The following is a 68,974-nucleotide window of genomic DNA, read 5'->3' on the forward strand; positions in this document are numbered from 1 at the left end:
AATGAACAAATCATTAAGTTGACTGAAGAATTGGAAGAACTTAGGATTTTCCATAGAATGGACAGAACTGAGCGAGGTGAATTAGGCAAGAAATTAGAAAAATATGAAGATAGCTAAAAGATCCTCCACATGATGTTGGGATCTCAAAGATCATCCTTCACCAAGGAAGAGCTAGGATATGATCCTTACTTCAAGGGTAAGGGGACTAAGACACTCTCACCCATGAAGAAGGCGAAGGAGGAGATAACAATAACCCCTACTCCAAAGAAGATGATAACATATACACCAGTATTAATGGATGAAACGAAGAAGGATACATTGGGACAAATGGAGGAGATATACCCTACATTCGAGAAGACCCAAGCTCAAGAAGGAGGACCTAGGAGGTCATATCCCATTCAAGAAACTGAATGGATAGAGAAAAAATGGATAGGTCTGACTCTTATCCGTGTGATCATATACATCCATATTTGCTCACAGATGTTCCTAGGAATGTGAGGCCACATGGATATGAATATGTTCATATGTCGAGAAGAGACTATGCACATGATCATTCCTGTACATATGTTTCTCCTAGGAGTTATCCTGGAACATATCATCATCTCCCCAAATCCATTCAGACATATAGGTGCCCTCCTAGAGATACCGTACATAGGAACTACAATTTGGAGTTAGATTTTCACCATGTCTATACCACTACGCCTAGCTCACTTGCTAGCATGACATGGGTTAGGAACTTGACTTAGAGTTATTTCATATTAGTCATGGTCAAAGAAGAGCTGTTACCTAGATATTGGCTGCTCAAGACACATGACTGGTGACTCGTCATGGCTGACATGTGTGAGAAACACAAAAAGAGGTAAAGTCCCTTTTGGGGACAAAAAATGTGGACATATCCAGGCATGGGGGACATAAGTTTGAATCAAAAGGTTTTGATCTGAAATGTCCTATAAGTGGAAGGGCTTCATCATCATTTAATAAGCATTAGCCAGATGTGTGATAGCAATCAGAGAATTGAATTCACAAAGGACACATGTAATGTCCTTAATTCCACTGCTAGAGAATTATTGTTTAGTGCAAAGCGATTACAAAACATCTACGTGACAGATATAGATGCAATCAGTAGAGAATGCATATGCCTTATGGAGAGAGGCAATGAAATCCTAATCGACATATGGCATAGGCATCTTGGTCATATAGGACATCATCAATTAAAGAAGCTTATTAGCAAAGAGTTAGTTAGAGCCCTACCAAACATGTTTGAATACACTGAGAAAGTGTGCTCAACATGTCTTAAGAGTAAACAAGTGGACGAAAGCTTTCCTTCAAAGCTTTGTGTCTCTACTAAGAGACCACTTGAGTTCCTACACATGGACCTATTCAGCCCAAACCTTTTTCTCTAAGCCTTAGTGGAAAGGTACACTGCCTAGTCATACTCGATGACTATTCAATATATACCTGGATGTATTTTCTAGCACATAAGAATTAAGCCTTTGAAACTTTTAAAAAAATTCAAAGAGAATCCAAAATCAATGTGATTTGAAGATTAAGATGACCATGGGAGAGAGTTGTAAGAATATGTTATTTACTGATTTTTGTAACGAGAATGGGATCACACATCAGTTCTCAACACCGAGAATTCCCCAGCAGAATGGGGTGGTGGAGAGGAAGAATCGATCTTTGATTGAGATGTCGAGGACTATGCGAGAAGAATATGAGGTGAATAATTTCCTAATGGCAGAGCACTAAGCACGGCCTGTTACATTCAGAACAAGGTGCTCATTAGATATTATATGGAGAAGACCCCATATGAGTTGAAAGGCAAGAAAATTATACTTTGATACTTCCAACCATTCGGATGTAAATGCTACAACTTGAATATCGATGACAAGGATATAAGAAAATTTGATCCATCTAGTCATGATGGAATTTTAGTAAGATATTCAGAGACATCAAGAGCATACCTTGTGTATAACAAGGCTTCTAGAAAAGTTGAAGAATCTATTCATGTCAATTTTTTAGAATTTAAAGAGACTGAAGAGGATGACTCAGTTTTCTAGAAGATAATGAGAAGAATGAAGAGGAGAGGACTATAAGTGAAGATATTAGTGAGAGAGAAAGAATTACAGATTTTATACAATATGATGGTAAGGAGGAGGAGGAAGCAGATCGAAAGATGAATGAACTTAGGGAGAAACTAATGAAAATAAAACTACCTAAGGATTAGAGAGAAACTAATGAAAATCAAACTACCTAAGGATTAGAGAGAAACTAATGAAAATCAGACTACCTAAGGACCACCCATGAGAGAACATTCTTGGCAGTCCTATTGATCAAATTAGAACTCGATCCACCTTTAGAGACAATGTAGATGTAGCCTTTACATTTCAAATTGAGCCAAAGAAAGTGGATGAGGCTCTAAATGATCCCCATTAGGTAAATGCTATGCATGAGGAGTTGGCTCAATTTGAAAGGAATAAGATCTGGGATCTAGTACCAAGACCTAAAGGTAATAATGTCATAGGCACTAAGTGGGTCTTTAAGAATACGCTAAATGTAAAATGAGAAATCAGTAGAAATAAGACGAGGCTTGTCGCTCAAGGGTATGCCCAAATCGAATGGGTAGATTATGATGAGACATATGTTCTAGTGGTAAGACTTGATGCTATTAAGATATTATTGGCCTTTTCATGTGCCAATAATTTTAAGCTATTCCAAATGGATGTTAAAGAATGCATTTCTTGATGGAGAGATTAAGGAAGAAGTATATGTGAAGCAAACGATAGGTTTTGAAGATCTAAAGAAACCCGTCTGGATCCTAAAGCTGCATAAAGCCCTCTATGGGCTTAAGCAAGCACCTAAAGCATGTAATGAGAAGTTGAGTACATACCTAACTTCATGTGGCTACTACCCTCTTTATTATGGTAGCATATATACTACTGTTTTTATTAAGGGAGAGGGAAAGGACTTGATATTAGTACAAATCTACGTTGATAATATTATATTTGTATCAACGAATGTAAAGTTATGCAAAGCATTTTCACCTATCATGAAAAATGTATTTGAGATGAGTGTAATGGGAGAACCGAGCTATTTCCTCAGACTTCAAATTCTACGGAAGGAAAATGGCTCTTTAAATCCCAAGAGAAGTACACCAATGACTTTTTAAAATAGTTCAAAGTAGATGATTGCCACGCAAAAGGCACTCCCCTGAGTCCAAGCACTAATCTAGACAAAGACATTATTGGTCAAATTATTGACCAATGTATAATAGAAGAATGATTGGATCCCTAATCTACTTGACAGATAGCCGACCAAACATACTTTTTAGCATTTGTCTTTGTGCTAGGTTTCAAAGTGATCCCAAGGAATCACATCTAAAGGCAGTGTAGAGAATACTGTGGTATCTCAAAGGGAATATTGATTTAAGGATTTGGTACCTGAAGAATCAAGAACTGACGTTGGTCAACTTTTGTGATTCAGACTTTGCTGGATGCAAAGTTGATAGGAAAAGCACAAACGGCACTTGTGCATCTCTTGGGGGATGCCTCATATCATGGCCATCTAAAAATAAAAAAAATCAATTGCGTAATCCACGGCTGGGGCTGAATATATAGCAGGTGGATTGTGTTTCACTCAAACTCTATGGGCTAAGCAGCACCTAGAGGTCTATGGGGTCACATTGAACAAAATACCTATTATGTGTGACAATACAAGTGCTTCATTAAAGGTCACCACTTCATAAAATTCACTTTAATATGATCCGTGTCCCACACATTCCCATTACTGTATTCGATCTATCCATTCATGTCGATCTCCAATGAGTATTTTGACTTGCCATGCTGACAAGAACCTCTAGCATGTGCGAAGCTATTTGCTAGGGGACCAAGATAATGCCAAGAGGCTTCACAGGAGAAGCCACATCCTACACGTCATGGGTTACATAGTGGGGTCCAAGTTATGATCATTAGATCATCATCCAAGGGGTCAGATTATTCCACATGTACCTGCATAGAACTTCAAAATAATAATCCCATATGGAAATATTTAAATTTCTAGAAGACTATAAAAGGTTGATACTGAATATTAGAATGAATAAAATCCTCTTGGGCTCCTATGGGCCACAATGTGCCATGCAGGGCCATTCCAATTACTTTTTTTCATTTTAAGTCCTAAAGATTATTGAATTATGAAATACATAATATAATGTAAAAAGATAATATCTTTTAATTTATAAGGCATTTTTATGAAATTTTATTTATTGGTTTCTAATTTTTTATTTATTTAAAGGCGTGAGTGTCCACATGAGATGTTTGGGTAGGGACCCTAGCTTCTTTAAGGATTCTAAAAGGATTCCATGTTGCTTCCATATGATTCTCATGTAACTATTAGCAATTAAGCCACCCATAAGGGAAGGATACGGTGTAGAAAGCAAGGGTGGCAAGCTAACGGGTAGCCTCTTGCCAATAATTGTACCAATCACTAACTGTCTTGGTCAACTTGATAGTAGATCACCATGGGCATCTCTAGCTAGTGGCCTTTTCAAATACATCATGATTTAAGACTTTTAATATTGACCTCATGAGCCAAATAACCATATTTGGCTGATTTAAAGATTCCCAACATGGAGCTTGTGGTTCACATAAGCCACACTACCTTCTTTAGAAGCATGTGAAAGATGTCTTAGGGATGCCTCCGGTGGATATTATGTGGTTGCCGAGCCAATCACACTTTCACAATTTATTTAAGTTCATTGAAATAAATATTATTCATTATCATTCTTGTGTGATGTTTGTAATGAAGTCCATGAATACCATTCAATGATTTGGTGAATAATAATACTATCATAATCCTTCTCGTTAGATACTAGAGACAGACATCGAGTTATCTAGATAAGTAATCCAATCTAGTCCTACTTATTCGATAATTATGAGTAATACTATGGTCATTAGCATGGAGAAATAATGAAAAATGATGGGCTTTCTTTAGATAAAGAGTTAACTAAAATGATCTATATGAATGTTGTAATAGTATTTTAATCAAGGGTCAATGAGGTCGATTCTTGTCAAAGTTGTGCAAGTGGTCCATTAACCCAAGACACCAAGGACATCTTGTGTATGGATGGATATGTTTCGGCTAAGACATACGAGTCCCTAACTATGGGATTCATACATGTCTTCGGTCACATATCAAGACATACATGAATGTGATTGAGTAGTCAAGACATGATTGATAACACAAGAATCATTGGGTTATTTGAATTCAATATACATACTTTTATAGATTAAATAATTATGTGTGCATGTCATCACACTTAAAATTATTAAATCTATTTTTTGAATAAAATTATGAGTTTTGTGGATTTGATGGTATTTGAAAGATTTTTTACTTCATATTATTAATGTTATTTGAAAGATTTGAAAGATTTTTTACTTCATGTTATTAATGTACATTTATAGTTTTTGACATTATGTTAACGGAGATATTAATTTTCTAAGTCAGAATATACGTTTATTATATTTTTCAATGTATTTCCTTAGGACTAGTTAATATATTTCCCATCTTAAAATCATACCGCGATACATGTCTCCCTTAGATTTGATCAATTGGTGATTAATCAAGAGTTTTCGCCATGACTAGTGCAGCTAGTCATTGCAAAAAGGTGCATTATGACAACGCAAGTTGTGACGCCATAATGCGCAATCATAGAATGACACCTTTTTAATATTTTATTTGTAGGGTTGAGGTGGACCAATAGGAAAAAGAGATCAGATTTAAATTGTAATAAAGGTGATGGGAATATCAAGAGAAGAAATAATAAAAAAGTAGAATTATTTTTAATCTTAAAAATTTAAAAGTAGTGGTGGTACAAGTGCTGTGCATAAGCAACACTATAATTAGATAAAAGTTTGAATGATGCTGATGTGGCGCACAAAAATTTTTCATCATGTCACACAATGTTTTGATGTCTGTTAGCTCTTCTTACATGAATTACACAAGACATCATGCCATTTAGTTTACTAAAATAAAGAAAATGCATTGAAAAGGCATGCATTGATGTGCCGCCAGATCACACAATGATTAATTAATAAAAAATACTTCTTCATTGTCTTATTCTATGCATGCCACATGGTGTTCTTGAAGTGGCTAATAATGGAAGATGAGGTGAGTGAACCGATCATTAAAATATGATTTTTTATAAATGTTAAGAGGAAAAAATGACAATGAGGAAGCAATTGTGCCGGTGATGAGTCAAGAGGAAAAAATGGATGGCCATGATTTATCCAACTTTGAATGCAATTTATAATTTCTACAACAGTAGTCTCTTAAACTTGGAAAGAAATAACAAAAAATTCTAACCTAATATCAGATTCTGCAGCTACCACAATTGTAACTAATGAGGCAAATGATTGATTCATCATATTATCCAAAGAAATAGAAAATACCAAAAAGTTCAAATTAACTACTAATAACATAAATCCAATTGCATTGACATAATATACATCTTTTTTTATATTAAGGATGCCTCAAATACCTAAAATAAAGATGAGAGTATAAAATATTTTATAGGACATATTAAACGTTGAGTGCCGAACAATAAATTGAGGCATGGATCTTCCTAAAAGTCATCATTAAACTTAGAAGAGGAAATAAAGAAGAGGGGGAGCTCATCTGCACTTGAAAATTTACATGATGTTGGCAGAATGTAAGGATATATAGTAGGCAGCCTCATCTTAAATGTTTCTTCCAAACATAATTATTAGGTTATATTCCCTTCATCATTATATTTTACCATAGTATCACGTCTGACAGCTTTCTCATAATGGTCTCTACAATAATAACCTTAATTTTAGAACTAATTACGTTCTCACTTTACATTTGCTTACCTCCCAATTCCATATTTTTAATTTACCACATCTCATCTGATTAATAATTTTAAAATAATATTAAACCCTTCATTACCGTTGCATGTAGAGGTGATCTTTCACATCATCATTTCTACGACAAAAATCTTAAATTTATAAATAATTACCACATTCTCACCTCTCATTCTCATCTATTAATCCCATATTTTACAAGTATATCATCTCATATGATTAAAAATTTTTAAAATAATATTAAAACCTAAATTATCATTGCCTATAGAGGTGATCCATACTCATCACTAGCTAAACATAAGTGAGTACGAGTTTATACTTTTATTGGTTAAACTCAAAAACATCAACGGAAAATTAAAACCCTAATTTTGAGTTTATCTGGGATCATCCACCATTGGTATAAGAGGAAATTGATGGGGGGAAGAAGATACATTGAATCAGTGGCCAGGGTAAGGATATTGGATAAGATGTTCTCCAATTATTCACATTAGGGTTTGATGATGAACCAGATTCAAGTAATTCAAAAATCTTGTGCTGACAAAGGATCATACATACATGATAAACGGTGATGTAAAGGTTCAATGATAAAGTTAAAACGCTACTCTTTATCTTCTAAAACACGAGGTATAGCTTGGCACCCCACGGGCTGGAAACTTAACCTATCGATTAGGTCAAATCTATTCATATTAATTAATCTATAAATTGATAAATTTAATTATTAATCTTTTTAAATAACTTTTATTAGGTAGTTATAGTTAATAACTAGATTGATACATGGGCCTAGAGGGTAACACACATAAGATAAAAAGACATTGGTAGATCTACTTTATTAATGACTTTTTATGAAAAATTCTTAATAAATATATATAAGGGGAGGACAACCATTTTCGATGCCCACGCCAGCTCAATCTGCCCCAATGTTCTTCTCTACTTTACTCTCCACCCATTTGATTTGAATCTTGATGGTGTTAAGATCAACAAGAGATGAAGAAGAGGATATCCAACAACCCCTTGATCACGTTGATATGTCTAAAGACTGGGAATATGAATGGTTAGAGAAAATTCTCCTAGGGAGTAAGTCAAAGGTGGAACATGGAACAAGTTCACACAATGTAATATATGTTTCTCATGTCTTAAATATGAAAATTGCATTGGTTTCATCCTTTGCAGTAAGGGAGATGTTTTTCCAGCATTTATTCATGGCTGAGAACTCAACATCCTTATTCCATTATCCTCTTCATCAATTGATCAATGTGCTTTAAGACAAAATATCTGATGATGGTGGTATGTGATAATAGCATAAGAAATAATTATAAATGTATCTAAATTTCTATATCTACTACAATAATCTCATAAATATTGCTCTAATCTCACCATTTTACTCTTGGACATTTTTATGGTATACGTGCATGAGAAGATGAACTTCTCTACATGATTTTTGATGTATTTGTTTTAGATAAAGCCTTAAAATAAAAAAGAGAACTTCTATGGAGTACGGAAGAGAAGTGATCAAAGGATGTCCATTGATTAAAGTTCAATATCCTTCAAAATGAAGAAGGGAATCCTTAAAGAGAGGGAGGAGAAGAGATCTTCCTCTAATTCTAAATCTCTCTCTATTCCTATCTCTATCTCTCTCTAATTATAAATATATCTCAATATTTCTCTCCATCTCTCTAAAAATATTATCCCTTTTATTTCTCTCTTAATGTCTCTAATTATAAGTTTCCCTATATAACTCTCTTTATCAATCTAAGTATACTTTTCCCTCAATTTTTTCTCTCTCTGACTCTCTCTCCTTTTTTTATCTATCTAAGGCTAGTTGGCTCCCCTTTCTTGATCTACTCTTTGATTTTTGCCCTCTCTCTCTCTAGCTCACACCCTCTTCCTCTTTCTGCTGTTTTTCTAGGGTTCTTCTTTCCTTTCCTTGATCTCAATCTCTCTCCTTTCTCTTCTCTATTTTCTCTAATTTGGTCTCTTCATTTTCCTCATTTTTCCCTCTCTCTTTCTCTTCCGATGTTTCATTCTTTCTCTCCTCTCTTCTCCTGAACTTGCAATTTCTCTCATTTCTGCTACATGCTCTCTCCTCCATTTTGCTCTCTTCTCTTCTCTCTCTCTCTCTCTTCCACTCTCTTCCTCCCTTCAATTCATTTTCTTCCTCTCCCCCGTTTTCCTTTCCCCTCTCTTTTTTTTCTGATTTCTCCACTTTTCTCTCTCCATCTCTCTCTCTTTCCCATTTCCATCCACCTCTCTCTCTCTGCAATCTCGTCCAGCTCTCTCTCTCTTGCACTTCCCCCTCTGCAATCTCTCCCTCTGACTTCTCTCTTCCAATCTCTCTCTATTCCTCTCTCCTCTCCACTGTCTCTCTCGTCTGCTCTCTCCTCTACGATCTTGCTTCTGATATGTCCATCTCTTCTCTCTTCCTCATTTTTCTTAATTCTCGCTTTCTGCGCTATTCTATTTTCTGTTATTGTTCTCCTTCATATCTGAAACTCAATTCTTCTAATTTCTCTTACCATTGTTTCTTTTCTATGAAATCTCTCTTTCCTATCTATTCTCTACTCTTCTTATTACTCTTCTTTTTCTGTAATATCTCTCCTCATCCCTATAGTCTTAATTCTCATTACTTTCTGTAATGTCCTCCCCAAGGTTTTGGAATCCAGTGGGTGATGTTCTTCCTCTGCATTTTGGTGATTAAGCTCTTCATCCCTTGCTCTTGAATTGTGGACTCCAGTCGCTCTTCAAATGTGTAATGTTATGTTTTTTTTTCTATTGAGTGTTTTTTTATGAAAGATCAACTTTGAAAGCATATTGCTTAATTGAAGCATGTTTTTCTTTTATTCTCTTTTGTGAACTCATCTCTCTATCCCTATCCTCAATTTACACCACTTTTTTCTCTCTTTTGTCCCTTTTCTCTTCTAATTTACATATCTTCTAAGATTAGTTGATATTATCACACCCTAAAATCCCTCAGGATTGACCTCGAAACCATAGCAAATTGAATTCCTTTCAAAATCTATAGTTTTTGAGTTATGAGTAGTAAATTTGTGGGTTCAAACACACAAGGACTTTGAGTCTATCCGTGGTTCCCTCTAGTTGGCCAGATCACATAAAATTTACACAGAGGAGCTATATATATTCGGAAACTGTGGGGGGTACTAAGTGCAGCGCTAGAGTGTGTGATATGATGCTCACAAGGACATGGCAGATTAGTTGGATATAAACATGAGGGATCACAAATGGAGCTTCCATCCTTCGAGTTTATTTATCATCTTACCCAATAGGGCATACAAATTATGATGCCCTGTTTTAGTGAGAAAGATGAGACATCCTATTTATCATCTTTGAGAGTACATGGTGTAGTGATCAATAATGTGCGAGCATTTTATGGTAGTAGATGGGCCTATGATAAAACTGTTGGGTTCTAGAACCCTAGATCTGGATGAACAAATCAAAATGATTCACCGTGGAAGTCTTGAACGAATCAAACGGTATCAATAAAAACATTAAACGAAGTACCTTTCTACGGATTGCATCCGTGATTTCTTGGATCCCGGAGTAAGCCGAGTCGAGCTGCTCATGTGTGCAGCCTCTAGACATATCCACGCAGTCCTTGGCACGTCAGATCTCCTCCTTCTCGTTGACGAGCCCCGTTCTTTCTCCGTCGGCGTCGTTACGTCGTCCCGATCACATCAGGGATGGAGAGGGGGTGTGGGGAGAGTGGAGAAGAAGGGGAAAGGTCCCTGAAAAATTCTGGCCTGGGTGAATTTCGTTCAGGGCCATCCCCTATTTATACTAACTGGGTATTTTTCATAAAAACCCCCAAAACTTAAGTATATCTTCCAACGTCCAAAAGACCATTTGCGTGTGACCCTCTAGGCCCATGTATCAGTCTAGTTAACGACTCCAACGGCCCAATAACCTTTATTGGCCTTCCAAATTAATTAACTATATCATCATATAGATTAATTAACGTCGGATCGATTTAACCCAATTGATAGGTCGAGACTTTGACACGTGGGGTGCCAAGCTACACCTCGTGTCCTAGAAGATACAAATTTGGTTTGTGATAATTCAAGATAAAAATTTGCAACATACATTACAAAGAATAATGTGGAAAAAATATTTAAAACAAGCTAGGTTAGCTAGTTTTGGGATACGTTCAAGGAAAGTGGATTTCCTACATATGGGAAAGATTTTTGTGTATGAATATTTCGTTGATAGATTATAAGGAAGTTAGTGACAATGATATCCTACACTGATATAAAGAAGTCTTATGAGAACTCATTCAGTCCTAGAGCCTTATTCCTATTGAGCCAAAAGGCCACACCATTAATCTTTGCTCATGTAGGAATTTTCATGAGGGTTGTATTTTCTTGATATGTTACTAGGTGTGGGATGGATCATAATATATCCTTAGTAATCATTGTTTCTTGTGAGGTAAGGAGGATAATATATCCTTAGTAATCACTATTGGTTGTGAGGTAATGAGGCAAATGAAGTGATCAGAACTAGCCTCTACCAACCAATCGAGATCCTAATTATATGTCTGTAATAGGGACATATAAGTACTTCTAGATCTATGTTGGATCGCTATTTTAAATGAGTATTTCTATTCACCCTCTCCAGGTCCCTAGATACACAATTTCTGGAGATAATGTATCTCCTAGCATTGCATGGACTCATCTAGGTACTCACTGATCCTAGTCTTTAGCTCCCAAGATGAGTTGGTCCAAATGAATTAAAATTGGTGCTCTTTCGTAGCAACTTCCATCTTCAATGCTCCACCTATGTATGAATGTCCATAAATAGATGTATATTACACCATTTAGGTGGTAACTGAAGTTCTTCACAGGCAAGGTCAAAATCTCTCCATGCAAGATGTGGCTCACAAAGCTGTGAAAAGCTTCATAACCAAACCACATGGTCCTAAACCAGAAAGGAAGTCTAAGCATTCTACAGTTCATATTTGGAATGAGGAGGAAATGTGACTGATCAGAGTAATAATGAGGTACGAGCATATATATAATACGGCATTGCATCAATGCAATTATGTCAGTAAAAAAATGAAATGGATGTTCTTGCATAGGATTGTTAGCATGTCTTTGATTACACCATGTCCAAATCTTGCTAGGTGTAGACGGCTCAGCTAGTGATGTCTGGTCTATGAATAAGCATACTTGAATGGTTAGTAAATGGTCGTCATGAAATTATTCTATATTAGGAATAAAATCTATAATATGTATCCTAGATAAATGATCTGCTACATCATTTTCATATATTTTTTATTTCTGATTTCTATGTCAAATTTCTGTGACAACAGAATACACCTTGTTAACTTCAAAGCAGCATGGCCATAAAAATATTACTTTATCACCAACAAAACAACACCTCGTTTTCTCTAAAGAAAAAATAATATATAGAAGTTCCCTTTTGTAGTCAAATAATTCGATTGTGCATCAAATAAGGTTTTATTAGCGTAATATATGCTCATGGTCATCTTGTCCTTTCTCTGCACTAAGTTAACTCCTGCAACAAAAGCATATGCATCACATATTACTTCAATATGTGGCATCCCATAATAAGCATGTAGAATGGGTGCCTGAATTAGTACATCTTTGATTTTATGAAAAGACATCTTGATATTTTTGTTTTAGATTTTTCACTATTGTCTTGATTCGAGATAAACCATGCTAATCTTCTCATACAGGATATATATATATATTCTTATGATTATGTTTTATTATCTCACTTACAAAACGTGGGGTGACTGGTAAATTTAAGCTTCCTGAGATACCATGACAATGCTGATCACGATATACAATTTTGAGAAGACTGTATACTATTCACAGGTTGATTAGTTCAAGATGATACATTCATCCTCCCATACTCAATCCAATTTAATTAACTCACACTATTCTGAGAAAATATCACATGACTATTTATAGGCTACATATTTTATGATGAGATGTTGATTCATTCCCTTGATATGTAACTGATGTCATTCATTGTGCCAAAAATTCTGTAGAATTTATGGTGGGAATAAAACACAAAAATCACTTTATCACGATGAGAGTGTAATATTTGTGATGGAATATTATAAGATTGAATTGGTTCAGTTTGTTAAATAGTGCAAATTCACATGTACAAGTGATGCAAGCCAGTTTTAAGAGTTATAACTCTTATAACTGAGTATAGTTTTTATTATGGGACTCTTTTGACTATTCACATCATTTCTCTTTGATGATTTGACCCTCCTTTGAACTCCATGCCAGGTGACTCTTCCTTTGAACTCCAAGCCAGTTCAGAGTTTAATAGAATTTCCAATATATCTTACTATCAGGCTGCTTATTAGCCCAATCAGAAAAACGGGGGGAAGTTACTAAATGGAGAAAACTGTAATTAAACAACCTGGATGGGAGAAGCCCTCAAACATTTCAATTGGCTTTGTTTTTTTATGTTTTATGATTGCCACATAAATCAATCATATGGTCTCATAACACTTTCATGTCAAACAAGATGAAAATATGTCTGCTGGAAGGACATGACAGTTTTTTTTGGGACGAGAAAACTATCCCCTCCGCAACCATTGGACAGGGCGCATGATCAATGTACTAACAATTTATTTTACGTTTTTTTTCTCGAAACGTCTATCATTTTCCATTCCTGATATAGTATGGAATCATGATGGTAGGGTATGCTTGTTTCCCAACACGATGGTTCCCAGACGGGAGGGTTTTGGACAGGATGGTTAGGGATGGGATGGTCCCCGCACGGGACAATTCAGGGTCGGGACAGTTTCGGACGACCCAAAATGGGGCGACACAAAAACCATCCCAAACCGTCCAGCGTCTCCATTCTAGACGATTGTGGACTATAATTGCAACATATTGTACAATATAAATTCTCAGGAATCTTGTGCTGCCATTTATCCTATCTGCTACTTTTTATGACATCTCTGTTTCTAACCCAATCAGAAGAATTACCCTAAAACTAAGGGGAATTATCTTCTCATTAAACTTATGATACTGAAAATGTAATATCATTTAAAATGAATGCATCATTGAGAGGATTTTAGAAGGCTATATATATATACCTACAAAGATAGAGCGTCTTCTTATTCCCATTACACCATGACATCTCTGTCTCTATCCCAATCAGAAGAATTACCCTAAAACTAAGGTGAATTATCTTCTATGTAAACTTATGGTACTGAAATTGTAATATCATTTAAAATGAATGCATCATTGAGAGGATTTTAGAAGGGTATATATATCCCTATAAAGATAGAGTGTCTTCTTATTCCCATTCCCTCATCCTCTCTTTGCCGCTTGTTCAGTTCCTGCTGCAGGCTTCGGGGGCGAAGAACAGACGAAGAATCCTTCGAACAGATGAATAATCGGTGAGGAAATTTAGAGTTTGGCTTATGGATTTCGCTTCCCTGAGCCCGCACTTCGCCCCCAATCTCCTCGTGGGGAAGCCACAATCTCGTATTTCTTCAACCCCGCGCGCTTCTCTGCGAAGACCCTCTCCAGCAACAGAAGCCACGCAATCCGTCGCCCCGCTCCAGCGGCCGCTCTCTTCCCCTCCTCCTCCTCCTCCTGATGTCAAATCTCCGTCAAATCCTCTCCAGAACCCGTCACCCACCTCGTCTAAGGGAAACGGGCTCGGGAATCCACTAGCCAACAAGCTTTGGCTCTCCAGCAAACTCTCCCCACCTCCTCCCCCTCTTCCCGCTGAAATAGTCCCTGAAATCGAGTCCCCCGTTGCAGAATCCTCCAATTCGGATGATGGGTTTGCTCCAGATGCCTCCATTTCTCCGCTGTCTTCGCAAAGTGGTAAAATTTTCGTTGGGAATCTTCCGCCCTGGATAAAGAAGAACGAAATCGCGGAGTTTTTCCGTCAGTTTGGCCCGGTGAAGAACGTTATCCTGATCAAGGGAAGGGAAGATACCGAGAGGAACTTGGGTTATTGCTTTATCTTGTATGGCGGGCCAACGGCGACGGAGGCCGCGGCGCAAGCGGCGGATTTCGACGGAATTGAGTTCCACGGAAGAGTTCTGACTGTGCGGTTGGATGATGGGAGGAGATTGCAGGCGAGAGCGGAAGAGAGGGCGAGATGGGTCGCTGGATCTAACGGGAGGGAGTATAGATCAAAGTGGCACGAAGAACGGGATGGTGATTGCCGGAAGTTTCGACAGGTTTTGGAGACGCAGCCGGAGAACTGGCAGGCTGTTGTATCGGCGTTTGAGAAGATAAAGAAGGTCTGGGCTTACGCATACCCTTCTTTATTCTCTGATTTCTGAGGTTTTTGATCTACTGCTGATTTTTATTTATTTTTCACGATCCAATTTCAAGCAATTTTGAGGGGTGTTTTCCATCAATTTCTTCGTTTATCTTCTTGAAAATTGTTGTTTTCTGAATTTCAGCATTCTTGAGGAAATTATTGGTTTTTGTTTAATCCTTTGATTTCCTTCCGGGATACTTACTTGAAGGAGGTACTTTCTTCTGAATTTTTAATCTAATTACTGATTCTATTTCTCTTTCACGATCAAAACTCAATAAATTTAGGCGCGGGACAGCAATCGTTTTCGTGGTATGTCATCATCAAAAATCGAAAAGATTCGATTTTCCGTGTTCAACGTGAAATAAGAGGTCTCTAATCTGCCGATCTCTTTCCAGCGTACTTGCTTGTCGGTAAATACTGCCCGTCGGAAGTTTATGATCTAATTATTGATTCGATTTCTTTTGGAGTTCCAAAATTCAACCATTTTTTATGGAAATAGCAGTCATTTCGTGTATATCATCTTGAAAATTTTCATTTTACAAATTTCAGCCTTCTAGACGAGAATATGGTTTGATGGTGAACTTCTACGCAAGGAGAGGGGATAAACATCATGCGCGTTCGACTTTTGAGAGCATGCGTGCAAGAGGGATAGAGCCGAGCTCTTATGTGTATACTAAGTAAGATTCCAGACTCAATTCTGTCCTGTCGTGGACGAACTCCTTTGCTTTCTTCACGTTGTCGTCTCGATCCTCAAATAACTATCTTTACTCCGCATTATTCATTAACCAGGCGTAAGGTGATAGATCATCAATTCTTATCGTGATCCCAAACTTTCTACAAGGGTCTGATATTATTTTGTGAAAAAAATTGGTTGCAAAATTTTTAGTGTTTTTAAAGGTAGAAGGAATTCCCTTCCTTTATTTTTACGTGGGCATCTCAATCCACAAATAGCTCTTTTACTCCGAATTATTCATTAAACAGACGCTAGGTGACTTAGATTTTATTCCTTGTATCTAGCATTGAAGGTGATTCATCATTTCATGCAGCCTTGTTCACGCCTATGCAGTTGCCAGAGATATGCGCGGTGCATTATCCTGCGTAGAGGAAATGAAAGCCGAGGGTATTGAGCTGACACTGGTGACATATAGCATTCTGATCGGAGGATTTGCGAACACCGGTGATACAAAGTAAGCAAAAGCTTTTACATTTTCTTATTGACTCGATCAATTAAAAAGTGGGTTTAATTAAGCTACTGATCATCTGTGTGTGTTATTTTTCTTCTATGGCTCTGGTGATTATTTCAATGTATTGATTAGGACTGAATGTGGCATGCTCATATAAAGTAAATATTAGCATGTTCGCTTTCAGATATTTGAGGGAGTTTGAGCCTAGTGTTTTCTGTCTTCGATGATGATGAGTCACTTCAATCCGTCCATGCAGAATGACAATGATGTTGAAGTAATTATCGTCATTGTCATCATTATCCACTGGAGACAACGATGATGCCAGCAGACGATACGATGAAGGGCAAATCTGCTCCTACGCCAGCTTCCTTGAGCTACTCATCCTTCTTCAAAATGGCTGGACGACGATGATAAATCATAACCATCATCATCCATCTAAGCCAGGATGATGATGACAATGATGTTGACGATGGCAATCTCATCTTTGACAATGACGATGTGGATGATGATTCTGGATGATGAAGACAACTTTGTCCGGGGATGACAAACGCTAGTTGATCCATACTGTTTGGGCTATTTGTCTTCTAACTTACTTTTATCCTTGGCGTTGTAAGAGCTGCAGATTCCACTTTTTTGGAGGCAAAGGAAAAGTCTTCGGAGCTCAATGCCATCATCTACAGCAATATTGTATATGCTCATTGGTGAGTGCATTATGGTTTACTTTTGGTTTGACTTTATGCCCATGTCTCTTGTATTCTGAATTGTTGGACATTTATGTAAATAGCATCCGTGCTAGCTTCAGTGTTTTGTGCATATCAGATGCTACTTAGAAACCTTTTCAACATTTAGGAAGAGATTTACAGGTTTTAACTGATAAGAGGTTTAAATGTTGTCAGCCAAGCTGGCAACATGGTTCGTGCTGAGGAGCTCGTACGGGAAATGGAAGAACAGGGCATCGATGCCCCCATCGACCTATACCATACCATGATGGATGGGTACACAAATGCCCGAAATGAAGAAAAATGTCTTGTCGTCTTTGAACGGCTTAAGGTATCTGATACGATCCCCAACCACTAGTAGGGGTATTTTAGTCTTTGACATTAATCTTGTACCCTTAAAATACTTTTAGCCCTCCCCTTAGGAGAGTAGTAAAAAAACTTGTCGATGTGTTTGGGAGATCCTCCATTTGGGGTTGAAGGTGCCTATACAGACCTGTTGTCTTTTGTTTCTTCTATTCTTCTCTCTATCTCTCTTGCGCTCTACCCTTCAAATGTCATTCCAGATGGAGACCTACCCTGATTTTTACCAAGATCTATCAGTGCCCAAGGATTTTTTTACAAATCTGTTAAATTTTTACCATGATAAATTTCAGTAGTAGACGTCTTCAAAATTTTCAATACTCCATTATCAACATAAACCCTGTGATTTTCTGTCAATTATTCACATTTCTCGAATTCTTTTTTATACCTTATCTGTTCGGTCTTCTACGAGATAGCCACTCCTTGTTATTTTATAACCTCTATAATTTTTGTCTTAATATTTTCCTAGTATCGGAAATACCACTTGATGACGTTCAATTAAAAATATCTTCAAATATCTTGGATTTTTCAAAAAAAAGTCTTCAAATATCTTGAATACCGTATTTTATCGTATCTTGAGATTTTGTATGAATCACTCCATTCCTTACTATCTGCAGGAGTGTGGCTTTACGCCATCAATAATCAGCTATGGTTGTCTAATTAACTTGTACACAAAGGTATGATCTCTGGAGATTCTTTAGGCCATTTCTACTGCAACTGTGCTCAGTTTGTAGTGATATCATGAAATTCATTGACTTTCATCAGATCGGAAAGGTTGCAAAGGCTGTCGAGATTGGCCAGACAATGGAATCACGGGGAATTGAGCACAACAACAAGACTTACTCCATGTTGATCAATGGGTTCATCCAATTGAAGGATTATGCGAATGCATTTGCGATATTCGAATACATGATGAAGAAGGGCTTGAAACCGGACTCTGTGATGTACAACATCATCATAAATGCATTCTGTAAGATGGGCAACATGGACCGGGCAGTTCGAACATTTGAAGAGATGCAGAAGGCGAGGTACCGGCCTTCAACGAGAACATTCCAGCCAATTATTTATGGCTTTGCCCTATCTGGAGATATGCGAAGAGCTCTAGAGATTCTTGATACAATGAGGCGGTCTGGGTGTATCCCCACCGTAGAGACGTACAATGTTCTTGTCCTTGGTCTTGTAAGGAAGCAACAGGTATCTCTCTCTCTCTCTGTGTCTCTCTCTCCCTTTCTGTGACTTTCTCTCCCTCTCTCATTCTGTCTTTTTCTCTCTGTCTCGCTCTCTCCCTCTGTGGCTCTTTTTATTTCTGTTGAACTCCATGCTAGGGCTTGGAGGAAGGAGAGGAAATGAAATCCTTTACTAGAATGTACATGAGGAGGGGTATATATACCCTAGGAGAGAGAGAGGAGAGAATATGAGTTAGTGATAAGTGAGGGAGCCTAGTGGGTTTATAGAACATGACCCACTAGGAGAGTCCTCTCACTAACAGCCCCCATAAGCGAGGTATGGATGTCATCCATGCCAAGCTTGGAGGTAAACAAGGAGAGGATTTGATAATCCCTTCGAGAACATCGGCGCCTGGTCGGATGGCGGCACGAAAGACAAGTCGAACAAGCCCTCGTCCATCCGCTCCTTGAAGAAGTAGCGGTTGATCTCCATGTGCTTGATGCGACCCGTCTGGCCCGGATTTTGAGCCAAGGCAATAGCCGATTTGTTGTCACAATAAAAGTGGATCGGGCGGGTGTACTTGACGCGACGTTCGCGGAGCACCCGTGAATCCACTGAGCCTCAGAGGCCCCATCCGCAAGTGCTCGGTATTCCGCCTCTGCACTCGAGCGGAGACACGATCCTGCTTGCTGCTTTTCCAGCTCACAAGGCCCCGAAGGCAAGATGCAAGACCGGTGGTAGACCGGTAGTCCACAGTCGAGCCTGCATAGTCAGCGTCTGTATATACCTTTACAGTCGGCTCTGAGCTCCGGGGAAGAGTAAACCCTTCCCGGGACAGCCCTTCAGTACGCGAGCACCGGTGAGCGGCCTGGCGATGAATCTCATGCGGAGCATGCATGAACTGACTGAGAAGGCTAACTGCATAGCTGATGTCGGGCGTGTGGGTCAGATAAGTTTCCACCAACTGCTGATATTGATGGGTGCTGACCGGCGGAGAGTCACTCGGCGCCCAACTTGACGTTGGGGTCGATGGGGGTCTTCACAGGAGCACATGCGGTCATACCCGTCAAAGTTAGCAGGTCCACCGTATATTTCTGCTGGCTGATGAAGATACCACGAGCCGATTAGGCCACCTCGAGCCCCACGAAATACCGGGGCTGACCAAGGGCCTTGATCTCGAACTTCGCGGGCAAGGAGCGGCTGAGGCGTGAAGCCGGCAGTGTCCGACCCGGTGATCAGGATGTCGTCCACATAAACGACCAGGATAGCGACCCCGGCCGGGCCGTGACGGAAGAAGAGAGTGGCTTCCCCATTGCTCTGGGTGTACCCTTCGGCGCGCATGACGGAGCTGAAGCGGCCGAACCACATCCGCGGTGACTGCTTCAGTCCATACAAGGACTTCCGCAGTCGGCAGACGGTCCCCGGAGGCCCGAGAGGGTAGCCCGGAGGATGATGCATGTAGACCTCCTCGGTAAGATCGCCATGAAGGAAGGCGTTCTTAACGTCGAACTGGCGAATCAACCACTCATGATGAGCGGCCAGCGCCAGGAGGCGGGCGGTGTCCATCTTCGTGACCGGAGAAAAAGTCTCGGTAGTTGACGCCGTGAGGACTGAGTGAAGCCACGAGCCACGAGCGCGATTTGCGGCGTTCAGGAGCCATCGGCGTTGTGCTTGGGGTGTGAACCCACTTGCAAGAGACGGCCGTCTTCCGGGTGGGAGAGGAACCACATCCCACGTGTGGTTTTGAGCAAGCGCGCATCTCCTCATCCATCGCGCTTTCCAATGAGGACAAACAATAGCATCGGATAAGCGGCGTGAAACGAAAACAGAGTCGATGCGGGTCAAAAACAGGCGGCAGGAAGTACTCAACCTGGCGCAGTAGCGATAGGGAAACAGCGGGTAAAGGGGAGTGCGGGTGCACTGGCGGACCCCTTTACGCAGCGATAGGCAAGTCAGGAGTCATCGTCAGCAGGAGAAGAAGACGACTCGGAAATGGCTGGCGGAAGAGAGGAAGGCGAGGACTCAGCAGGCGGGGAGGAGCGGAAGCAGGAGGCGAGGATTCGGGAGGAAGATAATGGAGTAGGCGCAATGGGTGAGGAAGGAAGGCCGACCGGTGGAGGAGAAGAAGAGGAGGATGGAGCGACTGTGGGAGGAGGCAGCGGTGGGAGGAAAGGGAGCAGCGGGCTCCAGAACCAGATCCGGCTCCAAGGGGCCGGAGGAGATGTGGGAGAGAAGAAGGGTTGAAATTCAGAGAAGGTGACATTGGCGGAGGCGAAACCGGCGAGAAGAGGGATGAAAGCATTTATACCCTTTCTAGGCGAAGAGTAGCCAACAAAGACGCATTTGGCGCCGGGCATCCAGCTTTGACAGGGAGGGCGTCGTGTCATGAACATATGCCGTGCAGCCAAAGACGCGGGGAAGAAGGTGAGTGCGGAGCTGCGCGGCGGGAAAGGCAGCCGACAACCGGTCAAGCGGAGGGCTGAACTGGAGGGTCGGGGTGGGCAGCCGGTTGATGAGATGAGTACTCGTCAGAACGGCTTCCCCCCAATAAGTCCACGGGACGTGGTAGTCCAGCAGGAGAGTGCGGGCAGTCGACGTGACATACCCAATACGCCGCTCGGCAAGGCCATTCTGCTCGGGCGTCGCCACGCAAGACGTCTCGTGGAGAATCCCATGGGCGGTGAAATACGAGTTCAACTCCTGGTTGACGTAGTCCCGCGCATTGTCGGACCGGAACCGCTGAATAGTCCGGCCAAACTGAGTCTGAAGCATGGTGCAGAAGGCTTGAACAGTCGAGGCGGCGCTCTTGGGCGGCAACAAGTAGGTCCACGTGTAACGGTGGCCTCATCAACAAAGATCAAGAACCACCGGTGTCCCTTCAGGCTGGCCTGTCGCGACGGACCCCATACATCGCTATGAATGCGATATAAGGGAACATCACTGTGAGAAGTCGACGGAGGAAGGAGGCCGGCGATGCTTCGCCAGTTTGCATGCATCACAAACAACAGAAGAGAGGTCAAGCCAGTACACAATGTCGGAAAAAGTCTTTTCAAAACATGGAAAGACGGATGCCCGAGCCGCTGGTGAGTGAGTAGAAGCGCTGCGGCGCTGGTCCTCGACCGTCAACAAGCACCGCTGCACGGGTTCCCGACCGCCCCTCGTCCAACAGCAGTAGGCCATCCGGCGCCTAATTCGCAAAGTCTTCCCCACCTTGTCAGTCAAAAAGATCCCATCAGACTGAATGTGGAGCGAGCAATGGACGCATCGGCGAGTCGCCTGCGGTGACATAAATAAGTCTGAAGGGGCGGAACATGAAGGGCGTTGTGAATGATACCAAGGCCATCCACATGGATCGACCCGATACCAGTCACGCGGTCGTCCCCACCCGCCCGTGTGGACAGCTCGACCACCAAGGTGCGCTCGTGGGACAGAAACCGGTGGTTGAGCGGGGTCATATGCTCTGTGGCCCAGTATCAAGCACCCAGGTGGTATCCAAACGAAGGGAGCTTGGAGGGCAGTGTCCACAATACCACTGATCTGACTTGGGAAGGAAGAACGCACCGAAATCACTGAAGTGAGCCACGGTAGGCTGCGAAGAAGACCCGGTCTGCAGGGCAGCCAGCTGGGAGCTGAGACGGACAAGTTCGGCAGTCAGCTGATCATTAGTCATGGCTGGATGGCTGGAGCTAGAGGCGGCGGGGCGGTGCCTGGGCAAGATGGGCTCTGGCTGCGGGACCGGCGGGCGGCGAGGCAGGAGCTGATGACGGCGAGGCGACCTCCGGATCCGGGTACTGTCCAAAAATTTCTTGATGCACGGGCCTCAAGATGATTCGCTTACGCGGTAGAGCAAACCACCGGTGCCCGAGAGCCCGAAGAAGGCTTGGGCAGCAAGGAGGTTGCTCCGTGGGCGGGACAGGAGGGCAGCACTCTCGCCGGGGACTCGGCAGGCAGGTCCAGCAGCGGGCGTTGGCGGCGAAGGCTGCTTTCAACTCCGTCAACTCCTTAACCAGACCATCGAAGTCCGGAAGAGGAGTCTGGGAGTGAAGAGCCCGGCGCCTGACATCCGCATATTCCGGATTCAGCTTGTCGAAATGACATGTAGCGGAGCTTGAGAGCATGGCGGTCGGCGCAGTCGGATCCCCACCGGCATGTAATAGTCCACCTCGCCACAGGGCTTGGTGGGCAAGGCTATAGTCCATAATGGACATGGTGCCATGTCGGAGTACACTCGCCCGCTCGGCCAAAGTAAAGATCTTCCAGTCATCAGCATCATGCCCGCAGTAGCGGCGGCGTGCTCCCAGATCTCCAGCGAGTCGTCAGGTGGAGGAACTTGTCATAGACCTCCCGAGAGAGTGTGAGTTAAGAGCCAGGAGTGGGCGAAGTACTGCTCGGCACTCCAGGCCGGGAAATGCGGGTCCGTGACGGGAGGGCTGGCAGGTGAGATGTTTCTGGAGCAGACGGCGCGCGCAGAGTGTACTCGGCGAACTTCAGCCACGACATCAAGTTCGGAGCACTGAGACGGCAGTTATCCGGGCGGAGGAGAGGAGCACCGATTTTCGGCGACGGAGTTCCCGGGCAAAGTCAGCGCGGTGAAATCTGCTTGGGTTGGCGTCGGGGCAGTGGATGCAGACGGATCACTGCCCATGCTGGAGGTAGTCGACATGACGGCAAACAGCAGCAGCGGCAGCGCGAAGAACCGAACACGGTCCGAAGCGGGAGACAGTTGCTTGCGGGCGGCGGTCCGTGCGGCGCTGCTCGCGGCGCTGCTCGCGGCGCTGCTGCGGCGCTGCTGCGGCGCTGCTCGCGGCGGCTGCTGCGGCGGCTGCGCTGCTCGCGCGCTGCTCGCGGCGGCTACTGCGGGCGGCTTGCGGGCGGCGGTCGTCGGCGCTGCTCGCGGCGGCTGCTGCGGCTGCTCGCGGCGGCTGCTGCGGCGGCGGCTTGCGGCGGCGCTCGTGCGGCGCTGCTCGCGGCGCTGCTCGCGGCGGCTGCTGCGGCGGCTGCTCGCGGCGGCTGCTGCGGCGGCGGCTGCGGCGGCGCTCGTCGCGGCGCTGCTCGCGCGGCAGTCCGTGCCGGCGCTGCTCGCGGCGCTGCTCGCGGGCGGCTGCTGCGGGCGGCTGCTGCGGCGGCTGCTCGCGGCGGCTGCTGCGGCGGCGGCTTGCGGGCGGCGCTCGTGCGGCGCTGCTCGCGGGCGGCGGCTTGCGGGCGGCTGCGCTGCGCGGCGGCTGCCTGCGGGCGGCTGCTCGCGGGCGGCTGCTTGCGGGCGGCGGCGCTTCTTGCGTGCGAGCAAGGAGAAGATTGAGAGGGTGATGGTGAAGAAGAAGAAGAAGAAGAAGAAGAAGAAGAAGCCCGCACACAGGCTTAGGGCTAGAGATGGGGATCAAGAGCTTGGCTCTGATACCATGTTGAACTCCATGCTAGGGCTTGGAGGAAGGAGAGGAAATGAAATCCTTTACTAGAATGTACATGAGGAGGGGTATATATACCCTAGGAGAGAGAGAGGAGAGAATATGAGTTAGTGATAAGTGAGGGAGCCTAGTGGGTTTATAGAACATGACCCACTAGGAGAGTCCTCTCACTAACAATTTCTCTGTCTTATGTCCGCCTGTCTCTCTATCCGCCTCTCCCTCTTTCTACCCACTTGTCCTTTTTCTCTCTCTGTCTCTCCCTCTTCCTGTCTCTCTGTTTGTCTACTTGTCTTTCTCTCTATCTCTCTCTCTGTCCGATTCTCTCTCTCCCCTCTTTCTGTCTCCCTGTCTGTCATTTCGCTCTCTTTCTGTGACTCTCTATTCTCTCTCTCTGTCTGTGATTCTATATTTATCTCTCTCTCTCCCTCTGTCGTTCTCAGGGACTCTACCTTTCTCTCTGCCTGTGTGTCTCTCTGTCGCTATCTATCACAGTATCTTTTGTAATTGTCATTGAGATGAACCCATATATTCTGTAAAGCTATATTGAAAGTTCAATCAAGTGAGTCATTGTGTCTATAATATTTACGGTGATATTGGGAGTGTCTTAGCCTACTTTATTTCATAGTTTTTCATATATGTCATTCATGGTTCCAGATCTCCATCCCATACATTTGGTAAAAGGGAGACAGTTTTTCTTCCATCTCCCTTACCCACCCTCGCTCTCTTCATTACTTGCAGATTGAGAAGGCCGTAGCAGTCATTGACAGGATGCTAATGTCCGGGGTCCAGCCCAACGAGCGTACGTACACCACCGTGATGGAAGGCTATGCATCCGTTGGCAACACTGGGAAGGCCTTCGAATACTTCACCAAAATCAAGGAAGAGGGCCTGAAGCTTGATGTATTCACTTATGAGGCGCTCCTCAAGGCTTGCTGCAAATCAGGAAGAATGCAGAGCGCTTTAGCTGTCACGAGAGAGATGTTTGTTCAGAAGATCCCCCGAAATACCTTCGTCTATAATATACTTATCGATGGGTACGCCTTCCGCACACATTCAGGGGTATTTTTTGACATTTTCCCTTAAGAGTAATTCCCCTATAAGTACTTGTAGCCCTCCCTGAAGGAGGGCAAACAAGAAGATTTGGAATTGGGGGGAAGATCCTTCCCGAGAGGGTACAGCCTCCAGCCCAGACTGTTATTTGTTTTTTCCTCTCTCTCTCTACCTCATGCTTAATGGAGACCTACCAGAGGTCTCTATCATATTCTTTCTCAACAATTGCCATACAGTTTATTTTAATATTAAATATCTCTGTTTTTCTTTGTGCATATGCTAATTTGAAATTTATGATTTTTAAAAAGAGTTATTCGTCTCCGACAACTTTCATTTGGATAGTCTTCTGGACATACCTCCTTGTTCTTAAACAGATTCTGAATGTCTCCGTTTATTGTAAAATTATCTGGGGTTCAATGTGAGTTTTTCTACAAATTTTATTTAGACCAGGATCACTGTGTTTAAAATTTTCTTAAAATTTCTGTTGTCTGTGATATTTAAATTTGCGAGTCTTTTTGGATAAACTTGTGCAGGTGGGCGAGGAGAGGGGACGTGTGGGAAGCTGCAGACTTAATCCAGCAAATGAAGAGAGAGGGTGTCCTCCCAGATATCCACACCTACACATCGTTCATAAACGCATGTTGCAAGGCGGGCGACATGTCTGTAAGTCAAAAGTCCTTGACCTCTATTATATAAATGAGAATTCAAGACATTGTAACATGATATTCTCAACAAACTGCAGTATATATATATATATATTTGAAAAGTACAAACTGCAAAATATTGGGGTTCCATTCAGAGAAAACTCCGTCGGGGAACCCAATGTTTAAAAAACAACAATGTCGAAATGCTGAATTCTTCAGTGGGATGATTATATGATTTAAATGTTGATCTTTCCACACCCATGTCAATAAAAACCATAATGTTGAGGATAATAAATTACAAGTATTCATGTTCATCTTTTCTTAATTGCAGAGAGCAACAAAGACGGTGGAGGATATGAAGATGGCTGGGATCAACCCAAATTTAAAGACGTTCACCACCTTGATTAAGGGTTGGGCTAGGGCATCAGTGCCGGAGAAAGCCCTAGCGTGCTTCGAGGAAATGAAGAATTCAGGGTTGAAGCCGGACAGAGCTGCCTACCACTGCTTGATGACGTCACTCTTGTCCAGGGCAACCGTCGCTGAGGGTTATCTCCGGTCTGGGATCTTGACCATCTGCAGAGAGATGGTGGAATTCAACATGACCGTTGACCTGGGCACCGCTGTTCATTGGTCCAAGTGCCTGAGGAAGATTGAGAGATCAGGAGGGGAAATCACAGAGGCGCTTCAGAGGACCTTCCCCCCGGCTTGGAACTCGTTAGAGCCTCTGGATCATAATTCTGATCAGCTTGATGGACGTACATCCAGAGCGGCTGATGATGATGATGACGATGACGAGGATGATGATAATGATGATGATGGAGAAGAAGACCACAGATCCTGGTTCTAGGTTTGATCTTCCATTATTTATTATTTATTCCAGAAGAAAGGGCAGGTCAAGCATGAGATGCTATTTTATTTTCCTAATTTTCCATTTCTTGCTTCATAGCCGTATATGAGAAGAATAATTTTTTATCCGGTGAGGCCTTGATGATAATGATGATGGAGGAGACTATAGATATCTTAATCTAGGTTTGATCTTCCATTAATTTTTATTTATTTTAGAAGTGGAGAGCAGGTCAAGGCATGAGATGCTATTTTATTTTCCTAATTTTCCATTTCTTGCTTCATAGCCGTATATGAGAAGAATAATTTTTTATCCGGTGAGGCCTTGAAGATAATGATGATGGAGAAGACTATAGATATCTTGTTCTAGGTTTGATCTTCCTTTAATTTTTATTTATTTTAAAAGTGGAGAGCAGGTCAAAGCAAGGGATGCCCTATTATTCCTCATTATTTTTCCGTTTCTTGCTTATTGCTCGTAAATGAGAAGGATAATTGCTTATTCAATGAGGCTCATGGTGAGGATGATGATAAAGACTGCAGATACCGGTTCTAGTTTGGTCATCCAATAATTTATTTTATTTTCTAGAAGTGGGAAGCGGGTCAATGCACGGGATGCCATTTTCTTTTCCGTTTTTCCACTTCTTGATCGTTTTTTCGCAAATGAGAAGATAATTTATAATTCTTTCCATTTTTTTTGCAGAATGGTGTAAAAAGTGATAGAGGAGGGCCAGCTTTGAAGGAGCTCAGACACCCTGATGATCTCATTTAATATAGAGGGTCAATCATTATCCACAGTTGATTCAAGGCTGCCCGGAAGCGCAGCTTTCTCATTTAATGGTGAACTATGTGAAATATTTATGAGCCATGTTGCCATGGCATGGATATGCTGGCACCCAACATACATAAATGATGGCCATGTGGCACCCTCGGAAGTAGCCTACATCTCAGATCCTCTTCCCTGACTGTGGGCCTCTCTCTCTCTCTCTCTCTCTCTTCTCCTTTTCAATTCCTTCCACAGAGTAGAGATATTGGGAGAATACTGACCCCTGACGGGTTTTTTATGCAATAATGTCCAATGATCGTAAATGAAACTCTTTAATGTTGTGTTTTCTCTCTCATCTCTTCTACGGAGAGACACATTATCTACAACTGAAGGCATGAATTCCAGCACTCTCTCTCTGTCGATGTATCTCTCTTCTTGTGTCACTGCAAATGAGAGAGAGATATAGATAAGAGTGATCTACCCTCATCTCTCTATCCTTTGCTGATGAAAGAGATATCTGAATTACGAAGGGTCTGGGGTACACAATCTCTCTCTCACATCGCTGCAAATGAGTGAGAAAATTGTCATATCTATCCTCCAGAGCCGATAGATAGAGAAATCATCTTCCGGATTGTTTTCAATCATCTCTCCTTTGCTGATGACAGATATATCTGAATTATGAACAGTCTCGTGTACAAATAAGATAGAATTTCCATGTATACATGATGTACTCAATGGTTTTCGCTCATCTCTCTCTCCTCTCCTTCGCCGATGAGCGGCGATCCGACCCATCGGAACAGTGATATTCCATCCTGCGGTCTGGCCACGTCATCCTGTCATCTCACATCTCTCTCTCTAGCGGCGTCCATGGATAATAATACTGCGATTGAATGATGCAGATGAGGTGCTTTACGTATGGTGGCGATGGATGGAATGATGAGGCATCATTAATTTGTCTCGAAGCTCCTCTCTCTAGGAATCGAAGGAAACGAAGAATTGCAGAGATTTTATGATCAGCTCAGGCGCGTTTAAGGACCCTTTTCGAGCTCCGCGAGTCTTATCCATCTCTTATTATCTCTCTCTCGACCATGAAACCGCATTATACGTATGCATGGGCAGTAGAGAGAGAAGTGGCGAGCATTAATAGTCGCAAGGGATTGAATAGACGGATCGGTAGTCGTAATTCAAGGCCAGAGACCATTAATGGCAAGGCTCATCTTCATTACCCGCCTTGATCGAGCGCTGACATTGTCTTCTTTTTATTTATTTGCTCATAGTTTGCCGAGCTCTTCAAGAGCAGAGAGATGGAGTTGGAGAGAGAGATTGCAAGGGAAGAGATGGCCGCATTGCATTGATAGTATATGCCAAATGAAATAAATCGATGTCGCGAATCTTCAACGACGCAATAAATTAGCTTTGATATTATCAATAGCAGCTTGTTTTTCTCCCGGAGAGGAATATCGGAGAACCCTCGAGAGAGAGCTTTGAACACTCAACACGTCGTCGATGACAGAGAACCGCTCTCTCATAAAACCGAGAGAGATGCGGGCTTAGTTAAGGAAGAACACTTGTCAAGACCCATCTCTCTCACTGTGTTTTTCTCTCTTCTCTGAAGAGGGAAACAGAGCTACGGCCGGGGAAGAAGGCTACATTCTTGAACATCTCACCGACCCTGCGATTCCATTGAATCGCTCCTCCTCTGTTCGGCTAATATCATTAAATAGAAAGCATAAAAGCATAGTTACACCAATAAAACAAGAGAATTTAATAAAACTCTCGTCTCTATCTCTCTCCTCTCATCACTCGTGCCAACCCCCGGCTTCCCTATATAAATTCGTCGACTCCAAGGCCATGAGAGCAAGCAAAACTTACCTCTATCTCCGTCGTTCGGATCAAGATTATCGTTGGTTATCTTCTTCTGAGGAAGAGAGATGAGTAGAAGTGGGAAGGGGCCGAGGCTGGACCTGAGGCTGAACCTGACTATTCCGCCGGCAAGATTGACAGCGGCGCAGGTCGCCGCCGTGCGCGGCGGAGGGTCGCCGGAGGGGTCGCCGGCGTCGTCTTCTTCGTCGCCGAGCTCGTGTCTGTCGTCGGATTCAGAGCAGGGGCGATACGCGAGCAGTCCGGAGGCCACGTCGATGGTTTTGCTGGGCTGCCCGCGCTGTCTTATGTACGTTATGCTCTCTGAAGACGATCCCAAGTGCCCCAAGTGCAAGAGCACCGTCCTCCTCGACTTTCTCAACGACCACAAGAACACCGCCGCTGCCAAGAAGAACTGATTCTTGACCCGAGAATCGTTGGAGAGATGGGGTGGATGTGTTTTTCTTGTTAAGTTATTGGATTAGTTAGAAAGATGTCATCTTTGCTGCGAATGCCGTTGAGCGTTCGTCAATGAAAGTGATTGTTATTCAGAATTCCACTTAAAATTCTAGATTTCCGTCTAAACCCGAGAATCCTTGAGGAGAGGGAGATGACGGGTTGGCTTTGATGCCCGTGGTAAGTTCTTGTTTAGCTAAAAAAAATGTCCTCTTTGCTGCAAATGCCGTTGAGCGTGCGTCCGTCGATGAAAGAGATTGTAATTCAGAATTCCGCTCAAAACTGGAGGTTTTATTGTAGACCCGAGAATCGTTGAAGGGAGGGGAGAGATGGGGTGGCTGTGTTTTTCTTTTTAAGTTATTGATTCGTTAGAAAAATGTCATCTTTGCTGCAGAGGAAGAGATTGGCTGTCGAGCATTCGTCAGTGAAAGAGACTATTATTCAGAATTCCACTTTAAACCCGAGGTTTTTCGTCTTAACCCGATAATTCTTGAAGAGAGGGAGATGATGGGTTGGGTTTGTGAGAGTTACTGATTCGTTGGGAGATGACATCTCTACTGCAAAAAAATGCCATCGAGCGTTCGGCAGTAAAGAGATAGTAATCAGAATTCTATTTAAAACATGAGGTTTTGTTCCAGACCCAAGAAACCTTGAAGAGAGGTAGATGATGGGCTGGTTTTGTTTCCCGTATTAAGTTCTTGTTTAGCCAGAAAAACGTCATCTTTGCTGCAAATGCCATCTAGCGTTCGTTAATGAAAGAGATTGTTATTTATAAGTCCATTATAAACAGGAGGTTTTCGTCCAGACCCATGAATCCTTGAAGAGAGGGGAATGATGGGTTGGCTGTGTTTTCCTTGTAAAGTTCTTGATCAGATAGAAAGATGACATCTTTTCTGCAAATGCCGTCGAGCGTTCGTCAAAGAAGAGACTGTTATCCAGAAATAGCTTATTCCACTCAAAAACTGAACGTTTTCTCGTCTTAAACGTATATTAATACCAATAAAAGCATTACACTATCGTGTGAAGTTCGATGGAGAGACGTCCTGTTCCCGGAGACGAGCATTGAAGAAGAAGACAGCGGAGGCTTCAAATCAATTAAACACCCAATAAAGAGCGAGTAATTGGACGAGCATCTGTCGTCAGATGAACACCGGCCAGACTAAACCAATTAATTGAAGGTGTTCGATATTGATTGATGTTCATACAGCCGAGGTAGATTTGATTCCTGGACCCCCCCGCCATGGCTGGATCGTGACCAAGTTCTTCGTCTTCCTCTTATCGTTTGTTCATCTGGAATTCCTGTAGCAGGGTTTTGTCTGCGTCAGGCACCAAAGCTTATCTGGGTCCCATCCTCTTCTTCGTCTTCTTCGTCTTCTTCGTCTTCTTCGTCTTTTGCGCTTAGATCTTGCCTCAGAGTCGATGAAGCTTCGTTTCCTTGTTCATCGCAGGGATTAGGGTTTGACAAGAAGGTCCTTGGATCTAAGCGCGACTTTGTTTTGGTGTTCGGATTGGGGTTCTTTCAGTGGGCGAAGCATTTCCCGATCCGGAGATCATTTTAGATCGTGGATCGGATTGCCGGATTCGAATTCCTGCAACGCGATTCGGGTCGGGAGTTTTCTTCCGATCTAAGGCTTGGAAACGGACGAGACTGAGGAAGATCGATGAAGAGAGTAATCTTGTCTTCTCTTCTTTGAAATCTAATCGATTTTGCTGGTCGCTGGTCGAGTGAACCGCGGAATTCGTCTAATTTGATCAAGTCTCGAAGACCCATTAGAGATTCAGCTTATCCTTTGTTGGGCTACGATCAAACCCTCGGGGCATCTCTTGGGGTTGCGATGGAGGACGACGCCGCTGGATCTGCCCGTCGCGTGTCGAGCCGGACTCGGCGCGTTGCTACGAAGATGGCAGCGGCGCTCGCGAGCAGCGACAATCGAGAGCAGGTAAGTTTTCAATCTCTCTAGATTTGCTCAAATTGCTCGTTGGGAGGGGAGGAATTTCCATTGTTGAATCTCCGAGCAGACTGTGGTGTTTTTCATCTTCTGCATCGCATTTCTAGTCTTATTTGGCCTGCATATGAAAGATTTCGTCTTTGTTATCTGCTGAACTTTACCCATGGTTGAAGGCGGCGCTTGCTCGATTGGAAGCGTTGGAGAGCGATTTCGTGGGAGCAGAAACCATGGAAATCAGCAGTGACGAAGATGGCTCGTTGGATGGGGACGATCAAGGTTTTTTCTCTCTGGTTTTCCCGAATTTTCTTCCTGTTTCTGGCCTTATAATCAACTTAACCTGCATTTCTGAGATTCGGTTTGATCTTATTATGCATTCGATAATCAAGATTAAAGAATTGTATCTTCATTCTGGGAAGTTGAACAGAGATGAATAACTTTTTTCTCTATTCGAGGCCTGAACGTTGAACATCTTTATCCTCCTAGATTTCTATCAGGGAAAGTGAGAGATTAATTTGGTTTTCCTATTCTGGGGATTATATTTTCATGTTCATCCCCATTTAAGGCTTTTAATCTGTTCCCTTTACCATAGTAAGATGAAAGAAATTTTTCAAAAAAAAGATTAAGAGGAAAGAACTGGATAAACATTCCAGTAAGATTAACAGGGATTAATTTTTTTTTTCCTTGTTCAAGGGCTACATATTGAAGATCTTTATGCGCCTAACTAGATTACTCTATAGGGGAAAATGAGAGAGACGAAATCGGGACTGCAAAATAGTGTTGATTTTCATGTTCTGGGGTTTATTTTTTCTTTTGAACGTGCTATAGTGAACCAGTTCCACGGATGTTCATCCTGATCCGTCCATTTATTCTGTTTTGTCGGCGTGCTTCTTCAATTTGGTGTAATTTGATTGTGATTATCGACTATCGCAGCTTACATCCAGAGAAAGCAGTCCAAGAACATGAAAAGGAAAACCAGGCACGGGAAGGCAATGGAGAACGCCAAGAGGGCTCCTCGCACTTTCATGGAGCTCCTTCATGACGTAGGCATCTCTTTCCTTCCCTCTCATCTTCTATCTCTATATATTATTAATGTACGCCATGGAGCTCCTCCATGATGTAAGCTTCTCTCTCTCTCTCTCCATTTGACAATCATTCAATATTTCTGTCTTTGTCATGGAGAAACTCTATGACATAGGTATCTCTCTCCCCTCATCCCATATTTTATCTTTATATATATCTCTCCCTCCCTATCTTTCCTATGTATGTCTATCACTTAATCTGTGTACTTCTCCATCATGATGTACGCATCTCCTTCTGTCTCTCTCTATCTCTCTGTCTCTTCCTTTCCATCTCGCTCTCTCCCTCTTATCCTATCTCCCTCTCTCTCTCTCCATCTCACTCTGTCTCTGTCTCTCCCTCTCTCTTCCTATCTATCTCTCTCCATCTCTCTCTCTCTCTCTCCCCCTCTTATCCTATCTCCCTCTCTCCATCTCTGTCTGTCTCTCCCTCTCTCTCTCTCTCTCCATCTCTCTCTGTTTGTCTCTCCCTCTCTCTCTCCATCTGTCTGTCTCTGTTTGTCTCCCCCTCTCTCTCTCCATCTTTGTCTGTCTCCGTTTGTCTCTCTCTCTCTCTCCATCTTTGTCTGTTGCTGTTTGTCTCTCCCTCTCTTTCTCTCCATCTGTCTGTCTCTCCCCTTCTCTCCATATCTCTGTCTCTCCCTCGTTCTGTCTCTCTCTCTCTCTCTCTCCTTTCTCTTTTTTCCATCTCTCTCTGTGTCTCTCTCCATTTCTCTCTCTGTCTCCCCATCTGCCTCTCCCTCTCCTCGCCCTCTTTCTCTCTCTTCGCCTATTTCCCTCTCTTTCTCTCTCTCCCCATATATCTGTCTCTCTCTCTCTCTCCCACATATCTCTGTCTGTCTGTCTGTCTCTCTCTTCCCCTATCTCCCTCTCTCCATCACTCCCTGTCTCTCCTCTCCATCTCTCTCTTTCTCTTGCTCTCTCTCCCTCTCTCTCACTCTGTTTCTGCTTCTCTGTCTATCTCTCCTCTCACTCTGTCTATGTCTCTGTCCCTTTTCTCTCTTTTTCCCTCTGACTCTTCCCCACTCGCCCCTATGTTTAACTGGCTATCTTTCTAATTATGTCGTCACGACTCCATCTTTCCATCAGTATGTATCTAATCCATTATGGAACTCTTGCTTGATGTGGGCATATCTCTCTCTCCATTTATTTTCATATACCTGCATCATGGACCTCCTCAATCACAAAGTCATCTTGTTCTGTCTCCCATTATCTCTGCCCCTGTTTTATGGGGCGATTCAATGATGTTATCTTCTCTCTTCCTCTTGTCGAGCCATGGAAGTCATCTGCAATGTAGGCATCTCTCGTCTGTCTACCAGTCGTCTTGTTTCTACATCTCACGTTTAATGTCTACTAATGTGTTTTATAGGCAAATTTGGAAGCCCTGCCTCATCATGTGCCGACGTACTTGAGGGCAGCTGTCGGGCCGCCAACTGCGACAGCGCGGCGGCACTTCTGCACAGTCTGTGGGTACACAGCGAGTTATACTTGCGTGAGGTGCGGTGCAAGGTTCTGCTCATGCCGCTGCCAGGTAATTCATGGTGAGACTCGCTGCCTGAAATTTGTTAGCTGATGCTACAGTCCAAAAAGAGATGATGAGATCCTCTTGCAACTTAGTGAAATTAAACCCATCCTTTGGCAAATTATTAAATACTTTAGCTCTCTTGGGGCAGAAAATTCAAACTGTCCACTGCCCAATCAGCCCCCATTGATGATCATATTTTTTTTAATTTAGTGTTAAAAAAATGTGAAGTGTTGAAGTGTAAGATATGGACCCGTGACCTCAAACAAATCTCTACTCTTGATCATCTTAAATACCTTTGGCTCACTTGGGGCAGAAAATTCAAACTGTCCACTCTGCCCAATCAGCCCCCATTAATGATCTTATATTTTTTAATTTAGTGTACAAAAAATGGTAAGTGGGGCAAAATTTTACCTGCATGATACAAATTTTACCTGGGGCAAAATTTTTGATTATACCAAGTCCTGTGTGGTGGCCTGGGTGAATCAGTAGTGTGCTGGGGAATATTTCTGACCATAACTGCCCCACAATGGTCGCTGAACATGGCTGAGACCATATCTAATCATGATAATTGGACTTGACAGGCATTTCCCGAGTTCTTAAGGGACACCAAGATACTTCGCTGGTAGGTGGTGAGTCAACTCATTGTGTTAGTGCTTTCTGAGCCTGGTTTATGCATTCTTAGTGTATTAATTATGAGACACACTTAGGAAAGCTGAGGGGGCTAAGAAATCCAGCTTTGAGCCATTGACATGTTAAAGTCCAAATGATTAACTTCACTTAGTTATTGTGTTTTAAACTGATCTTCTTAAATTTAGAAAATTGAAAATTTTCCCAATTCTATAAGTGCTCTAGGATGAAAAACACATTTTTTCTACAACATTTTTCTGAAAATGCTAATCTTTCATTTTTTAAGATTTTAATGCTAATATTTTTAATATTTCAACATTTATTTGGTCTGCAAAAAGTTAACTTTAAATTTTATCATTAACTTTTAAAGAAATATTATCATACTGTATGACTAGTAAGCTATGGTTGCAGCTCAGAAACAGTATGAAAACTGAAGAGAAATGGTTAACTGCCTTCCATCTCTCTCCTCTCTGTACTTTGACTTTTCTTTTCTCTCTCACATTCTTTCTCTTTCTCCTCCCTCAGCCCCTTTGACTTTCCTTCTCCCTCTCTCACTTTCTTTTCTCTCTCTCCTCAATCAACTCCTTTCTTTGTCTTTTCTTCTCCACTTTTTCTCATTCTTTCTATCTGTTCTCTCACCCTCTTAATTCCCCAGTATAGTTGCCTATTCCACCGTTCTCTTCCCTTTCTAATTTTCTTTCTCTCTCTCTTTTATACAACTTCTGAAACTACTTTTCTCCAACCTTTCTCCCTCACCTTTCCCCACAAATTCCTCTACTGGTACCACCTTTCCCCCACAACCATTCTCTGTACCACTTTCTCTTAACCCACCATTTCGAATTTGACAGTTTATTTTCTTTATAACTGCATGTTTCTTTTCCTTTAAAAAGTCCATGAGACTGCATGTACCAACATTTTTGCTTGAGAATTATTGTGAAGTTGTTTTATGAGAAAAGAGTGATTCCTTGGTGATTTCTTCTGGCGATAACGGCAATGGACAACAGATCAACAACGGAAAGAGTATGTGGCTTGTCTTCTTCAACATCGTAAACTCCTCTTGGGTTTCCCCTTTCTCTTTCTCCATACTTTAACCTCTCCATCATTTACCTATCATCTCATCCCACCATCCCTATCATTGAATACTTTCTTTCAAATTAACCCATCATCTTCACCTAGTTCAACTTATCCTCTTTCTTCTTTACTTCACCAATTTCCACACCTAATCCGATCCAATTCATCCAACTTCACACTTCGCTTTTACTCCTTTCACTTTACCCATCAACACTCTCTAATGCCGATCAAATCAAACATTTCCATTTATCCGTCTTCCCACACCTTCCTCTATCTTCCTTCACATCACTCGTGGAGCTGCAGATCGACGTCAATCAAGGCCATTCAACATCTAGACATTCAAGCTATTGGCTCTCATCTCTCAGGTACCTTGAGACACCATAACTTTTGAGATATTTATGGTTCATGATAAGTAATAATTTGCTCTAGTGAAAGTTACTTTAGAAATTTCAGTGTTAAACTTTAGATGTCCATTTCAAATACCATATTTCCATTTGTTATTACATTAAAGTATTACCAAAGTGCTGCATAGAACCCATGTGCCATTTACGTAGTCCCTTTATATAGGATTAAACCAAATTCGGATCACCCTCAAGGAACACATAATTAACTATATATTTGTATTAGTTTTACTAAATTCACAAATCTACTTTCATGTCCCGCATCAAGTCATAAGTTTACTAAATAGATTAGTAATTAAAAATATACTTCTATTTGTATCAGTATGAAAACGTTTTTAGTTAGAAATCAGTAATATCTTATACGAATGTTGTTGTCGGAGTCTAATATCATGCAAGGACACATCAAACGGTGATTGAAACAATAAGAATAGAGTAATCCAATTTTCAGAAATTATTGGCACAATGATGCTTATTATGTGAAAGACAAACAAAAAATTGGGTAATTTTTATGGAAACACAATATTTAGGTCTTCATGCACAATAAGTTGATTGGCTGTCAATTGGTATAAATGTGTTAAATTCACTCTGGCTACCCACTTTGGAGGAACGTGGTTTGGGCTAATTAATGACCAGATTTGTGATTCCTATCAACCACTATTAAGGACTATAGGTGTTGTCTGTGTAATCATAATTTCAAAACTTTGTCTTGGATCTACGTCACTTGTTGATCGTATTGTCTTGGATCTAAATTCACCTGATTCTGGCAAAATATAAGGATTCGGGTTGAAGAGAAGGCATTAGAGGCCGAATATATGATCATCAGCATCTTGGAAACTTAAATCTATATATTTTTAACCATTCCTGTCCATTTCTTCCAATTTGTCTCATTTTCCTCTACTTTATTTCTTTACCTCTTGCTTTCTACCACTTTATCACCAGAATCCTCCATTTGCTCTTTCTAAACCCCAAATTGAATCTCTAGTTTATCTATAAAAAATGCCACTAAAGACTCCTCAACTTTCCTCTCCAAAATGCTGTTTCCGTTGGCATATGTTGGCATATGACTGCAGGGGATATCGTCTTCAAAATCCGTAAAACACTAAAAATACAGTTTTAACTTTTCAACATATTTATAATATTTTTAAGGTATAGAAAAGTTCAGAAAATAAATTCCTGCCTCCGTAATGGATTGACCCCTTACTTGCCCTATGTCTGATATTAATCAATAAAGTAGAAAAGTTTAATTTATTACGCCTACTTGATTTTAAAGTTCATCAGTTTTTTTCATGTAAATATATATATTTAAAATATATCCTTTGAAGTCTAACACATTTTAGGCATTAGACCATCTAGGCACATGTACTAGTTTAGCTATTGACTCCATAGACCTAATAAGTTTCATTGCACAGCCCGATTAATGAACTATGAAAAACATAACTATACTGAGGAACCTTGCCCCAGTACTTGTTGGCCAGGAAGGAAACACATCAACTTCTCAAGCAAAATGTTTTCTTACATGGATTGAAAATGTGATTTTCTCCTAAATCTTTTGATTTCCTTCTTGAACATCTCCAAAAGGCTAATGCATGGTTGATATATACATGCCATTGAAAGATTAAGATCAATTTCAAATTCCCTTAAAAAATCAATTTTCATAAATTTCCCTATTTTCTGTATAAATTTATTTCCCTATTTTACCTCTCCAGATTTTGAATTTACTTACTTTTTTGGGTTTACATTTAGTTGTATATGAATTTTAAGACATGATTGGTTTTTATTTTCGTCGTGCCGCGTGTCACCCTCTAATTTGTCAAATAATGGCCTACCAACTTTTGCTGTTTCTGATTGGCGATATCTCATCATTAAATCTCATTAATGATTGATGTTATCCGATCACTAAAAGCCAAAACCATTGTGGCATCACAATTGATGCATTCCATTACTAATGGTTTCTCTCTCTTCATTTTTTATTTGCTGGATGATGTGGCCCAATCAAAAAGCTCTTTCTGCAATAAATGAAATGTGGAGATTGAGGCTCAAGAATTAAAAACAATGATTTTTTAATCCCTTGACTGCTCAACAATAATGGCTCAGACTAATGTGTCACGAGACACATGGCGCCCATGTGTCCCCCTTTATTTGGGTTTTAATTGAAAAGTCCTGGCATGCCTTGAGGTGACAGGCCTCTACATCTTACTGGCCTCCACATTTAGCACTATATATACATATTATATAATTAATGATTTTTTATCATTTTCAGGACGCAACACGTGGTCCAACGGGAGTCATCGATTGAAGATGATGCAGGGCAAGCCAAGCCAATAAATGCATTTAATGCCATGATGAAATGAAATCTTTAAAATGATGTGACGGCGTTGACAATGACAAGATAAGAGAAATATCTGGATTAAATCAACGCCCAAGAATTTTCCATCTTCAAGGCTTGATATCCAATGATCTAGAATTTTGAGTGAGCTGAAAATTTGAGGGTAGCTTCATATTTTTGTCCTCCATCCATTTGTATCAATGGATCTATAAATTGATTCCCTAATTCTTTTAAAAAACATCTTTAAGATCACTTCCTCCTAGAGAGGCAGATTAAAAAAAAGTTAAGTTCGAAAGGTACTTCAAGAGTGTTCTTGGTGTCTTGAGTGCATGGGGAAGGTTGAACGAGAAGTGGGAAGGGTAATATACATCATAAAGAAGCTTGAACCCTGAAGGAATATAGGGATATAAGGTTAGTATGTTTCCCTACATTGATCATTTTTCAACATATTCACTTAGATAGATCATCTCCATTTCCATTATCAGTACCCACCATGATCCATTACCGTCAATCATCATCTACCATCTACGTCATGTATCATCTATGCCTTCACAATTACGTCATGTATAATACTCTCTATTTGTCTTACAAAACCTAAACCACTACTTTCATCCATCTCATTCCTCACTCAACTCCTACTTCCATCACCTGCATCAATACATCTCATCCTGTTATCTCTATCACGTTTTGTCTTCAAACCTTCCTATCTTATATTAAACGGTAATGTAAACATCAAACCCTAAATCATATATTTCTTATTATCATTTTCCCTTAGTTCTGGCCCTGAGTTATCGTCACCTCTTCACATGTTCCCTATCCTACTCTATTGTTTTGACTCGCTTCGTTTATGATGCAGTATCTTCCACTCGTGTTAACACTCCCTAACTCTGCTCACCATTATCATCTTATCTCTACATCTTTTGCGACATGTACCCCTTCTCGTCCTCCCAAATTCACCATAAAGAGAAAAACCTTTATTCTCTTCTCCCCCCTCTTTGTATCTAATCTAGGATTTCTGCTCCCAACTTTTTGTTGGAGGGCTAATGAATCTGATTTATTTGATCCATTAGTTTTCTACAAGAGTGTGGGAGAGAGTTCTAGGGTGATCAACATTCTTCCAGAAAGAGTACTAAGCCCTTGGGGTAAGTGACAACAAGGTTTGTGTAATCTCCTGAATGTTTGATTTGAATTTTCTCACCATTTTTTCTAGGTTTGACATTCCAGAAGATATCCTAGACTTCAAGTTTTCCAATGCATCAAATAGCGCTGAAAAATTCCTCCTATAGCAAACGTTATAGTGTTTTCAGTCTACTACCCTCTCGATGAAGCACCACCGCTTGCAAATTGCCGCTGAAGATTTCTTCAATGTTAAATATTATTTATTTACAAAAAAAGTCTCCAAAAAATCACATTTTATTATTAGAAATTATGTAAAAATAAGTATGTAGTTATTTATTTAAAATAGATTTCATGTAGATTTGACTAGTTTTCATTTATTTCATTGATTTTCCTATTTAGAAACAACTTTAACATTATTTGAAATCCATAAAAAATATAAGTCACCTAAAATATTATTTGAAATGCAATTTACTCTCTCATTATCTGCTCCTTGTGGATTCAACCCGTACTTACCTTATTCAAAGTTAGGAAAATTTTATCAATTTTGTTGCATAAATCAGAGCCTTAAAATTACTTATTTAACCCAAATTCTGGTTTATCATTAAAATATATAAAAATATATCTTAGGAATATAAATCATAATTTTCTCAATTTATCATTGAATGGTGAATAATGCTAGTGAAAATCTAAAAATATGTTGGAAAAAGTATAAAATCATGATTTTATTGATCAAATTTAATGTTAAGAAATATCCCCCAACGAAATATTTGTTAGTCTATTAAAAAAGTCCATTAATATTTTCTTGATTCATTCAATCATCCTGGAAAACAAGTAGAGAGAGAAAGTGTTAGAAATATCCGTCACTAATCTATACATGATACCTTTGTTGACAATTTAGACATAAATCTGTAAAATACGTATAAGTCAACCCCTTTGTAGCTTGGAAAGAGCTGATGAAGATGAGAAATGGAATGTACTTTTCTTCAGGTATGATGCTATAGATAAGAGTGACCTTAAAATTCTCAATGAATAGGTGGCCCTTACATCTCTCAAGGTTATGAACACTCTCTCTTAACAAGTCTCTACTTGGTGCCAGATACCTCCGAGATATTTATTCTGAAGTAATTGGGGATAAGATACTTTTCTCCTCCTAGTGTGTACAAAGTGTCAAGTGGCTGCCAATGAAGTGAGGTGGTGAGCATATGGTTACATGTGGTAGCTATAGGTAAAGAGAGAAGAGAAGGATGGATGGCTTGAAAGAAAGGGGAAATGTAAGATGAATGATAACATGTGTAGAGGGAAATATCAATTATATAGCTTTACTCCCAATATTTCAGACGAAAGGGGGGAGGTAGATAAAAGATCGAGGAAAATGATCAAATAACTTTTAACAAGAATTTGATGAAGAGTTCATCAAGAGCAGTTGTACTTTTTCTCTTTCTTTTTTTTCATTTTTTTTGTTTTTTCCTTTTTTGAATATTTTTTATAGTTTTAATTTTTTCCAAAGGGGTACATAAAATTAAACTTCTCAAGAAATGGCTGAAGTCATAAGTAAATCCTCTAATATGCATGACTATCAAACATATATTCCTACTGAGAATAAAATGACCAAGAAGAAAAATTAGAGAGAACAATGAGATTGAGATGATCAAGTGTGAAATTAGAAAGAGGGATAACAAGAAAATAATATCAAAAGAATATCAAAAAGGGGAAGATAGACGGACTTCTGAGAAATCATATCATCAGTAATAGTGGGAAGGTTTAGAGATGGGTTCTCATAGGTAATAAAATCACAGCGAAAATATTTTTGGTGGGCTAGGATATGGGTGAGGAGGATATAATATATAAGGGTTTCAAGTTTATGTCAGGAAAAATGGACTTTGTGCTCAAGACTTGAAGAAGTACCAACCCCTTCCCTACTCAAGATTTCATTTCATGAAGGAACTAGACACTCAAAGTAGGTTTGACTAAACCTCACATGAGGTGGAGGTATTTCTGTACTACTTTCACTCACTCTCCTCACTCATACCCATATAATTTCCACCCATTGATTTTTCAACCCCCCAACTCAGTCCTCTAGTTATCCTTACTATTTGGGAAGTATCATACATGCAATCTAAAATCAAGGTTGGTATCATTGTGGAAAAACTCATGATGTACTCAAGGAGTTTAACTTATCAACTCACTCTTTTTGGATCAAGGATGGAATGAATTTCTCTAGGCGGAATTCTTAACTGCTTTCTTTTTTCAGAAAAATAAATTCTGCCCAACTAAGAATGATGCATGAATATAATTTTTTTCTGAATTAGTTCATATGAATCCCTGGATACTTTATAATTTACTATCAAGTAGGTAGATTCATGTCACAACTGTGATAGTTGTCCTCAGACATGAGACATTGAGGAAAAATGGTTGATGGATAGCTCTCACAATAATATGACCTAGGAGTTCTAAATGATGGAATTCTATGCAGACTTATCTTACATACATAAAAAAATCCATAAAGTTAGTTGTATGATCCAGATGAGATCATCTACTCTTGGGTTAAGAAGAGACAGCTCAAAAAAGATGGACAAATCTAGTTCTTGGCCAAGGTAGTGTCAATACCAGAAATAAGTTTTTCAAATTATTACTCGATGTATTATCTTTGTATTCTTCGTCTTTCCTCTTAGAGTTTTGAAGAAGGCAAGTTAGAGTTTTAATTTAAATTGTATAGATCAAATAAAATTGTAATTATATAAACCATTCACCGTAAAATGATGAGTGAGGTTATATCCACAGGGATTGGCCTTTAGAAGTGGATCTAATTATGAGTTGGATAGATGAAGAATATAAAGATAATACATAGAATAAGAGGTTTTAGACATATAATAATATTGGATAAGAAAGATAGTAATAAGAGAGGTACTAATGAAAAGTGAGGAGATATTATACATTTTAAATAGATTTTAGAGATAGTGCATACATCAGATGATGAATTATAATTATCAGGGCTATAAAAAAGAAAGATAGCAATACAGATAGTGGAATAAGCGTTTAAGATTTAAATTAAGATAAAATAATAATAAGGTTGATAGAGATTAAAAAAAGAATACAGTTAATCAGAGATTTCTTTAGTATTCTTATTTGCTTTAATTTATTTTTATGTTTTATGTAAGATTAAAGTTCAATGAATATTAATATTTAAGGAGATAATCAAAAGGGTATTTTATTTATAAGAAAATGAAATAATAAGGATGAAGAGAAAAGCTGATAAAATTTCAAATGCATGGTACATGGTTTTTGAAATGCCTCAAAGAAACTTTTTGATGATATTCACTTCAAAATCCAACTCTATAAGTGTTTAAAGATAAGTTGGTGATCTAAGATGGGTATTGTGATGGTGGGAACTTTTTGATAAGCTCAAATTTAGGGTTTTAATTCATTGTTGGCTTTTTTTAGTTTGATTAAAAAATTTAAACCAATATGGATATTCAGTTAATGGTAAGGATCTAATGTTCTTTTGCTAATAATTAATAAGATGAGACAAGATACATATAAAATATGAGATTCAAGTGATGAGAAAATGTATGTGAGGTGGAAATGTTTTTTTAATTAATGTTAGAGACTATTTAGTTATCATGAAGATATGATAAGAACGAGTGGAATGACAATAACAAGAGAGGGTTGTTAACATATGCGTCGTGTTAGGGGATGAAGAGTGACATGATAACAAAATGGTGATTTGAAAGGGTAAGGCATAATTGAAATGTTTAATGTTGTGAATTGATGGTTTACCACAATGATGATGCTGACAAGAAACAATGTAAGGCCAGGATGCTCATCATAGATCCTTATATCGGATCATATCAAATTAGAGGTGCAGGTGAGCTCCCTCTCTTCTCTATTTCTTCTTCTCATACATCCAAGAAAAATCATGATGGATTTATAAACTATCTTTCAATCAGCCTACAAATGTTGAAGGCAAGGTCAATGATCTACGGAAAGCATCCATAAACTAGTTTCCAACATTTACTAATCTCACTGAGATACTACCTTGGCCAAGAACTTGTTTGTGTCATCTTTCTTGACATATCTCTTGTTAACCCAAGGCCACTCCAACATTCTGGTCATCAACAATGAATCTTCCTTGAATTTTACTTGGATTGTTCACCCAATGTGTGAGCCTCAAAACTTGGGTATAAAATATTTATGATATCATTTAAAACTCTATGTATGAATATCTCCAAGTAATGCGAGAAGGCAGATGATCAATTCCCTCATGATTTGGGAAAGAGCTGGTGGTCATGTGGAGGGAAGCTTCTCATCAATTATGATACTGTAATCCAAGTAATGCTATCTCTTTCCTTCCTATCTAGGTTAAGTGTTCACGTTTATTGGTTACTTAGCCTTCGGAATTCCCAACTATCTTTCATTCTAATGGAATGTAAAAGTTTAGCATTCTTATCTCCTTTTTCTAGCACAGAATATCAACTGTGTCAATGAAACATGGATGGTGAAATTTCTATCAAACTACGGGTAAAGAAGGAAAAGAATGGTGGATAGCTCAACTGGATGGGTACGAGTCGATAAGAAATATTGGATGAATAGGCAATACTTAATAACTTACTCCCAATAATAGAAAAATGATCGAAATACATAAGAAGAGTAGAGTAAATATGGATAGAAGTTCCTTTTGAAAACATTGGACTAGATAGGCGTGTTTCCACGTAAGGACTGGATGATAAATTCAATGATTAATATGTCCTCAAAATATTGACCATGTGTGCTTCCAAAACAGGAAACCCCATAATTTTTTATTTTTTTATTTATTTTAATATTTATTTATTTTTTTCATCCTCTTATTTTCAACAAGGAGTAAATGAAATCTTGGTTTTTGGGGTTATGGCTTTGGTCATGAAAATGAGTTTCTGTGTAGCGGAAGCTAAATAAACTCTGAATTGATCTCTAAAACATATAACATATGAAATACTTGTGGGGAACTTTTTCCACCCTTGAATGGCTTCCTAGGAGAGCTTCTTCAAGCCTCTCCATTTCCCACTCTCTCCAAGTATTCATATGACCATTAGTTTGCTCGATCGCCTCTCCTTCTACACCACTTCTTCTTGAATATCTTAGAAATCTTTTCACTATAAAGGAGATTTAGTGGGATGACAAGAGAAGGAATGGAAATAAGAAAATGGGGAGTGGAGATCGTGTTGGCATGATAACCTTAATGGGTGTCCCCCCTTATTTATATTTATTAATATTTTTTATAAAAATCCTTTAAATAAAGTATATCTTCCAACATCCTTTTAGTCTTGTGTGTGTATCCCTCGAGGCCCATATATCATTTTAGTTAAGAATTTAAAGGAACAATAATATCTGTTGGCCAAAATTCTTAAATAACTATATCAAAATATATATTAATTAATCAATGATTGATTTAACCCAATCGATAGGTTAAGTTTCTAGCCCGTGGGGTGCCAAGTTACTCTACGTGCTTGATAACATCAAATAAAATCTATACAATTATGCTTTTTAACTTTTTTTTAACGCTTTTTTTATACTTTTAGTTGCATTATTCACCATTTAAGATTAAGCTGAGAAATTGATGACTTGTTTTCCTAAGCTGTATTTTTATGTGTTTTATTGAAATTTGAGATTAACCCCACTTGACTCCTTAGAGTCAAGATGATTTCTCATATTTTCTTGGAGTTTTATTTGAAGCAAAGGACTCAAGTAAATAAAATGGTGAATTTGGGATAAAACCATAGTAAAGGAAAAACCCAAGTCTTTGGCCCAATACTCAAGAAGCTTACTCTAGAAGCCAATTCAAAACTCTTCAATAACTGGGTCAATTCAAGGCAAAAATTGCATAACAAAGCAAAAATTTGATTTTGAATGGCCTATTTCCGATATGGGAGGAGGGAATGCGGATCTAGGCTAAAAATCCATTAATCCTTCCCCTCCAAAACCTTGGAATTAAATTAAATGGAAGAGAGAGTTAGGGCACTTCTATTTAATCTCTTCTTCCCTCTCTTTGTATCGCACCTTGGATTTATTTTCCCAACTTGATGTTGGAGCCCTAGGGCATCAGATTTATTTGATCCATTCTTGTTCTGCAAGAGTGTGGGAGAGAGATTCAAGGGTAATCAATATTTTTGGAGAAAAAGCACCACTGGGCCCTTGGGTGACCACCGTTGATCTCCTGAATCAAGGGTAATCAAGGTGTGTGTGATCTCCTGAATTTTGGTTTAAATTTTCTCACCATTTTCTCTTCGTAAAAATTCTTATAGATAGCCTAGACTTCTAGCTTTCCATTTCACCAATGGACACTCAAACATGCTTCCAGTAACACAATTTACAATGTTTTCCATCCACAAATTGTGCACCATCGTTCACAGCCACCTACATATTTTGCCATAGGAAGGATGGACAAAGGTCGTCTTCAACCGAAAATTTATGTCTTGCCCTAGAAAATGAAGAAAATTCCTACAAATTGCATTATATTATGAGAACTTATCTATAAGAAAACATACTTATTTCAGTTATCTAAAATAGCTTTGACTTTTTTCCTTTGTTCCATTTTTTGTATTTATAAAGTAAATAAAAATATATAAAAATATACACTATCCTTATATAATTATCTAAAAATATATTAGAATTGTAATATTACTCTCATTACGTGCTCATTGTGGATTCAACCCTTATTTATCCTATTATATTTAAATAAAAGTTTATAAATATTGTAGAATAAATCAGAGCTGAAATTACATTTTAAACCCTACATTACAGTTTATAATTGCTCTAAGTTGTATAATGTAGTGTTTTAAATTTCTTATCTATCCTTTTTTCTCATAGGTTACCTTACATGTGTAATACTTGGTGCGTGTGAGACTACTATGAGTGTTGGGGAATAATTAATCGTCAAACACTTATTTGTCATTCTGTTAGTACTGATGAGTAAGGGGAATTAGTGGAGAACGAATCCTAAAATATCATGACTACCCTGGTGAGGGATTTATCTGCATCTTATTCTTTGAGTTAGTCTCCTCTTATACAAAGGGTGCACGATCCTGTCTTTACCTCTCAATCACCTAAGTTTACTTTTTACTACATTTGAGCTACAAATTATTTGAACCTCATAAGCCGTTGTCAAAACGTAGTTTTCTATCCACAAGATGTCCATGGCTTCTAAGGTCTAAGGATCATTTATACAACTGTGACATGAATCAAGCTGATTAAAATTTAGGTCTAATACCATTCACGGATTCATATAGACCAATCCAGTGAACTCTTTCTCCAAGGAGCACCCATCATCTGTCCTTAGTTTCTGCACACAAACGACCATAGGATCCGTCATACTTAACACATATGTAGGATTAGATAGTGGTACTCAAACCCGATGGTTCAATTTCCACCTAAATAATCCATCAAATAGGAATGTTTAGACACATTTTTAAAGACTAGTCATCATTCTATTGTGACATTGTCATAATTTGAGATATCATTGAATGTAGTCACAGACTTAATTAAAAACATTACATAAGAATAATAAGAAATATATGTTTCTTTCAGTGAACTTAATAACCTCGGTGGTGTGACTAGCTTTACGATCACATAATATCCATCTTTAAAATGTAAGCTTTATTAAAAACAAAAAGGTGTTGATCAAATAGGTGTTTATTCGAAAAAAAATCATCTTGTCCTAGTAAGAAAATGATGAAATATAATGAGAAGATCTAGATCGAACGAAGGGAGGGATAGCAAAGAAACATATCATGAAATAATATTGTCATAAAGGAAGTGAAGAGAAAGACATGAGAGTACAGAGTATCGTTAGTGATTGGGGAGAGTTTTGTATTGATAAACTATAATGGGAGAAATGGGTTAAGGTAGACTAGGAGAAAAGGTGAAACTGATACATAGGTTTAAAACATAGCTTTATTGGGCTAAAAAAAAATTAATTCTATGCTTTGAAACTTGAATAAATAATCATCTCTAACCCATGAAGATTCCCATGAATGGAGACCCACACCAACTAAGTCGAGTCAACTAATGGAAGGCAGAATGATGGGTGGTTCACTCAGCACTTTACCTAGCAAAATAGCACTTCAACCCTTTTATTTTAACGTATGTTCCTCACCCTTCTATATATCCTAGTCACTCAAGAGTCAACTATGGGTTTAGATGATGGTTCATACCATGAAGAGGTGTGCTCAATTTGATATGAAAGCCTAACTTTGATACCTATGATTTTAGGTTTTAAAATGGATGAAATTTCCTAGCTGGATTTTTATTCAGCTCAAGAAAGTATCTTTTAAAAATAAACTATTTTTAGAAAATTAGTACCCAATTTTAATGAAGCATGAATACAAAAGTAAGAAACGATACAAAAATATTTTATCACACCAAAGTTAAAATCTGCATCTTCGCCAATGCAAGAAAAATTAGACGAGAATACTTGACAAAGTGTTATTTCTCATGCTCTTTAATATGTGTTAGTGCGTGCCTTTAGTCATTAAGCTCGATTACTCATTTATAAACATCTTGGAAAAAAATACATAGAAAATGAATTGCGGAGATCATATCGTCAATTTGTTATAAAATACAGGGAAGTTTTAAGGTTAAAAAGAAAACATAAAATATATGGAAGGAAATCTAATCATTAGAACCAGTTTACCAATGCAAGGTGAAATTCCTGGTTCATCGTGAAGGTCCACCACAGCTTCCACGAGATGAGGTTCTTGTTTCAATTTGGGTTTCATTCTGTCCATTTACTTTAAATTATGGACCTGTCTTTGGACCTGAATCAAGACAGCTCCATAATCAAAAACTTTAATTCTAATAAATGGTGCACCCCATCTACTCGTAAACCTCTCAATAAAAATTTAAAATAGGAACACTATAAAACCAGACTTTTATTTTGGTGAAAACTTATTCTATTTAACTTGCTATCTCGTATGGCCTTCAATTTTGTTTTATAAGTCACCAAATGTTCAGATGTTTGATTTCCCAACTTGTGAAGCTCTTGAAGTTGCAACATATAACTTCTCCTTTATCTTCTAGTGTGAGTTTTAACTTGTTAGTTTCCCAATAAACGTGATGTTAAATCTCCACAAGAATATGACATGCCTTTTCCAAATATTAGCCTAAAAAGGGACATCCCAAAGGGCCATTATAGACTGTTCTATATGCACACAAAGTATCATGTACTATTTCACTTCAATCTTTACCACCTGGGCATAATTTATGTTTTATAATCTTCTTGGCCATTTAATTTTTTCCTTCAATTTGGCCATTGGTTTGGTCATATTATGACGAATCCCATATTTTTTAGTAAACACATGACATGAGAAATATATAAGTGCAATCCACCATCAATAATTATTGCTCATGGTCATCCAAATCTAAAGAATATATGATGATTCAACATTTTTATTACTACTTAATGATGATTTGTCTGAGTGGGGATTTCCTCAACCCTTATGGATACATAATTCATAGCCATCAGTATATATGGCCAAGAAATAAAAAATTAAATTTCTGTAATTGGTTTTAAAGGCATATCATGATTCCTTTTAATATTTTCCATACATTTAAAATTTAAATGTTTTTAAAAAATCATATAAATATCAAAATAAATCAGGCCAAAATAACCCACAATGGAGAACCTTTGAAGCACTATTTTTTTAAGCAAGCTTTCCACTACAAAAAGACGAACAACAAAACTCTAAGATACTACTATGTTCATCTTTTGGGATGCGTATCCTCAAAAATTGATTATCTCCTAAATGAAATCCCAAAAATATTATTAACTTTGTTAAGCCTGAATTTAGGAAATTTTTGTCGTTGTTTTAATCCAGAATTCACCAACAACATGTATAAAATTCCACTTAAATACTCTTCACTTAATATAGTGCAAGTAAGGGGTCAATCCACAGAGAAATATATTTTTCAGAATTTTTATCAATCTTGGAATGAATTAAATGAGTCTAAAAGTGAGAAATATAAATTGTGATATTTTTCTGGATTTTTAGTTAATTTATATAATTTCTATGATTTAAATTAAATCATAAATACAGAGAAAAACAATACAAATAGTTTAAACTAATTTTCCTGATTTTAATTAACACCATAAATTGAAAATAAATATATTTAGATTTTCAGGAATTTTATTTACGGCATAAACCACTAGAAATATTAAAAACAAGAGTTAGAAATTTTTAAGAATTTTTTAGATGTTAAAATCACTATAAATTGTTTACATTTAATTTAGGGATTTCCCCTAAATTTTTTGGAATTTCTAAATGCAGAAAATAATTTCTCTTATTTTTTATGATATTTCCTTATTTTTTATGATTTTTAAATGCAGAAAATTACAAAAATACATGTTCCGATGTTCGCTGAAGGCGGCAACGGCAAAGCGGGATATTTTTACGATTTTTGAAAATGTAAAAAGATTTTATTACTTTTTTAATTACACAGGATCGACTCGATTCAAACGGGGTTTAGGCGGTTTTGGACTTTGCAAAAAGTGGAGTAAGTCCTGAAGGGGCTCTCGCTGCCCTTAGTGTTGTCGGTGCAGCGCACACCATCACATGACAACGACCGCGAAGGAAGAAAACCAACTATTGAAAGTTAAAAAAAAAAAATAGGTGATTTTTTGGGATTTGGAATGTTAAATTATGGAGGATCTAGAGAGATATAGGAATGGATTTTGGAGCGAGAAATAAACCGGTTTAGAGAGGGAAATGACTGATTAGAAGAGATAGAGAGAAAATGAAGAGAGATTGCAGAAGGAGTTTGAGATTGAATTTTAAGGTGCAAATGAAGGAGATTTTTTATGAAATTTTTAGGGTATGAATTAGGAATATAGATGAAGTTTCTAGAGAGAGAAAGAGTCAATTATAGAGAGAGAAATTAGGGGAATGAGTGCTTATAGTGAGAAAGTGATGATATGAAAGTGGAAATGGAGGGATAATGATGGAAAATGTAAATCAAGGTTTCTAGAACCTCAAGGTAAATCTGGTTAGCCCTAAATACTTTCTCTCAAGTGTGGATCCTTATATTTTGCCAAGATCAGGGATTTTTCAATGCAAACAAGAGACGAGATTGAATGAAAACTTGAACAAACTTTCATTAAGCAAGTTGAACAACCTGGATTCTGAAAGAGGCCTTGTCCTTCTGGCCAGCCACATGCTAGAGCACATTCAGAATGAGGGGAAATGAGGGAGAAAATGAGAATTTATACATAGAAAGAATTGCTAAAATACCCATTTGGGCATTTTCTATTATCTTCTCTTGCCATTTTGACTCTTTTTTCTCCATAGGTTGAGAAGTTCCCCTTGTGATCTTCAGCTACATTCTTGTAAGGCTTTTGAAACCCTAATGGGCAGGTCAGATCATGGCCCATCTCCCTCTGATTTCTCTTGTGAAGGCCCAAAACACGATTTTCTCCAACTCTTTAAGACTTATATCTTCTCGTTCCTGTAAATTTATGCACATGTGAAATATAAATACTCGTCAGTAATAAACTGCTCGGCTTCAAAGAAGTAAAGAAGTTTAGACAAAATAACCATAATGTGCAAAAATTAGAATTTATAGCTTCTGCATAAATATTTAGTTAATTCAAATAATAACATGTTAAATTCTAAATTAATAATACTAAAATCATCTAAAGTATATCTAAATATGCATGCATTTATCATGTTATAAAACCTCTCTCATGAATTTATTCCTTTCCTGCTCTGTCCAGTCATCAGGGTTCTTCCTAAAGCTAAATAATTGAGAATGTGCACAAACCAAGGAGTTATTCTTTCACGAATCCTAAGGATATGCTTGTCCCAGAGGGTTCCAATGACAGGGATGAAGTAACTAACATACAACATAGAAAAAATAGTTAGCTACAAAATTATCAGGCCCACCGATAAGCTTAAAAATGGTATAGTTAAATGTGAGTTTAATTTTTTCATGTCACGTTTCAAGCTTATCCAACAACATTCATAATTCTATTTTTCATCAGACAAAGATTATAAGGTGAGAAGGGATCGATTCACAGGGACGGGGAGACATAAATTCTGAAACATAAATTTTTTAGTTTAAGATATATTGAAGCTTATGAGAGATTGAGAGGGGAAGATAAATAAGATAAAAAAATCCAACTGATCTGAATCTTGTACTACATATTCAGGTCACCTTGTGGTTAAATATGTGAACCGGCTTAGGGTTTCATCCTTCTTGAATGATCAAGTCCTAGAGGACAAGATAGAAGGATTGATGCATACAACCCATCTTAATCTTGATCCTCACTTGGAGAGGAAAATATCCTGAAGGGAATCAAATAAAATTTCTGGTAAGAGGGGGATGAAAAGTTATATTTACTGTAGATTTGATTCTAGAATTGAAAGGAAAACATATCTAATGGTTAAGGCATTTGTAATATGCATTCTTGAATGAAGATAATGTTTCCCCTTAATAACTTCTCCTAAAACATGAATATTTCACTCATGCTTGGCATTTTTATTATGGGCAATAAGAAGATCAAGAAAGGAGCAATAAATTCACATGATGAAACCTAGAGATGCAATAAAAATTGACTTCGAAACAACTTGTTGTGTCAGTCTTATCCTTGTAGGGTTTGGGCAGGTTTGAAGTGTTTTCCCCTTTTTGTTGTCATCAGTTTAATAATAAAGATATATGGGTGGAAAGGAGAGGAATATACCAAACTACCTTGAAGCTTTCAGGTCAATCTGATAGTCGGATCTTAAGATGTCAAAGCTTAAAAGTGCATGATTTATTGCTGTCCGATTTGTTCCATAATTTCTCTCCTACAGCTTGCCCCAACTCACTTGCTTTACTGGCATGTCATTAGCCTGAAATATTTATTCATGATGGATATGAGAATCCCATTTTGATGGTCACATCGATTGTGCATATCTTTTGCACAGCAATCAAAGACTATTAGAAAACAAGAGAGAGATATTGTACCCGATCTCTGGCTAGAAACTCACAAATGTCCTCGTCTTCATCAAACATTGTTGGCATTAAATGTTAAAAGGGAGTTAGTTATTATGTTTTTCTATAAACTGAGCACATTTTTGGAAAACATCGTTCCTTTTTTATGTTTCCATTTAATCCTTCACCCTTTTGCATAAATAAGAGGTCAATTTAATTAATATCTTGCCGCCACATGCCCCTGTGAGGTTCAGGAGATCCAAATCATTGGCATCTAAAACGTCATTTGGAGATCACAATATGTGAGATCAAAGTGACCTGTCACAGAATGACGAGGTCAAATTATCATTGATTATGTTGGCCTGCCTTTTGATGATCACTATGTCACACCATGTCCCTAACCCAAAATTGAAAAAAATAAAAGCATATTTAAAATAAAATTAAATATACAAATAGATTTTTTAAAAGTATTTTTTTAGTGATTTAAGCTTAAAAAATTACAGGAAAAATAGAGGAAAACTCTACAAAAATTGATTTTTCCTTTAGTAATATAAATGAGATATTGTTTGCATAATTTTTTTAAAAAATGGAGTTGACATCAGAAAATATGGAAAAGTGTAAGAAAAAGTAGAATATTAGGAAAACATATCAAATTCTATTTTATGAAATTTTAACTATGATAACATGTAATTAAAAGCATTTTAGTGTGGAAATGTACATTGTAGGTTTGTTATGTCCCTGATAATATGTATGCTATCACCCACATCTTTCCTTAATTTTTAGGTCCAATTCTTGCATTAATAATATCCATCTAATAGTTTTGTCTCTTGGTCATCCATGAAATGCTTAATAGCAGCAGGATTGGAAAATATAAATATTTTACTACCTAGCAAATAAGATCTAAAGTTATCAGTTATACTTAGAGTATGTGAGTGTCTTCTGTTATTTTCGTAGAAAAATAGATGGCACTTGGATTCTTTTCAATCCATTGGCCAAGAACTGCTCCTATTGCATGATCGAAAGCATCACACATGAGTTCAAAGGGCCAATTCTAGCATGAAATTTGTGGTATCAGTGTTTTCACCATAGCCTCCTTTATGTGTCGAAAAGGATGCTTTTCTGCCTCATTAATATCAAATTTCACATCTATGACAGGTAAATTAGTCAATGGTGCCCTAGTACTATTCCATCTTAGGTGAAAAAGTGGGGCTTTCCCCAAATTGGACACCAAGCATGCATCAAAATGTTGATCAGAAACAGAGAAGTTGTCCATGAAAACTTCTAAACAATATCTGACTAGCCATGAGAACAGGGAAGTCATGCATCTTTCAAGGGTAACTGCATCATTACATAATCAAAAGATTATTCTCCTAAGTGCAAAAGTTTGCAATCTAAAGAAAAGTAATGTTTACTTATTCTTCACGATGAATGTCTATTTGATTGTATCTTATGTATCCATCTATAAAGCCTAGATAAATTTTAGCGGCTAATTTCACCAAATATGATGAAGGAGAATCAATAGTTATCATTTTTCATGACTACATTTAAGTTTCCATAATCAATGCATATTCTAAAACTAGAAGTAACTCTAGTTTGAATTTCTTCACCTTGATCATTTCTGACCTTAATGATTCATGTTCTCTTACGGACTAGATGATAGGATTCAATTTCCTATCCTTTTAATAAAATAGGATTATAAGAAATTAATTAGATAAATAAAACTTCTAACTGCTTTAATATCTCTTTTTCTAGCTACATCCTGCATGATTGGATTCAACTTCTTGTGGCATTGTCATTGGAAAAAGGTTCTAGGAACTCATGCCGATGGACTAATTCCCTTGATATCAGAAATAGGTCATGCAATGACACAGTTTTATTTTCTAACAATATCAATCAATTTATTTTCAGAAAGCAGAAAATGAAAAGTCACTTTTAATCCTAAAAATGCATATTTAAAAGTAGGTTGTTCAAACAAATTTTCGCTTCAAGAGAGTAAACATCACTCTCTATAAATGTCCAGGTATTAGGAATCTCTTTAGATTATTTTTAAAAAAATCATAATCAACATGGTCAAAAGCATGATAATATATATCTGTAGAATATTTTTCAGAATATTTTGTAAATTTAGGATTTTTAGTTTTAACTTTTTCTTTTCCTAATTTAAGTATTTAAGTTCTATTATTCCCTTTTCCTAGTCTGTGTTTGCCCTAGATTTATCTTAGAGGTGTAGACCTAAATTGATAGGGGAATTTATAAGATTTTATGTTAAATTCACATCGCCAATAATGTATTCAACGGGGAACTAACAGTGCACTAATTTAATGAGACCATCTTAATATAATGAAAAAGATAGGTTTCAATTCAGCAAACCTGAATTTATAGTATAAAGCCTTCAGAAACATACTGACACTATCGCCTAATCAAAAAATAAAGATGTGGAATTAAATCATTCCTCCTATCTCACACTTGATTAGGGGAGCTCTGGATCTCTATGTTTGTATAGTGTAGAATAGAACTAACCTTTTTGGATAATTCAATTTTTTGTGTTTATTTGTAGGCATGCATATATTCCTAAAAAAAGTTAGTGTACAAAGTGTGATGTATTGATAAAGTCAATGAAACTGTAATTGTTACTAACTTGAAAATATTATGAAGATATTGATCATGAGAATTTGGTTTAAGTTTAGAAATTTTAAAGTGTTAGGGAATGGATTAGATGGAATGTAATCTTTCAGATTAGGTTCATTTTCTTAGGTTCATCTAAATATTCCTGAGGTATTTCTTATTTTTCTTCTTTTTTAACTTAAGAAATATCAATTAAAAATTTTCCATTCCACAATTTAGAGATTCATTGCATGGTTTCATGATGTGTTTTTAAGTAAAATATGAATTTCAACAAAAATGTAAAATTTTAGGATTAATTTGATGTTGAGTTGGAAGTGAACTTGTTTCATGGATATGAGTTTTACTTTTGTTACATTTTACCATTCTGTCTTGGTCATGCCCACATTATTGTATTCTCTTATCTGATCCGTTTCCTTTTTGAAATCTTGAAGCATTATGGTCATTTGAGTTTGGAATTGCTCCATTTATCCTATTTTTCGTGCACGTTCCAGTAAAACTCAAAGTATGAAGGATTATTAGTTTGACAAAAATTATTCTGGTTGGCCTATGGGAGGAATTCTCTTCGTTTTTACCTATGAAATGGACAAGTATTTTAATATGCATTTCTTGGAATGTTATGTCTAGTGTATCCACTATCTCCAGGATTCCAAGAACTATGAGCAACAACTCTACTCACTGGGATCTATTGATGGCTATATCAAGTTCATGCGAATGGGAGTAGAGTTACATTGATCATCCAACCTCTCTTATAAATTTCATTTCTTTAAATAAAATTAATTATGACATAATAATAACAGTTTTCTGCTCAAGTTCCAAAAATTGTGAGTGTCTCATCTACATATTTATGCATAAATTAAATCATAAGGCAGCATCAATCATCTTTTTGTCTTGATCTCTTAAACCTGCACATAAAGGTTGAAAATTTTCCCAATCTTATATACTATGGTGGGGAAATTTCTAGGAAAACTCTTTTATTTTTTATATGCTTCGCCAAGGGATTCCTTGGGTCCTTGAAAAAATTATCTTATCGCTCTTCGATACAGATTCATTTTTACAATATAACAGTTTTATTAAAATGTTGTTTCCATTTTATTCCAAGAGTTAAAGTTCACAGATAAACATGCAAACCAAGTTCTTGCTTTATCTCTAAGACTAACGGAAAATAAAAGGCATTTTTACAACCTCATTTGTGACATTACAGGAGTGAAAAGTTTGACAAATACGTATAAATTATTCAAAATGTTCATATGGCTCCTCAGATACACCATGGAAGTTAGGGATAGATTGGATAATATGATGATAATTGTAAATTTCGATCCATCATCAATATGATCATTAATTTATTAAGTGTTTCATACTAGAAAGTCGGTAGAGGTGAAGTGGAATATTTAATTAATCTTGATCACCTATTTTCTTTCATAATATAATCCTCAGATGATCTTCTAGATTATTTAAAGCCTCCCAGATGTCAATTATATCTTCTTTTTTATGTTTCTTAAGTGATCTTCTACCATTCATGATGAGATATATTTTAAAAACATAAAAGAAAGAATTAGTGTTCGTAAAAAAACAAAATTGTATATTATCTATCATTCCTATGTACGGTGAGGAATCACCAAATAAAGAAACAAAAATTTTTAATGCCTACCAATAAGTTATAAAATTTTCTTTTGAAAAATGTTGAAAATATTATTCAATATGCTTTGTTGCCAATGTTGTCACATAGATGCACTTGTTAGTATTTACATTTCAAATTTCATACATTTCTCATGCGATTCAAGCTAAAAATGATCAATCAAATGATACCACTCATATGAATCATAAAATCCATCAATAATATTAATAATATATCATAAAAGGATCATAATTTTCATCATTTTTTATTTTAATAATACATTTCCTGTGAAATAAAACTGTAAAAAGTGATTAAAAATGATAACATATATACCTTTCTATGCAGATTTCAAGGTTTTTTCCTGACTAAATGCATTCTCAGAAAATAAAATATAATTAAATCACCAAATAAAGAAATGAAAAATCCATAATGACAACCATTATCCTGTAACGGGGTCAATTGACGAACTCAAATTTAGTTTAAAATTTTGTGATTTTTATTTGAGTTAACCAATAAATATTCATAAAATAAATAAGGTTTTTAAAAAACTTTTATATATTGAGTGATGAGAGGGATAATATATATGTGTGTATTTATATATGTAGGATGACAATAACCAAAGATAGATGTATGGAATAATGAATGAAAAAGTGGGTGCAAAAAATGGTGATGACAGATATATGGGGTGTTTATGAGTGTTAATGGTGAGACAAACATGCACAAATAGTCAAAGATGTGTTGATGTGAATGGATGGATGTCAAGAAAAGCATAATGAAGAAAGTGCAAGAAGAACCAGTCCAGATCGTTATATTTTACCAGGATCAGGGTTGATTTATTACAGTGAGAGAGTCCCTTCAGTTATCTTTCACTTTCTAATTTCAATCAATGATGAACACTATGAAAACATAATAAATCTTGAAATAAATTATTTCACTCGGCCTACTTAACTCAAACAAATTTCAAAATAATTTTACATGAATCCATGGATGCATTCATATCCAGTCATATGGATGGATAGAAGGAAGAGAAACAAAGATATTCTCAAACTTATTACTAAAACTCCCCTAGATTGTTAGATATTTCAATTTTAAGTTGGATCAGTCTATGCGATCCAATTTTCTCTCTCCTTCTTGGATCATGTGGAGGATTTCTAGTGTGGCATAAAAATATGGGAAACATATAAATGGGAAGTTCATGATTAAATATAATAATTAGTAAAGTATAAACATATTCATACCATTCTGGTAGACTGGGTCTCTTTACAGGAAAGTCATAGCAGGCTTTTGCATAAGCAGCTGATGATTTAATGAGAATAGGTGAGATTTGCACTTTCATCTTGTTATCCATTGTTGTAAGCGGATGAATTGGGCAATTAGCACTATGGGAGTAAGGGCCATATGATACTGGATCTCCCACAAAGGTGGGTAATATCCAAGGATAAGATGTTTCTAGGATAGGGTTACAGTTCATACAAATTTGAGACATGACCAAGAATGAGCTCCCCTGAAAGGAGGATACAGCTCAAGAAGTTTAACATCAAAAATTTGATTGACTACATTATCTTAGCCCATAAAAATAAGTAGCTATTATCATTTCTCCAAGTCCATAGCTACAGTAATGAGTAAAAATTATTGAGACTGCATTTAAGTAATAAACTCTTTTATGACTGATCTACCTATCAAAAAGATAGGTTGGATTAAATAGTAAATTAATGTACACTTATTATGAAGATTGCAATGAGATACTCAAGATTAATTAACAAATTTCTAAATATAAAAGTATTGATCTTATGATTTTGAAGTGTTTTGTATATCCCTTGCACCTCATCAAAGAGATAGGTAAACACTTGGAATGTCTCGTTGATAACATGCATTTTAAGTACCTTATATGATCATACTTACCTATTTATCTGCATTTAATTACTTATATTTGCATGTTATCAATCTTAAAATGATTAAATCTGTTCTTAGAATGATTTGTTGATTTTACTGCATTTTTATGGATTTTCTAACAATATATTCTAAAAGAATATTATTTTTGAGATAGAAAATGATTTTTATGGAATTTTTTGACATTTTATTTGGAAAGATATGATTTTTCTGAGTCAAATATATATATATATATACGTATTTTTTGGGCTTTTATTTTATTTAATATGAATTTTTAAATGTTTTTGGTTTTTTTTGGCGCCGGGTGACGTGGCACACTCACAGCCACTCATTTAAAAGAAAGAAAAATAAGAAAGAAGAAGGTGACGTGGCGCGCTGTTGCGCCGCCACGTCTCCCTCCGAAAACAAAACGTGTTTTGCTTCTTTTTTCTTCTTCTTTGCTTTGTTTTCTTTGACTTTTCTTCAGGTACACATGGACTTCGAAAAGCGCACGCGCGGAAGATGAAAAGCACGGAATGCGGAGCGCTTTGACTTCTCAACGGGCACGGAAAACAGCGCCCGATGACGAGGAGAGAAAATATCAATGGCTAGGATTTCTTGAAATTGAAACGGCCATAACTTTTGATCTACAACTCCGATTTAGCTGAAATTTTCAGCGTTGCTTCGTCTCCCCCTCCTCTTTCTATCCATACCCTCAGATCTATAAATAGAGGCCTGGATCATTGTAAAATTCATCTTGAACTTGCTTCCTACTTGTGTAGGCTGATTGAAAGATAGTGAGTTTTGAGATCCATCAAGAGTGTTCTTGGTGTCCTGAGTGTTTGGGAAGACGCATTGGAGACGAGGAGGGCTTACGGCACTAAGAATCACCGTGATCCTGGAGGAACATAAGGATCTAAGGTAAGTGTCCTCGCCTTACGTTGTCTCTTTCCCTTCACTATAGTTAACATAATTAGAATTTATCATCATACTTGCACTCTCATTTCACTCGTGTTTCTCGTCTCTCCATCCGTGCCATCATACCCAACCATTATCCTAATTTATACTTTCGTTCTTCTTCGTGTCCGTCACAATCATTTACTCTTTATTTTAGTTGAAATAACATATACTTTTAGTACTTCTTAATCAATATCACTAGCTCATATCCTTGAATCGTTCTTTTGTCGATCTTCTCATAAGAAAATCACGAGTTAAGAAAGTAATTCCTTAATCTTTGTTCCCTGTGGAGACGATCCGTACTCATCCCTAACTAAATATTTTTAAGTACGGTTAAATATATTTATTGAATAATCTCAATCACTAACGACAAATTTTAACCCTAAAAGTGAGATTATCAATTGGCGTCGTTGCCGGGGAACGGTAGCCATTAAGGATTTAAGTTCTTTTATTTTTGTGATCTTATCTCTTAGAGTGATTTAAATAGTTCAGACTGCTCTACGAGGCCAACAAAGACACGAAGAAAAGGTACAACTCTTAAACTCTATATTTTCTTTATTTAGTTTTATCTTTCATCATGAACGGTAGATGATCACAAAAACAGAATGAGAATGAAAGTGAAGGAGATAAAGGAGATGCGTTGAATAATCAAAACAACCACCCTGAGAATTGTGTTATAAATGAAGGAAATAGACGTCGTAGATTGAACAAATTTTCTGTTCCTTTAGGATACGAGCCCCTTACTAAGATTAATGCACCTATCGACGAGGGTTCAAATATTAAAATTGATCATCATATGATTCAGTCGCTCCCTAATTTCCATGGTTTATCTCAAGAAGAGCCCTATAAGCATTTGGAAGAATTTACTTTGATTTGTCAAACATTTCACTTTCGTAATGTTACAAATGAGGTGATTAAAATGCGGTTATTCCCTTTCAGTCTTAGAGATAAAGCTAGAAGTTGGTTTACATCTCTCTCTCTGAATTTTGATTCATGGAAAGAGATGGAAATTGTATTCCTAAAAAAATTCTACTCCGTTGGAAAAACGAATTCATATCGACGAGCAATACGAGAATTTTGTCAAGGACCCGATGAATCCTTAGGAGACGCATGGGAAAGGCTAAAAGAATTAACTAGAAAATGTCCACACCATGGCATAGAAGAATGGGAGATAGTACAAACATTTTATGCATGATTACGAGATCAAGATCGAAAGATGATCGACGCAGCTAGTGGAGGTACGTTTATGCATAAATATTTAGATGAAGCACTAGGCATTTTGGAAACACTAGCTGAAAATGATGCATACTACGCTGCTCTTAATCGCAATGGGAGAAATTTAAATCCTAAAAGGGGAGGGATGATTGACGTGAATGCAGTTGAACCTGATTTACATATTGATCAATTAGTTAAAGTCGTCTCTGAATTAACTAGTCGATTAGATAAGATAGGCATTCACGAGGAACATCGACCATCCCAAATAGATATGTCATTATGCCATCATTGCTCTAGTGCTGATCACGTAGAGGTAGATTGTCCTTTACATGAACAGGTTATGGCTATTGATCGGCAAGGAATGAATAGGCCTATAGGTCAAAATTCTTGGAACCCTAGGGATATCACATACAACCGACCTAACATGCAAAGGCCATCTTATCCCTCTAACCCATCATCTTTCCAACAACAAGAGCAACGTAATTTCTATCCGCGTGGTCCACACAAGTCTTTTCAGCCTAACACTAACCCTAACCCGTCTTATGATGAGCTTTATAGAAATGTGCAGGAAAAACAAGATAAGATGGAGCAAATGCAAGCTCAAATGTTGGGGATGATGCAAGAGTTTAAAAAAGAGATGGAACAGATGCGAAAAGGGCAGAGTATAAAGGTAAATTGGACAATAATGGTTCCCGCAACCATGAACAAGGTCGACTCCCAACTCAAACTGAAATTAATCCTAGAAATTTACATTATATTAACAGTCATATCTCTATGGAAAATCATCAAACCATGCATGCTATTTCCAAGCTACGAAGTGGTAAAATTCTTCCTGATGTTTCTGAAAAAGTAGAAGTAGAAGAATCTCATGAAGATATAGAAGATAATACGAAAGAACTTGATCCTAAAGATTATGTGCCGTCCATTCCTTTCCCCGATGCTTTGAAAATTTCAAAGATAAAACCAAATGCACATGATGAGCCCCTTTTAGAAATTTTCAAGCAAGTTACAATTAAGATTCCTTTGACAGAAGCAATTCAACATATTCCTTCATATGCTAAAATTTTTAAAAATTTGTGTACACCTAGTAGAAAGCAAAAGCGTGTCCAATTATCTGAAAACTTGAGTTCTATTCTACAAAATCTTCCTGAAAAACGTAGGGATCCTGGAGCTCCTTTCATCAAGTGTGAGATAGGGGGAATGGTTTTCTCCAAATCTCTACTTGACTCAGGAGCAAGTGTTAACATTTTGCCAAAGGCCTTATACGATAAATTTCTGTTTGGAGATTTAGAACCGATATTTTTAGAACTGCAATTAGCGGATGGGTCTATTAGGAAACCTTATGGATTGTTGGAAGATGTAGTAGTTAAAATCGAGCAATGTTATTTTCCTGTAGATTTCATAGTGGCTGATATGAAGGTTACCGAAGATCTCAGGAATGCTCCTATAATCTTAGGGCGACCTTTCTTAGCTACAGCTAGGGCAAACACAGATTGGGAGAAAGGGGTTGTTGAGTTAAAGGTTGGAAAAGAGAAGGTTGAAATAAACATGTCTAGGCTAATGAAATATCCTGAAAAATCTTGTGAAGATATTTGCTTGATTGATTCTCATGATTTTGATATTACGTATTCTTCATCTCATGATTTTCAAGATGATTTTGAGAGAAATGCTTGTGCTATTGATTCAAAAATTGATTTGAAACCTTTACCATCTACCCTGAAATATGCATTTCTAGGAGAGAGCAATGATTACCCTGTTATTATATCATCATCATTATCATTGCATCAAGAAATAAACTGCAAACTATGCTCCGAAGTTATAAATCTGCTATTGGTTGGTGTATTTCAGATATTAAGGGAATTAATTCATCTATATGTGTTCATAGAATATTTACGGAAGATAATGCTAAGCCTGCAAGAGAGTGTCAATGAAAATTAAATCCTATCATGCAAGAGGTAGTTAGAAAAGAAATTTTGAAATGGTTAGAAGCAGGATTTATATATTCTATTTCAGATAGTCCATGGGTTAGTCCGGTGCATGTTGTTCCTAAGAAAACTGGGATAACAGTGACCAAGAATGAGCAAGGGGAAGAGATCCAAACTAGATTACCAACTAGCTGGAGGATATGTATCGATTACCGGAAGCTGAATGTGGTAACAAAGAAAGATCACTATCCCTTGCCCTTTCTTGATCAAATCTTAGAAAAATTAGCAGGGCAAAACTATTTTTGTTTCCTTGATGGATATTCAGGATATAATCAAATTGAAATTCATCCTGAGGACCAAGAGAAAACTAATTTTACATGCCCCTTTGGAACATTTGCATTTAGGAGAATGCCATTTGGATTATGTAACGCCCCTGGTACATTTCAACGATGCATGACTGCCTTATTTTCAGATTTAGTTGGTGACTGTTTAGAGATTTTTATGGATGATTTCTCTGTTTTTGGTCAAGATTTTGATTCATGTTTGTCAAATTTAGAAAAGGTATTGCAGATATGCGTGGAGAAGAAGCTAGTGCTCAGTTGGGAAAAGTCCCATTTCATGGTTCAAGAGGGAATAGTTTTGGGACATCTAGTCAGCAACCGTGGACTCGAAGTGGACAAGGCCAAAGTGGAAGTGATCCAGAACCTTCCACTTCCCACCAACACTAAGGAACTTAGAGGATTCCTTGTCCACGCAGGCTTCTATAGACGATTCATCAAAGATTTTGCTAAGTTGTCTAAACCGTTGACCAATTTATTAGTTAAAGATGTGAATTTTGAATTTAACGATGCAGCAAAGAAAGCTTTCATTCAGATTATGGAGGCTCTAGTGCAAGCACCAATTATACAAGCACCAGACTGGAGTCTTCCCTTTGAGCTGATGTGCGATGCTTCTGATTTTGCGGTAGGTGCAGTCCTTGGTCAACGCATCGAAAAGAAGCCAGTGGTCATCCATTACGCTAGCAAAACCCTTAGTAGATGCCCAGGTAAATTACACTACAACTGAAAAGGAATTGCTAGCTATTGTTTTTGCTTAAGATAAATTTAGATCTTATTTACTAGGGAGTAAAATAGTTATCTTTTCTGATCATGCTGCTATTAGATATTTGATGAATAAGAAAGAAGCTAAACCTAGGTTAATTAGATGGATTTTATTAATGCAAGAATTTGATATTGAAATTAAAGATAGACGTGGCTCAGAAAACTTTGTAGCTGATCATTTATCTAGATTGCACGTCAACACTACAACCCCTATTTCTGAAAAATTTCCGGATGAACACATACTTAAGGTTAGCACTAAAATAATTCCTTGGTTTGCACACATAGTTAATTATCTCGTTACGGGAAGAACCCATGATGATTGGAACGAACAAGTGAAAAAGAAATTCCTTCGAGAAGTTCAGTTTTATTTTTGGGAGGATCCTGAACTCTTTCACTTAGGTGTAGACCAAATATTAAGAAGATGTGTGCCTGAAGAAGAACATAGAAGTATCTTAGAATTTTGTCATTCATCTTTTTGTGGTGGACATTTCTCTTCCAAGATTACAGCATCTAAAGTGCTTCAATGTGGTTTCTTTTGGCCAACTTTATTTAGAGATTCATTTGAGTTTTGTAAGCATTGCTTGAAATGTCAATCGATGGTTAATCTTAAGAAAAATGATGCAATGCCACTCAAACCTATTATTGAAATAGAACTATTTGATTTGTGGGGCATAGATTTCATGGGACCTTTTCCACCATCACACGGGCACGAATATATTCTGATGGCCGTTGATTATGTGTCTAAGTGGGTTGAAGCAATTCCCACGAGGACAAGTGATCATAAAGTCGTACTTAAATTTTTAAATCAGAATATATTTTCCCGTTTTGGATGCCCTAGGGCAATCATAAATGATGGCGGATCACATTTTAATAATTCACATTTCAGGTCCCTCCTCAAGAAGTATGGGGTTCATCATAAGATGACAACTCCTTACCATCCACAAGCCAATGGCCAGGTTGAGGTTAGTAACCGTGAAATCAAAAAGATCCTTAAGAAGATTGTACGGCCGGATGGTAAGGATTGGAGCGAAAGATTACCTGATGCATTATGGGCTTATAGGACAGCCTATAAGGGACCCATTGGGATGTCCCCGTATAGGCTCATATTTGGAAAGGCATGCCATTTTCCTGTTGAGATTCAACATCGAGCTTATTGGGCAATTAGAAAATTGAATCTTGCTATGGAAGATGCAGGTAGAAATCGTATGCTACAACTACAAGAATTGCAAGAACTAAGAAATGAAGCATACAAAAATTCTGTAATTTACAAATCTAAAATGAAAGCATTTCACAATAGCACGTTAAACAGAAGAAATTTTTATGAAAATCAAAAAGTATGGCTTTACAATTCACGATTGAAATTGTTTCCAGGAAAGCTTAGGAGTAGATGGGATGGTCCATTTATCATTATTAAACTGTTTGATTATGGAGCTGTTTTGATTCCAGATCCAAAGACAGGTACACAGTTCAAGGTGAATGGACAAAGGATAAAACCATACCTGGAGCTAGAACCCCAACCTATGGAAGCAATGATAGACCTTCTTGAACCAGGGGTTTAGTCTTGCATTAGTATAATACACTTCTTACCTAGATTTGCTTCTTTCATTTTTTACCTTTACTTTATTAATCTTCCATTTGATCTCTTTTGACTATCTTTCTAGATAACCTTTTGTTTTTAGGAGAATAAGCTACGGAGGCAACCATACTAAGCACAAGGATCCACGGCAAGACAGTGACATAAGTGGCAAAAAAAAAATCACGGTTTGACAATTCCTTCTCCCACCATTTTATTTCTTGCATTAGGGACAATGCATATTTCAAAGGGGGGGAATTTTGGTTTCAAAATCTTTTTATTCCTTACATCCTTTCAAGTTGGGGAGTAGAAGTTAGGCTCACCACATGCCCTTTTGGGAGAACCACTCATCACATGTCCTAGCAACATGAGTATAGAAGTTAGGCTCGTGTAGCGGATCAAATACATCTCTTAATGGTATGAACCATGGTCTAGATGCATGTGTTATTCTTCCAAATGGTTAGGATATCTGGTAGGGTGGGGAACAGACATGAAAATCAAAGGGTTGAAGTACTATCGTCTTAGGAGAATGCTGAGTGAGCCACCATCATCCACCCACCAATGAGTGAATCAAGTCTTAAGTTTCAAATCTCCACTAAGTGAATCTCTCTTGAGGTAAAATGGTCGTATTTTCAAATTTTTAATCACAGAATCACCTTTTCTTGAGCCACCTTGAAACACCTTTTTGAAACCTATATGTGTATCCTCTTCATCCATTTTTCGTAGCCTACCCTTACCATCAACCCAATTTTACTCATTCTTATAGGTGTCCATCTATTCCCAGCTAGTCCTAGATGCTTATGATATGCTTTCTCCCAAGTTTCCTCTCATCTTTTCTTTGTGACGTCACTCTATGATGATATCATTTCTTTTGTATACCTCTCTCTGTTTATGTCTATGTCCTCTCATCTGAGTTCATCTTCATGGTACTAGCTTGGAATGCATCTAGTGTTGTGTAGTTGATCAACCATTATACATTCCCATATTAAACTTCCATTGATATTCACCCCTGAAAAAAAGAAAAAAAAAGGGAAGAAAAAAAAAAAAAGAAGAAGAAAGAAAAAAAATTGGGGTTTTTTTTTGGAAGCATCTCTATTTACTCATTTTGATTGTTAATCAAACTATCATCCAGGCTTAGTTGATAACTTCCATCTTCACTCATTCTCTCATACCATTCTACTCTTTTCTCTATCTTGGGAGTAAGCTATCTAAGTATTCTACCTTCACACATTAACATACCCAGTAGCCATCCTTAACATACCTTCACACATCCTTTTGAGCCATTCTTCATTCTCTTCTCTCTTTACACCTAGTTAGATAGGAGCCACATCACACATGATTCCTTGATGCACGATTGTTATTCTGTGTTTATGAGAAATGAATAATGACTATCTCTTACTCTCAAGAGGGAGAAAACTTAGTGGGGAATCATCGTATGTGAGTGATGTAAGTGATGTGAGAAAGTGAGGAAAGGCACTACCTAGATTATAGTATCAAACCCGGCGAGAAGTAGGCTTCACTCCTCATGACCACCAGCTCTTTCCAAAATCACAAGGGAGTCTCTCATACGCATTCTAGAATTACATGGGTATAATCGTACTTAGCGGTGTAATTGATATCATTATAACTTCAAGCTCGTGTTGTTAGGACAATAAGGTGAATGGATCAACCAAGAGATTTGAAATGACATTGCTAAGGGACTAGCAATGATTTAAGTTGGGGGGTCTGATAACATGCATTTTAAGTACCTTATATGATCATATTTACCTATTTATCTGCATTTAATTACTTATATTTGCATGTTATCAATCTTAAAATGATTAAATCTGTTCTTAGAATGATTTGTTGATTTTACTGCATTTTTATGGATTTTCTAACAATATATTCTAAAAGAATATTATTTTTGAGATAGAAAATGATTTTTCTGGAATTTTTTGACATTTTATTTGGAAAGATATGATTTTTCTGAGTCAAATATATATATATATATATATACGTATTTTTTGGGCTTTTATTTTATTTAATATGAATTTTTAAATGTTTTTGGTTTTTTTTTGGCGCCGGGTGACGTGGCACACTCACAGCCACTCATTTAAAAGAAAGAAAAATAAGAAAGAAGAAGGTGACGTGGCGCGCTGTTGCGCCGCCACGTCTCCCTCCGAAAACAAAACGTGTTTTGCTTCTTTTTTCTTCTTCTTTGCTTTGTTTTCTTTGACTTTTCTTCAGGTACACATGGACTTCGAAAAGCGCACGCGCGGAAGATGAAAAGCACGGAATGCGGAGCGCTTTGACTTCTCAACGGGCACGGAAAACGACGCCGATGACGAGGAGAGAGAAAATATCAATGGCTAGGATTTCTTGAAATTGAAACGGCCATAACTTTTGATCTACAACTCCGATTTAGCTGAAATTTTCAGCGTTGCTTCGTCTCCCCCTCCTCTTTCTATCCATACCCTCAGATCTATAAATAGAGGCCTGGATCATTGTAAAATGCATCTTGAACTTGCTTCCTACTTGTGTAGGCTGATTGAAAGATAGTGAGTTTTGAGATCCATCAAGAGTGTTCTTGGTGTCCTGAGTGTTTGGGAAGAAGCATTGGAGAAGAGGAGGGGCTTACCGGCACTCGTAAATCACCGTGATCCTGGCGGAACATAAGGATCTAAGGTAAGTGTCCTCGCCTTACGTTGTCTCTTTCCCTTCACTATAGTTAACATAATTAGAATTTATCATCATACTTGCACTCTCATTTCACTCGTGTTTCTCGTCTCTCCATCCGTGCCATCATACCCAACCATTATCCTAATTTATACTTTCGTTCTTCTTCGTGTCCGTCACAATCATTTACTCTTTATTTTAGTTGAAATAACATATACTTTTAGTACTTCTTAATCAATATCACTAGCTCATATCCTTGAATCGTGCTTTTGTCGATCTTCTCATAAGAAAATCACGAGTTAAGAAAGTAATTCCTTAATCTTTGTTCCCTGTGGAGACGATCCGTACTCATCCCTAACTAAATATTTTTAAGTACGGTTAAATATATTTATTGAATAATCTCAATCACCAACGACAAATTTTAACCCTAAAAGTGAGATTATCACTCGTACGGTGCCAAGTGGGAACTTACATGTAATGCACATGTATTTAAAAATTAAGGTCTAAATTCATGAGTAAATGATGAAACTGAATTGATAAAACTTAAGCTCAGAGGGAAAACTAGCTCAAATGATAAAACTTAATTGATTCTCAGAGGGAAAGACAACAAATGGAATAGTAACGTCACCAAAAAATGATGATCAAATTTCTTATGGATCGGATATGTGATATACCATTTCCTAAGGTGAAAGGGGTTAAGTTGTTCATGTTTCCAGACTCTACATATATACGAGCAAACTCCAGAATGTTGAATCTCCTCCTTCATATTGATAATCCATGTTCTTACTCTGCCAT

At 38.2% G+C, this 68,974-nt stretch overlaps 3 protein-coding genes across 16 annotated transcripts; all 3 read left to right on the forward strand.

Moving 5' to 3' along the window:
- Window positions 1-14,171: 14,171 nt before the first annotated feature.
- Window positions 14,172-27,649, forward strand: LOC144705238 (pentatricopeptide (PPR) repeat-containing protein). 2 transcript variants are annotated; one of them, XM_078577823.1, is made up of 11 exons: window positions 14,172-15,138; window positions 15,711-15,838; window positions 16,208-16,348; window positions 16,960-17,046; window positions 17,242-17,395; window positions 18,042-18,101; window positions 18,190-18,618; window positions 24,735-25,030; window positions 25,580-25,709; window positions 26,022-26,582; window positions 27,234-27,649. In XM_078577823.1, exons 1-10 carry the CDS (start codon window positions 14,302-14,304, stop codon window positions 26,535-26,537), a joined length of 2,778 nt encoding a protein of 925 aa, XP_078433949.1. In that variant the 5' UTR covers window positions 14,172-14,301; the 3' UTR covers window positions 26,538-26,582; window positions 27,234-27,649. The 2 variants fall into 2 exon arrangements, with proteins under 2 accessions (XP_078433949.1, XP_078433948.1); XM_078577822.1 differs by having other exon boundaries at window positions 26,022-26,537.
- A 1,578-nt stretch (window positions 27,650-29,227) lies between these two features.
- On the forward strand, window positions 29,228-29,575 carry LOC144706038 (protein GL2-INTERACTING REPRESSOR 1-like). The gene has a single exon (XM_078578911.1). The coding sequence runs from the start codon at window positions 29,228-29,230 to the stop codon at window positions 29,573-29,575; it is 348 nt and encodes a 115-aa protein (XP_078435037.1).
- A 915-nt stretch (window positions 29,576-30,490) lies between these two features.
- Window positions 30,491-38,807, forward strand: SEF (HIT-type Zinc finger family protein). Of its 13 annotated transcripts, none has more exons than XM_078578218.1 (8): window positions 30,491-30,955; window positions 31,061-31,552; window positions 31,735-31,837; window positions 32,492-32,601; window positions 34,007-34,178; window positions 34,744-34,791; window positions 35,794-36,225; window positions 38,522-38,807. In XM_078578218.1, exons 2-8 carry the CDS (start codon window positions 31,448-31,450, stop codon window positions 38,584-38,586), a joined length of 1,035 nt encoding a protein of 344 aa, XP_078434344.1. In that variant the 5' UTR covers window positions 30,491-30,955; window positions 31,061-31,447; the 3' UTR covers window positions 38,587-38,807. The 13 variants fall into 13 exon arrangements, with proteins under 13 accessions (XP_078434344.1, XP_078434343.1, XP_078434345.1 ...); XM_078578217.1 differs by having other exon boundaries at window positions 30,491-30,824; window positions 30,921-31,552; XM_078578219.1 differs by having other exon boundaries at window positions 30,491-30,824.
- Window positions 38,808-68,974: the final 30,167 nt, after the last annotated feature.

This window comes from Wolffia australiana, chromosome 7 (assembly GCF_029677425.1).
Source record: "Wolffia australiana isolate 7733 chromosome 7, ASM2967742v1".
Classification (NCBI taxonomy): Eukaryota; Viridiplantae; Streptophyta; class Magnoliopsida; order Alismatales; family Araceae; genus Wolffia; species Wolffia australiana.

Excerpts from the sequence above, each read along its gene's own strand:
- LOC144705238 (XM_078577823.1), top strand. The coding sequence starts at position 14,302 with ATGGATTTCGCTTCCCTGAGCCCGCACTTCGCCCCCAATCTCCTCGTG. Across the intron at positions 15,839-16,207 it reads AGCTCTTATGTGTATACTAA|CCTTGTTCACGCCTATGCAG; the intron begins GTAAGATTCCAG and ends CATTTCATGCAG. Across the intron at positions 17,396-18,041 it reads TCGTCTTTGAACGGCTTAAG|GAGTGTGGCTTTACGCCATC; the intron begins GTATCTGATACG and ends TACTATCTGCAG.
- LOC144706038 (XM_078578911.1), top strand. The coding sequence starts at position 29,228 with ATGAGTAGAAGTGGGAAGGGGCCGAGGCTGGACCTGAGGCTGAACCTG.
- SEF (XM_078578218.1), top strand. The coding sequence starts at position 31,448 with ATGGAGGACGACGCCGCTGGATCTGCCCGTCGCGTGTCGAGCCGGACT. Across the intron at positions 34,179-34,743 it reads CCGCTGCCAGGTAATTCATG|GCATTTCCCGAGTTCTTAAG; the intron begins GTGAGACTCGCT and ends TGGACTTGACAG. Across the intron at positions 36,226-38,521 it reads TATTGGCTCTCATCTCTCAG|GACGCAACACGTGGTCCAAC; the intron begins GTACCTTGAGAC and ends TATCATTTTCAG.